General features: G+C 44.8%; 1 protein-coding gene across 1 annotated transcript; it reads left to right on the top strand.

Moving 5' to 3' along the window:
- Nucleotides 1-18734: 18734 nt before the first annotated feature.
- LOC142768810 (uncharacterized) lies at nt 18735-52056 on the top strand. The gene is made up of 8 exons (XM_075871056.1): nt 18735-18794; nt 23379-23583; nt 30863-30912; nt 36850-36906; nt 41510-41533; nt 43564-43611; nt 45929-45971; nt 51763-52056. Exons 2-8 carry the CDS (start codon nt 23382-23384, stop codon nt 51906-51908), a joined length of 570 nt encoding a protein of 189 aa, XP_075727171.1. The 5' UTR covers nt 18735-18794; nt 23379-23381; the 3' UTR covers nt 51909-52056.
- The last annotated feature ends 9044 nt before the right edge of the window (nt 52057-61100 follow it).

The following is a 61100-nucleotide window of genomic DNA, read 5'->3' on the forward strand; positions in this document are numbered from 1 at the left end:
TAGCTTGTGCGCGGCTTGATTAGTGTGGTCGTAGGGCTGTTCGAACAACGGAAGCAGTTCAAGTTCGGAACGGGCACAATCTATACCGGCACGATTACGCGATAGGAAATCCCAGCCAAGTATGATGTCATGAGAGCACGAGGAAAGGACGACAAACTCAACAATGTAGTAGTCCTCCGCAATTGTGAGTCGGGCAGTGCAGGCGGCTATAGGTCGAACAGGTTCTCTTTTTGCTGCACGTAAGGACATCATATCAAGCGGCGTGGTCACCTTTCGGAGCTTGCGGCAAAGTTTGGCGTATATAACAGACACAGCGGCACCGGTATCCACAAGAGCGTATGCGTGGGCGCCGTCTACAAAAACTTCGACGATATTTGACGGCAAGGTGCGAGGACTTGAACATTTTGATAGCGCAGTTCTTGCCCCTTGAACTGCGACGGCTAGTTTCCCTCATTTTGAGGGGCTGGTCGTGGACGCATGGGTGACAAGGAGCGTCGATTGGGTGAAGGTGAGTGACGAGACGAAGTTGCCGGATAGTCACGGGAAGACGTGTTTGACTGACTATCCGAACTTTCATAACCAAAAGGGGGTTGGTCCATGTAGTTGCTTCGTGGTCGGACGTCTGTGTAGGCGGGCACGCGACGACGGCAGTATCGGGTGATATGGCCAGCGCTGCCGCACGCAAAACAGATCGGTCGGTTATCGCGCGTTCGCCAGGCATTTGCAGCGAGGGGCGCCGCCCACGCGGCACACGGCTGAGTCGAGGTTGTGGTAGCGAGGAAGGGAGCCCACGCGACAGTAGACTGAGTAGGAGCGGTGACATGCGGCAGTCCATTGAACGGTGAGGGCTGGTGTGGCTGCTGCCTCTTTACTGCGTCATCATAAGTAAGAGGTGTGGCGACAACTTGCTGCTGAAAGGGCACTTGCATAGCCTCGGCAATCTGGTCCTGAAGTGCATGTCGGAGCATGGGAGCTAACGGTGTCGGTGGTTGCTCTTGCTGCTGCTGCGGGAGCTCTTGGCGCTGACAAAACGGCAAGAGGGAATGCTCACGTGTGACCTCCTCACGCACAAAGTCTTTCATTTGTGCTAGAAGGCGGGAGTGGTCAGGTACGACGTCCAGTGCAGCGAGTGGTTGGTTAGGCTGAAATGGACGACGGGTGAGAGCTCGTTGCCGTCGCAATTCGTCGTTGTTCTGGCACAGAGTTACCTCTTCAGACACCGTGCCAGGAGACTTCGCAAGGAGAATTTGAATTTGAGCATTTGGAAAGAAAAAATGGTAGGTGTAACCTTAAGAGACAAGAAGAGAGCAGAGTGGATTAGGGAACAAACGGGGGTTAAGGATATCATAGCTGAAATCAAGAAGAAATGGACATGGGCTGGGCATGTAGCGCGTAGACAGGATAACCGCTGGTCGTTAAGGGTAACTAACTGGATTCCAAAAGAAGGCAAGCGGGTTAGGGGGAGACAGAAGGTTAGGTGGGCAGATGAGATAAAGAAGTTTGCGGGTATAAATTGGCAGCAGCAAGCGCAGGACCGGGTTAACTGGCGGAACATGGGAGAGGCGTTTGTCCTGCAGGGGACGTAGTCAGGCTGATGATGATGATGATGATGATGATGATGATTTGAATTACGTTGTCATCAACACCTTTTATAATGTGCTGGATCTTGGCACTTTCGCTCACTGCGTCATCGACGCGCCTGCAGAGATCGAGTATGTCTTCGATATAGGCGGTAAACGTTTCGCCAGGTTCTTGTGCCCGTGAGCGCAGGCGTTGTTCAGCGCGCAACTTCCGCACAGCAGGGCGACCGAAAACCGAGGATATTGCCTGCTTGAAAGTGGCCCAGTTTTCGAACTCGGATTCGTGGTTTGTGTACCACAGTTTCACCACATTAGCCAAGTAAAAGTTGACGGTGCTCAACTTAGCAGTGTCATCTCACCTGTTTTGTCCACTGACGTTTTCGTAGGACGACAGCCAGTCCTCGATTTCCTGGTCTTCAGCGCCCGAAAAGATCGGGGGGTCTCGCTGGTGAACCGGGCCGGGGCAAGTAGCGGCCGCGAGAGGTGCTGTCTGTTGGGCAGCGTCAACTTGCATGGTCGACGGCAGGGTGCGGGATCGGAGTTTCAGGGTGTAGGTGATGTAGTTACCCAGCACCTCCACCAAATGTAAATGTAAAGGGGGTTTATTGAAGGACTGAGCAAGTAGGTGGTAGCTTTAAAGGAACGCAGGCGGACCCAGATGACGGTCTCGTGCCTTTTTCTTGTGTTGATGATAGCTGACCTGATGGTATCAACGCCTTTCTTATTCATTACGATTGATTGATTTGATTGATTGAGATGTGGGGTTTAACGTCCCGAAACCACCATATGATTATGAGAGACGCCGTAGTGGAGGGCTCCGGAAATTTCGACCACCTGGGGTTCTTTAACGTGCACCCAAATCTGAGCACACGGGCCTACAACATTTCCGCCTCCATCGGAAATGCAGGCGCCTTTTCTTATTCACTACAATATATATATATATATATATATATATATATATATATATATATATATATATATATATATATATATATATATATATATATATATATATATATATAGGCAGGCATGGTGGTTGAGTGGCCGTAGCGTTGCATATAGTCTAGTAGATCCTCCGTGAGCGGTCACAACGTGGTTTATTTCGACGTTTCGGCCTAGAGTCTGGCCTTCATCAGGAATGATGAAGGCTGACTCTAGGCCGAAACGTCGAAATAAACCACGTTGTGACCGCTCACGGAGGATCTACTAGACTATATATATATATATATATATATATATATATATATATATATATATATATATATATATATATATGTATATATATATTGCAATGATGAAAAGCGTCAACGGAGCTTTGGCTTTAGCGCTCGGCCAGCGCGAAGCAGAGGTGAAGGATAACGGAGGAACAATAAGAACAGGTGGCCTGGCATGCGGGCGTTGTGTTCTTTTTGCTGCCAGCTCGAGGTCACGCGTCTTCTGAAGGAACACCTTTACTCTTCCTCGCTGACCGAACCCGCAAGTTTCGTATCAACCACCAGTGGGTCCAGGCCTCCATTGTGGTTCTGGGAAACCTATCCAGGGACGCGATGCGGGGCTCCGGTTCTGTGCATGGTATTTTCTTGCTGGTGCTGCAATCACACAAGCGTTGTACTACAATCCCAGCCAAAAATATTGTAGCCTAAGTACTACAATATTGTGCCAGTTTCGTCAGCACTTTAGTCAAATTGTTCGTTGACATATGTATTGCTGGCCTTACGCTGAATTGAGATGTGCGCAGACACCTGCAACAATTGCGGTCTTATGTGCTTGAGCTGCACTTCGAGCCAGAGAATTTAAGAATCATTCAGACCCGAGATCCAGCCACTCAGTAGCAGCTACTATAGGGGCTAAGGGGCTCTAAACACAGTGCCAACAATTTTTCCTACTGCTCCATGTTACATAAGCTACTACAGATCAGTACGAGAGGGGCCTGAACAAAAGCGGAAACACCACTGGTCTTCTTTATTATTTTATTTGTCACAAGACATTTTTTATGAAACGGATGATTTCGATGTATTCCGCACTATTGTCATCACCCTGACAGTGTTCCGAGTAACATACTTGTGGCAGCAGCGAACACTCCGCTTGATAACTACGTCTCTACGAAAACAAATGTTCCAAAAAGTACAATAGCGTTAACTCAGGAAATAAAAATGCAGAAACTTAGCAAATGATTAGGAACAGTTTCCGCACATCTTATACATAGAGTGGGTATTCGAGCGCATGAGTGTGCGCGTGTAAATAATGAACAGAATTTTGAATTATTGGGCGCTTTGTTAGGCCATCAAATTATGGTCTTTTAAATCAACAACACGTTTGTTAGCGCGTAATTTTTTCAGACCATTTGCGTATTTAATAATTGACCTACATTTAAATGGCCTAAAACTTTAAAACGTAATACTTGAACTAAACCGGCGTTTTTCCTGATATAAAAGGCAGAATAAAGCTGTTACGCATGTAAAATTTGCCACCAACGCTTTTTTTAAAAGGAGCTTATGGAGGTTATAGAGTCACATATTCCAGTACGGGTCAAAACGAGTGACGTCATGGCTGCAGTCAGCCGGCTTGAAAATATTTTTCTACGTGTCTTTGACTACTTAAATCACAATCTACATCATTTTTAATGATATTCATAAACTAGCTAAAATTTGTAAACTTCAGCTTGAGTACGCAGTATAAATTTGGTCTCCCCGTTAAAAATATCTAATCGAAACACTCGAAACTGTATGGAGTACGACTACACGTTTCATGTCACGTTGTTACGACAATAAGAAAATCAGTATACAAATTAAATTCGACTTATCGTTTCGTCCTTTGCATAATCGTCGGGATGTCCGCCTGCTCTAATTGTTTCACAAATACATCTAAAACGCACCATCTTCATTTAGCAGCTTCAAACACCCCCATTACTTCAAACGCATTCACAGAAAAGCAATTTAATTTAACTAATCGGCTTTTAGAGAGCGATTTGTCTTTGTAACAACCTTCCTAACAATATTGCTTCCGCGATTAACAAAGAAAGTTTAAGCATCTACTAAAAACACATTTGTTAAATTATTGTTTCATACCACAAGTTTTTTCACAGCCTTTATTGTCATTTTTTTTCAGAAATATTACATTTCATAATTCTTTTGTATTAGCTGCCCTATGTCGCGTTCATTTTGTAGTTACAATGTCCGTAGTTTAATGTGCCAAACTATATCTTTTAAGTGAGCTGTCATGATTAAAAGTATATTTTTGTTGCCTCTTTTTGATTTACAGCACATATTGCAATCATACCACATAATGCTTTCCTTCTTGTGTTACATAATGTTCTTTTATGTTGTTCTCGTATACTTGTTATTTTTGGTACACTACACGCGTTTTAAAATTTTTCAGGTATTAGCTTCTTACACATTGACTCTAGGGGCCTGCAAGCTATTTTGTATGAATAAAGAGATGCGCAAAATGCACGCAGACACATAAGGTAAACAGCCACTTGTGTTTTGTATAACCAGTTGTTTGCAGTTGCGTAACCATGCCAACAGAGGCATGGATATTGTTAACACCAGATGCAGTAAGCTTATATGAAGCACTGGTGCTCGCGAGGAGCCCTGGACACTGCTACATAAATGAACTTCATCGGATGACGCCTAACCACAGTAGACATTAACCCGACTTGATGGTTGTATCAAAATGAGTACATATGTAATGCCTATAAAATTGGCTAGCCAGCACTGAAGACAAAAGTTGACGTTGCACTAACATTGGGGATACTTTGAAAAGCAGTTCCGAGACCTGGTGTGGCTCTGTGCGAGGATACTTGATTGCCACGCTGAATGCTGCCGTTTGATACCTGCTCGGACCCTAACATTTATCTTTCGCATTCGTCGGGTCAACGCTGCCGATGTCAGTTTTTGTTTTTTGACGCTCACGTGTTAAACTTGCCTGTCTGTGTTCACCGTTCCTGGGTAAATATAAACTGTCAATCACCTGTGCCTCATACATACCCGCGGCACATATTCGCCTGCGGGTCTGTGAAACGCATCTGGCGAAAAGAGTTTGACCACGTACGCAACGGGATTGTGACATCATTAAAGTGATGACCACTGAGCCACATCGTTAAGCTATCTTACCTCCCCACCACCCATACTGATTTAGTTTTACTAGAAGTGCTGATTGCGAGAGCTCGCAGACGGACGGGAATAGATAAATAGATAGATAGATAGATAGATTGATTGATTGATTGATCGATAAATAGACAGATAGATAGATAGATAGAATGATAGATAGATAGATAGATAGAATGATTGATAGATAGATAGATAGATAGATGGATAGATAGATAGATAGATAGATACATAGATAGATAGATAGATACTAAAAGCATCTGCTTTACGCAAAGAAATCCTTGGCGTTTTAAACTATGTTGCGGGAACAAGCTGGTTCAACAATTTTACAGGAGAGGAATAGCATGTTCGAGGTCATTATAAACGAGAGCCACGGTTTGCAGTCATCATCATCATCATCAGCTTTTACCCACTGCAGGGAAAAGGCCTCTCCCTTGGTCCTCCAATCAACTTGGTCTTGTGCCTTCCGTTGCCACGTTATAGCTGCGGACCCCTTGACCTCAAAGGCTCACCTAACTTTCTGTCTCCCCTTCGTATATTTGTCTTCACTGGAAATCCGGTCAGTTACACTTAATGACCAGTGTTTGTGCTTCCTCCGTGCTAAGTGCTTGGACCATGTCCATTTCTTCTGCTTGATTACAACTATGATACCCCAGTTTGTTCCCTGACCCACTTTGCTCTCTTGTTGTCTCTTAGGGTTACACCTATTATTTTCCTTTCCATCGCCCTTGGCGTGGTCCTCAATTTAAGCTGAACGCTTCAGATTTATGCTCCTTAGGCAAACGCCTGCAAGATGCAACTGCTATATACCTTCCTTGTAAAAGATAGCGGCAATATACCAATCATGATATCAGAATGCTTGACGAATGTCCTCCAAGCCATTAAAATTCTTCTACGTACTTGAATCTCATGGTTCGGCATTGCGGTTACTACCTGTCCTAAGTTGGCGCACTCTTTTACTACTTCAAGTGCAACGCTACCTATTTTGAAGAACTCGTCTTATCCGAGGTTGTACAATACTTTCGTTTTCTGTATACTAAAGTTGAGACATACCTTCCCGCTCTCCTTGTCTAATTCAGTAATCATGAGTTGCTGTTTATCCCCTGAGTTACTCAGCAATGCAATATTATCGGTGAAGCGCAGGTTACTAAGGTACTCTGCATTAACTCTTATTTCTAACTCTTCCCATTCTAGGCCTCTTAAAACCTCCTGTAAGTACGCGGCAAATAGCATTGGGAAAATTATATCCCCTTGTCTTACACCCTTCTTGATTGGTCTTATATCGTTTTCTTTACGGAGCACTTTGGTGCGTGACAGTTGATCCTCTGTCGATTTCTTCAAGTATAGTTGCATATGCTTCGTTGATGCACTGATTGCGGCATGTCTGTATGACTGCTGATATCTCTACTGAATCAAATGTCTTCTCGTTATTTATGAAGGCCATGGGTGCGTGGATGTATTCGGAGCAATTCTCCATCAATTGATTGATTGTATGAATGTAGTCCCTGGTCGAGTAGCTTGTACGAAATTCTGCTTGAGCTTTTGGTTGATTGAATCCTAGTGTCTTAATTCTGTTAGCCCAGATGATATCCCAACAGTTATGACAGAAGTTGTCAGGAAAGCCTTCGAAGGAATGCAAACAGGCTAACATTTAGCATCATATCTGCTGGAAGACGGAGCGCAGATGGTTTTAGAAAAACTGGCCACCCTGTGTGTGAAGTGTCTCCGGAGAGGAAAGGTACCAGAATCTCGGAAGAATCAACTTGCTTTGTACACAAGCAATTCACGAAGGTAAGCGATAACGAAATTAAGTCAACATTAGCATTCAATTAACCAAAGTTTGAACGCTGCCCCAGTGCAAATACACTGTGTGTACGTTCTCTACTGGGAAAAGTATAAAGGGCTGAAGCTAATCTAAGACTTAAGCTAAGAGATGTGGGAAGTAAAGTTGCTGTAATAGAGGGCACCCCCTGTATACCGTAAGATGCTCAGCATTGCTGGCGTACTTTTATCAAGCGCAGAAAGATTAGAAACAATAGAGGAAAAGACGCAAGTGCATCATAATTCATCAGCTCTGTTCCGTGTAGCAGATTTAGTGAAGTTCAGTTATTTTCGAAACAACTAATGACTGTTTTCGGCCCAAGTTTGGCAAACGTTTAGTCCGCTGGTTCGTTTGCCCTTGTATTGAGGAGTCGTAAGATTCAACGGTACCTCAGAAAAACTAAACTTCAATATTGCTTCAACTGAAGGGTGATTTACGCGATTGAACTATCTTCGCAATTCACATGAAAGCAATAAAAACATAAATAATACTGAACCGTTTTTACAAATTCAACTATAAATTTTAACAGGCAAGTCACTGAAGAGCTGGAATTGTGCTAATCTAGCTTGAGCATAAAGGCTTTGAAAAGCTACGGGTGATAATTAGATTAGCACACGTAAGTTTAACAACCGATGCATCAGCCTAAGTACTATACTATTGGAAGATACCGTGATTGCACAAATACAGCTCTGAAACTTAGGTGGTGGCGGTGGTGGTGGTGTTGCAGCAGGCGGGGTTAGCCTGGCCTGCATGGCCGGCAATTGTTCCGCCTGAGCATCTCCTGAATTTGGAAAATGTCACCACGTGTCAGACAGCCTAGTGTCTCTCAGGAAGACTAACAAAATTCTTTGCACGTTCCTCCTAGTTGCCGCGGGTTCTTCAGGAAAGATGACGTCATCAACTGTCCGGTGCTTATGGCAGCCTTTTCGCAAAGTGCGGATCATCGCTGCTCTTTGCACATCAAACTGTGGGCAAAGCCAAATGAAATGTTCAATATTCCCGATGTCACCACAGGAGGCACAGAACGGGGAAGCGTATCTCCCAGTCTTGAATGACCAGGCCGGGGTGTATGCGGAGCCGGTTCTTATGCGGTAAAACAGCGTCGCTTCTTCACGAGAAAGTCCATGAATTCCACTTGCTTGGTGTCGAAACTTGTAGATCGCCTTGAAATGATTGCGTATCACATCTTTGTTGTTCTGGTAAGTCTTGGGAGTTCTTATTTTTGGAAACGATGTACGTGCTTCGCATGCAAGGGCATCAGCCTTTTCATTGCCCTCAATGCCAACGTGGGATGGGATCCACTGGAACTTTATATTAAAACTCTTGCCATTTAGGTGTTTGATTAGTGCCAGAGATTGCCTGGTGAACGTTTCTTGAGGTAGGCCACAATACAGTCTTTGTAGCGCCGATTTGGAGTCCGTCAGCACTACAACATCTCATGCAGAAAAGGATCGCAATTTTCGCAAAGCCGCCGTGATTGTAGCGCATTCCACCGTTGTGGACGAAACCACGCGATCCAGGCGGCGCGATCATGACACGCCAAGGCAGCGTATGCAGAAAGCCGCTGCGCAGCTATCCGTTTGTGTGTACACTGATCCGTCGGTGTACACTTGTAGGTGGCTGTGGTACATGGTGCTCAAGTGGTGCAGCGCAAGAAATTTTGATTCCGCGGCTGGAATGGTGCGCTTCGCTGGTAGATTCGGTACGCTGAAGTTACACGCAACATAAACAAAAGACCATGGCGGGTCCATAGGGCGCCGTTTAGGCAGTTTCAAGCCTAAATATTGAAATGTGTTTAGTGCCGCGTTGAAATGTGAGCCGGTTCTTGCTCTTAGCCGCCGGAGAAGCGCCGTGCCTGCGAAGGACTCGCCCAGTCTTGACAGCTGCGTCAATAAGGCCTGAGACGCCAAAAGGCGGAGCGGAAGAGACTCAGCTTCATCGGTGACCTTCGTGTTTGAAGCTGCCTAAGGGACTCCCATCGCCAAGCGAAGACCCTTTCTGTGCACTGCCTCTAGGCGTTCGAACTGGCTTGGTGATGGTGATATCAGGGGCAGCTGATAAAGAATGCGGCTTGTTGTAAGCGCATCATTCAATTTAAGCATGGACATAGGATTGTTGCCCCAGCGGACCCCTGCCATGCGACGTAGAGCGTTGATCCTTTGCACTGATGCAGTGACTATACTATCAACCGCACGTCGCCATAATAGCTTGTTGTCGATGGTAATGCCCAGGAAATGGGCACTTGTTGCACAACGAATTGAGTGGCCTCGAATATTCAGCGACAGACGTGTTGACTTCCGTCGCGCTCCCGGGAAGAGCATGAAGGCCGATTTTTCAGCTGATAAAGATAGGCCAAGTGTCAACAAGTGACGCTCAATGATTGAAATAGCGCTCTACGCTATCCGAGCCAAACGTTTGTGCTGGTACCCTGAGATCCAAATGCAGATGTCATCGGCGTAGATGGATATTTTAACTGCTTTCAGAGCTAAGTGCAGAGTGTCAGGAAGGCTGGCCATGGCAGCGTTAAAAAGCAAGGGAGATAAAACACTTCCTTCTGGGACGCCGAGGGAAACACGTCTCTCTTCGCTCGTTACACTTCCAAGCTTAACACGGACACAGCGGTCTCTGAGAAATTCATGTACGAACCAAAGAGCATTTCCCGACACACCCATGGCTTGGAGCCCGTTCACGATGCTTGCCTGAAGCACACAATCATATGCCTCGGCAACGTCCATGAAGACGGCGAGTGTCGAGAGTCCGCTAACGTGGTGGTGCTCGATGTGGCTTAATAGTTCCAAAACACTGTCCTGGGCACTCAGTCGTGGGCCAAAACCGCTCATACACGATGACCATCGTCTTCCGTGTTCAAGGTACCAAGTTAATCTTGTACATATTAATCTTTCCATCAACTTGAAACGCATGATGTAAGAGATACCAGTCGATATGACGCGAGGCTCGTAGGATCCTTTCCGGACTTTAGGGCTGGCACCACCCATGCTGTCTTCCAAACAAATGGGATCTCTCCCGTGCTCCAGACATGAATAAATATGTCCAAAAGGGCCCTTTTTCGCTGATATGGTAGATTTGTCAGCATTTCAGTGCTGATCAAATCGGGACCCACGGCACAGCGTCTTCTTAATTTGCTAAGTGCCATATCCAGCTCTCGAAAGGTGAATGGCGTATCCATCGTGTGAAAAACCTGGGGTGACAGAGGAATCGCCACTTCTGCTGATCTACCAGATGTGTACACGTCTGCGAAATCCTCTGCAAGGGTTTGCAAATCTATCCCTTGTTTCAAAGCGAGTGCTTCGAATGGCCTGTGTGTTCAGACCTTCCCAAAAAGACTATTTATTACTGCCCATATCTTTGTCAAGGGCGTAAACGTTGATAAACTCTCACAGAAAGCGGCCCATTGATTTCGTCGTAATTTTTGTTTGCATGGTGACGAATCGCAGCGTTTATCCTGTTATATTCGGTTTTCGCAGACGAATTTCCTTTTGTTCTCATCATTTTCCGCTCCGCCCGTCTACGTGCTGCACAGAGGTTCTTCAATTTCAAGTCAGGAGCAGGAAAATGATCGGGCAGTTTCAGCAACGAAGTTGCTGCTCGCTTGCTTTGCAACATATCTGCGAACAGCTCATCAGTGGATTTGTCCAACGCTTCTCTGTGGGTGTCCCAGCGTGTTACATTGCAGAATTGTCGACCAGCAGTTCGAAATCCCAGGATATTGGTGAAGATGGGGAAATGGTCACTGCCCATCCTGTCTGGAGCCGTGGTCGATGATAGCAGAAGGTCCGTGGAGTGAAGTACAAGGTCTATTGCACTCCATGAATCTGGTGGCCTGAAAAATGTAGGTTTGCCATCGTTCGCCACACATAAGTCGGCAGCATCCGCAGCTGCTAGAAGTTCCTCGCCTCGAAAATCTACACTCTTATCTCCCCAGAGTAGATGGTGCGCGTTAAAATCACCACAGAATATTCGAGGAGCGGGACATCGAGTGCAAAGGTCCTTTAGGAAAGTCTCCATGGAGACCTTTTTTTGTGGGCTTTTGTACACCGATACCACACTCAGTTTTCGGTTTCCTAGGCGCACTTGCACAGCAGCGACTTTCAGTGAGTTGGAACAGAGGTTTTGCACTGGTAAGGCGACGTGAGGTATTTCCCGCCTGTGATGCAGGGTTCTTGTTGCTGATTTGTTTTTCTCCCGGGCTGAGCCTCAGAGAGTTTTGTTAATAAGGACAAAGCCGTTCGGTTTCCAAGAAACACACAAAAAGTTTAATTGAAAAGAAAAAAAAGGCAAAGATTCCTCACAAAACAAAACACTTAATAAACAGTTGACTGGACATGACGAAACACATCTGTAAACACCCAACAAAAACGTTCAAAGTCAGTAACTAAACCTAACGTTCGAAAGGGGCTGAGTGATGGGAGTAGCGCAAGATATCTGTTCGGTCTCACCCACACGCTGAATTCCGCCGACGATGAGCAAACCGGAACGCGGTGATTCCGGCTTCAGGACGCGGGCAGGACGGGGATGAAGGAACGCTGGCTGCTGACGACACGTCGAGAAACCAGGCCGGAACGTGGTGGCTCTGGCTTTAGGAGTGTGGACCCGTCTGTGACGAGAGAACGCAGGCTGGTGGTGACGCGTCAGAGAACCAGGGTCGACCTAGTCAAGCAGCTGGGCGCACAGCTCGGGCCCGGAGCCCGACGGCTGTAGCTCGCCTGCCGGAACCAAAGTCCGCAGGCCCTGGAAAGGAGTTCAGGACCGGATGGCCACGGTCCTTTGGAGCGGGAACACGACGGCAGGAGGCCCCGGCCGGTTGAAGACCTGCAGGCTCGGGTCCTACGCCCGACGGCCCATCTTCAGCGCCCGGTCCGGTGACGACCTTCCGCTTGCACTGCCTGCCTCGAATTCCCCTTGCTCTGGTCTGCTCAGGCTCCTGCTTCAGCTCTGGCCCACTTGTCTCGTTCTCATTGGAGATACTGCTGTCTCGTGGTGTCAAGCCATTGGGCCTTGAAATCTCCGTGTTCGCTGCCCATTGGATGTTTTACCTTTTGTTTACTTCACGTCCTGCCACGCATCCTCGTGCTCGACGCTCTTTAACGTCGTCATTCTTGTTTAAGCAGCCCCGCACGTGCACTCTGGTATTTCTCCTTTTGTTTTTTTTTTCCGTGACGCGCACTTTTCGAAGGCGCGCACTTTGAACGCGCACCACACATCACATACGCCCCCCTTTCATTCAAGTTTTTTTTTTTTAGAAAAAAAAACTGCCGATGAGTGCGCGTTCTGCACTACGTCACAATTACACCACATATTTGCACCACGCAGTTCAACACATCACACCGATGGCACCACACTGCTTCTTCGTTGACATGTCTCACGTCGAAACACCGAGTCCACAGAACGTAACATTCAACCAACAACAATAAGAAAAGTTTTTTTTTTTTTTCGAGAAGAAAAAAAAAAAACTGCCGTTGAGTGCACGTTTCGCACTGCACCACAATTTACCCACATATGTCCGCCACACAGTTCACTGCATTGCCCAAAGGTCCACATTCACTAACCTCAAAATACGCAAGAAGTGAGAAAAAGTATGGACACATCTAGCGGATTGTGAAAATCCCCAAATTAGTATTACACCACCCCTTTTTTTTATCATATATACCCTATCATCTCAAAAACTATACATCATGTTAATGTTACATTGCATGTAACTTCTTCAAATATTTACAAGCAACACCCTTCCATGGTCCGCAAGCAAGATCCAAAAGAAACCAGCGGGAAATCGAATTTGACGCTTAAGTTATAGCGTCCCATACAAGACGTTTAACTGCTCTAACCATTTGACAAGAGTAAGGAATCGGAAGCCAGTGGAAGAATTCTCGACCGTAAGCTCGTATGAACCTAAAGCTGTGTATCACCAGGTTCCCAACCTCGAAATCACAAGCATACACGCTGGAATGTCTGTATGCCAGTCGGAGGCGTTGCCTCCAGGCGCACCAGTACAACCACGCCTGAATCATTTCATCCTTCCCACGAACGCCTTGCTTGAGCTCGTAAGCCGCTAATCGTTGAGACATCTTAACAGAAGCGACCTCTTCAACCGAAGATGCCAAAGAGCACCAGTCGGCGTCCTTCCTCGTACAATAACCTGCTGGACCATTACTGCCTTCTGGTTCACTTTCCATCCCTTCAGCTTTCTGTATTGCTTGTTCATCAATACTTTCAACCCTTCTGCCTGGGTCATCGTGATTACCCTCATTGTCACATATAGCTGACCTACATTGCAACTCTACTCTCTGTTCTTCAACAAGTGCTTTTGCATTTTGCTCCAATATTCTTCTAAAAGCATCATCTACAATTTCCCGAGAACACAAGCCATCTCTCTGTATGGGCAAGTTATAATCATGGTGAAAAACCATGTCCGTAGCGTCTGTTGCTATCTCCAGTGGCCCAAAACAATAGGTAGCTGCTACATCAGAGCTTTCATTATGGCATTCGCCGGCATTACCTAGGAGACCTTTTATTGCTCCTTCAGCGGAGCTATTCAGAGGCAATCCTACCTCTGAATAAAGTGCGCTTGACCTCTCACAGGTTTCAAAATACCCTTTACTCTGAATGGAACGTTCTTGTTCCATGCTCACGAAGCATTCCTGCGCTTCAATAAGCTTATCGAGTCTCCTAGTCTTTTGACTGTTTACCTCCCTGTCATACTCTTTCAGAGTTTCTTTCTCTAGCGAAAGGTCATGACGAGGTACAGGGTCAGTCTCACGTAAATTCAAATCGCTCCCGATGTAACTGCTTTCAGAGCACACCTCATCCACTGGTTGACTACTCTGGCTCTCAGACCACGTATATTCAGCGTTTTCCCTCTCAAGCCACTGCTGCAAATCCTCATATTCTAGTTCCAACAGTCTCTTCTTTTCGCGCATCTCTATCTCGAGCAGCCTTTTCTTTTCACGCATTTCTAGCTCAAGCTGCTCCTTCTTAGCGCGTGTCTCTCGCTCGAGCTTCTCTCTCCTAGCCCGTGTTTCTCGCTCGAACTCCTCTCTCTTAGCGTGTGTTTGCAATGCAATCTGCTGCTTTTTAGCGTCACATATCGCAGCCCGTTCCTCTTGCGCTTGCGCCATTTGCTTGTCGTACCACTCCTTGAACTCCGCTCCCTTGAGACTTATACTCTCCGCCAGATCTAATAATTCCGAAGTGCTTTTCATGGCTTTCATCGCGTCGAAAAATCTACATGAAAAACAAACGACTTTGTCCTGTCGCTGCGGACGCCAATTTGTGATGCAGGGTTCTTTGTTGCTGATTTGTTTTTCTCCCGGGCTGAGCCTCAGAGAGTTTTGTTAATAAGGACAAAGCCGTTCGGTTTCCAAGAAACACACAAAAAGTTTAATTGAAAAGAAAAAAAAGGCAAAGATTCCTCACAAAACAAAACACTTAATAAACAGTTGACTGGACATGACGAAACACATCTGTAAACACCCAACAAAAACGTTCAAAGTCAGTAACTAAACCTAACGTTCGAAAGGGGCTGAGTGATGGGAGTAGCGCAAGATATCTGTTCGGTCTCACCCACACGCTGAATTCCGCCGACGATGAGCAAACCGGAACGCGGTGATTCCGGCTTCAGGACGCGGGCAGGACGGGGATGAAGGAACGCTGGCTGCTGACGACACGTCGAGAAACCAGGCCGGAACGTGGTGGCTCTGGCTTTAGGAGTGTGGACCCGTCTGTGACGAGAGAACGCAGGCTGGTGGTGACGCGTCAGAGAACCAGGGTCGACCTAGTCAAGCAGCTGGGCGCACAGCTCGGGCCCGGAGCCCGACGGCTGTAGCTCGCCTGCCGGAACCAAAGTCCGCAGGCCCTGGAAAGGAGTTCAGGACCGGATGGCCACGGTCCTTTGGAGCGGGAACACGACGGCAGGAGGCCCCGGCCGGTTGAAGACCTGCAGGCTCGGGTCCTACGCCCGACGGCCCATCTTCAGCGCCCGGTCCGGTGACGACCTTCCGCTTGCACTGCCTGCCTCGAATTCCCCTTGCTCTGGTCTGCTCAGGCTCCTGCTTCAGCTCTGGCCCACTTGTCTCGTTCTCATTGGAGATACTGCTGTCTCGTGGTGTCAAGCCATTGGGCCTTGAAATCTCCGTGTTCGCTGCCCATTGGATGTTTTACCTTTTGTTTACTTCACGTCCTGCCACGCATCCTCGTGCTCGACGCTCTTTAACGTCGTCATTCTTGTTTAAGCAGCCCCGCACGTGCACTCTGGTATTTCTCCTTTTGTTTTTTTTTTTCCGTGACGCGCACTTTTCGAAGGCGCGCACTTTGAACGCGCACCACACATCACACCGCCTTATGTATATCATTTCGCTTCCATTTGCGAACGACGCTACGCTCGGGCTGCCGTGTCGGGTGTACCCTGGGAGCGTCCTTGCATTCGGTAGACCGGGTTCGGAGAGGGCTAGAATCGGTATTGGAATGTCGCGCAGGAAAAGGTTGAGTTCGCACAGACGTTTTAGAAGACCGGCGCAGTTCCATTGCATTATTAAGGGAACTTTTGAAGGACGAAATAGACCAGGTGGGCGAGACATGGCCATTATTCTACTGTGTGTGGAAGCAGAGCAAAGTAACACTGACTCTAGAGCCAGGACTGCTTCCAACATATCCTTCGTTGAACTCGCAGGAATCTTCGCGACGTGTGAGCGTAGTGCGGTGAACAGAGCGCGAATAACGTGCTCGAGGTTTTCTTGCTGTTTGCTTCCAGATGGTACTTGAGGTAAGCTCAGTGCATCAGCGTAGGTGCGCTTGGCGGACTCTTTCGTGATACATTTCTCACCAGCGTTGAGCACTTGCGTTGACTCAGTAGCAGCTCTTGTCGAATTTAGGCGTGGAAAATTTCCTGCGTACTCGTTTCCCAAACCGCCATGTTGTGCCGCACCGGACGTCTTCTTTGTGAGCGATGGTTTGTTCACAGTCTTCGGGCCGAGGACAAACGTCTTATTTCTTCGCTGCACAGCTGTTCGTGCTGGACATCGGCTGTAGCTAGCTGGGTGGTCGCCGCCGCAGTTTGCACACGCAAGTTTTTCTTTACTTGTACACGTCTTAAAGTCATGAGGCCCCCCACAGCACTTACACCTTTGTTCCCCACGACAGTGCTTAGCAACATGTCCAAACCCGTGTACTCAGATTTGGGTGCACGTTAAAGAACCCCAGGTGGTCAAAATTTCCGGAGCCCTCCACTACGGCGTCTCTCATGATCAAATGGCGGTTTTGGGACGTTAAACCCCACAAATAAAATAATAAACATGTCCAAAACGCTGAGAAATAAAACAGCGTGGTGGCGTCTCCACGTAGTCTACCAGCTCGTGTCTAGTGAAGCCAAGGTTGATCTTCTCTGGACGTTCCGAATTGGGAGCGAATGTGAGAACCACAGAGTCAGTGCGCCTTGATTTCCACTCGGAGAATGAGGTTTGGACCCGTCGTATGATTCTTCTTGCGTGGTATACTCCCTGAGGTCTCAGGTACGTTAACAGCTCTTCGTCCGAGTACCATCTTGGGACCCCTTTTATAATGCACGTATTTTTCATGTAGCTGTGTGGTACACGGGCATATATGGCAAGGCCGTAAATAGTGTTGGTCTCTAGAAGCATATTAGCTTGGTGTTCTGTCTCTATATCCAAGAGCAGGGCTCCCTGTGCTGTGAAACGGCTCTTAACTGGGGCTCCACCGAGAATCGTTTCAATTTCCGAGTATAGGTCAATAGGATTCACTTGCCTCAAGTTAGCTCCTTCGGATGTTGGAGAAATTAACACAGGAATGCCCACCGTCCTGTCTTTTCGATGTCGCACAAGGCGGAAACCACCCTCGTCCATGTCTAGATCTATGAGGTTCGCCCCGTTGTGGTCCCCGACGACAGTTGATTCGTCCTCTGATTCAACGCTGTGTTGTCGCTTGCAATCAGGTATGCTTGCGCCAACGAGCTGGTGCTTGTGACCTGGTGTCACACCTTGGGAGGTCATGGCGGCGCTCTCTCTGATGCTTGTTTTGTTTCTTCTAGCACCTTTCGACGCGGCGGGCTGCGCAGCACCCATCGGCCGCCGATACGGCAGGTACCTTTTCGAGTCGTCCGCCGTCTTGAGCAGTGCTGAGCCGTAATATAAACAAAAATAAACGATAAATGCAGACAGAGCTACTTGTCTTGTCTTGTCTCCTAGGAGATCTTGGCTCATACCCACATGGGGGATTGGCCACACTGTACCTCTTGATAGATCACTTTTTACAACGCTTGCTAAAAAAATAAAAAGAAATTAGATAGAAACAATAATATAGTTCCTTTAAAAAACGTGAAAAAATTGCAGAAGAATGCGATAAACCAGAATATAAAAAACAAATTAACAAGAATGAGGAAGGGGAAGAAAGAATTGGATATATCTGGCAGTACCACTAGCAGCGTATCCTTCCGGTTGCCTGAATGAATTTATATAGCGCTGACAGAATAGCACTGCGGCCCACACCCAACTGTCTGGCTCCAAACGATAATAAGGTGGATGTATTGACTGCGAATCCGAGCATACCAATCGGTCTTTCAAGAATTATTCGGCGCAGTGAGGCGAAGCGCTTAGCCAAGCAGCAACAGCTTCGTCGTCTTCTTTCCCCCCCCCCCTGAAACTTAAAAAGAACGTGTACTATAGAATTCTTGTGACTCTCCCGTTTTATTGCGCATGTGCTGCAAGATAGAAAAGGAAAATATGCTTTAACGTTCACGTTATTCCCACCGCGAAAAATCACTCAGCCATAACTTATGTCAGTGAATAAATGTTTCAACGTAGGGAACCATTTCCTTCGTCTAATACATGGACAACATGCCAAAAGCTCATACTCTGGGCTGGCGCCCCTAGTCAGTCTTTTTCAGAAACGCATTACTTGACGCGGCCATCTCGATTCATTCCTTCTGCCAACGCTGAGCAAGAGGTTCACGGCGAATAACCTCTTTTTTTTATGCTCGCCCTGAGTACTCTTTGTTGGCCACCCCCAAATTGAACAAAAAAGCTCACTTTTACGGTGCTGGCCTATGAAAAGGAGTAGGTCTTTAGTGCTTTCCGCCATATTTCAGAGAACAAATAAAGAGTCTATTTCAATGCAATGGAGTAAATATACGAAGCGGCACGCAACTAGTTTGCAATAAAAATTGTAAGATGAGCATTGAGTGTTAGCCTGCAGACAGCAACGTGGTACCTTTTGGCAATCTTACTAGCAACGTTCAGTCGCAAGTTACCCAAAAGGGTAAGTTACATTCTGAATGCTGTATGCAAATTTAGCGAAAAAAATCTTCAAGCTGGTTAAGAAAGCGTGGCTCGTTGTGGTCTGACATGGTATGTCGGCACCTATTGTGTAGTTTTATGGCTACATAATATAAACTGTCCCTGTCTTTACGCGTCTCATGAGCGTAGTCATATACATGAGGCAGCGAAAATTTCAGAGCTCACTCAGATTCACTCGTGAAATCTGTTTAGTCTTAGGGTTCTCTGGGGCTGAAATTCACCAAAATTTTCCTGAGCTGGGCTCAATTGGACTCGCACGAACTGAAACTTACTGAATTTTTACCCATTCAGACTCAGTCTAACGACTCAACCCGAACCTGAGTGAGTCCGAGTTACTTGACTGATCTGTTATTCTAGACTTAGCTTACTTGATGTAGGTTGCACTGCTGTTTGACTCTTATATTTCACTTAATCAGTCCTCTTGGCGCCTTTTCATATAGCAATAGGAGTACGAGTTAGGAGTTGTTGCAAACTAAAAGACGTTTTTTTTCGAAACCTATGACAGCATAACATATATTTGTCAAGAAGGCAGGAAGAACAACTAGAGAGAAAGTGAAGAGGTCAACCAGGCACATGCCCGGTTTGCTACCCTATCGTGGAGGAATGCGATAGAGGAGTATAAAGATGCGTTACAGAGAGGAAAGAGACAAAAAATGTCAGTCAATGGACTGATGCGTATGCAGCGGTTGCCCTACACAAATTTTATAGGCATTCGCAACACCATTAGTCCTAGAAAAGTGCAGGAGGGCTTCGGGTGCCTCTTGACTTGATGGAACATGAGCACGGCGCTGCAGCAAGAACTTCCCTGGAAGAGTTGGCGGGTGGGCAAGTCAAGGCATCCGCCTGCGTAATTTACGCCTGTGGTCAATAAATGGTGAAATAGTGCATGAACGGTAGTGTTTTGCAATACGCGCGAACAGACGAAACGTGATTACCGAGAAACCTAATAGTAGTTCTAAAGGTTAGTGTATATGAGCATAAATCGGCGAAAATGTGGAACTCACTCTGACACACTCAAGAAATAGATCTTGTATCTTGTACCCTCTCAAAGTCCCAAACCTTCCTGAGCCTGACTCGCCCAGACTCACGCTCGAGAAAATTTTTTTACACTGAACAGACTCGTACTCAAACTGACCAAATTATAATTTACCCCGATTCACTGAGGCTCCGTGTGACGGCTTGATTCGATCTCTGAGTGAGCACGAGTGAGCCGTTACATGAGTGAGTTCGCCAACCTAAGGTCATAAAGCGCGACCGCAAAGCATGACCGACATGTGTCTTCATTTTTAGCAATCAATATAACTGGAAAATATCTTTAAATATGTTACAACTCGTTTAAATTATCATTGCACAGTCAATGTGGCGGAGTTGCAAGCGAAAAATTAAGGTAGTCTTCGCACTCGAAGCTGTTTTAAAGTACTTAGATCGAAATCAACTCATTCTTTTTCTAACGAAAACCGTGCTACAGGAATAGCAGCAATAAAAAAGAGAACAGTAGTGCACTGTCCTTTTTCAATGCCCACTATTTCGGCACTGTGAGCGCAATTACTGCGACGAAGCAAAAAAAAAATCACAGAATATCCACGGAGTGATTGATGAACAGCAAGTAGAAGCGTCAGCGCGAAGAGACTGTCTGAAGCGTCTGTCCATTTGTCGGTTGGTCTGTCAGTCTTTCCGTCCATCCGCCTGGGCGTGCATTCTTTCGTGCATCCATCCATCTGTCTATCCTTTGGTCTTTCTGTCAGTTTGTCTGAGACTGCATGCCGGTTATGCCTGACGCAGGACAAGGTTAAACTAAGGGGAGCTTTCCCCCTAAAATCTCCAAAACCTGTATTAATCGCAATTTCCAGGTACCATGGCGCCGCTGAGTTGTCGCGGGCAGAAGCTCTGTTGAAATCATTGAAGTTTTGAACCTGTTTAAAATAGCAGACATTGCTGCTTGTTTTCAAGCGCTTGTGGTCGTTTTTCACCGTTGTAAACGGTCTCGATATTACTGTAACACTTTGAGTTTCTCAAGGTAAAGGGAAAGCAGAAAGAGAAAGAAAAGTCCAACCAATTTTACTACGAGCCTTGATGTTCACAGACTATATACACTGGGAGGAAAATTAGGCGTCCCGTTCAAATTTGTGCTCCAAAAAGCCATCAGCTGTTAAGAGGGTTAAATTTAGCAGAAAAAAAAAAACAAGGCTTGGTAATGCATGCAGCACCCATTTTCTGCACGAGTACAGCAACTTCCAGGTTTGCAGTTCTCGCGCTTATTTCGTCTGCTCAATGCGGTCTGCTTCTAAAACAGAATGAAAGGACCGATTTCAAAATGTTAATCACATCATTACACATCTAAGGCAATTGCGAAGTGCTTTCATGACCTTCATATCTACAGCAAGTTGTGCATTGTTGCGCGCGATTACGTACAGCCAGCAATTTGCAGAGCGTACGTTTGGGCATTATTTACAATTTCGCGCTTATTTATCGACCCAATATGCTACCCGGCAATTATTTACCAAATATAATATGTTAGCACTCCCCAATTTTCTCAAAAACACGAATCCAAGGGTCATCGAAGCACCAAGCATAGCAGTATTTGTGAAAAGTATACTTTCCGCTATCGTCTCTTTCAGGACGGTCATCTCAACGACCGCCATGTTGCCATGTTGGATGTATAGTGGCGCCACCAGTAGGTCGTGAAAGTGGCCAATACTGATCCTCTCCTGTTTCATTTCCCTGAGTGTTACCGAAGAAAAATGTCGTGGTGCTCAGCCATTAGAAAACCAAATTAAGGCAGCTGCACCATAGTGGTGCTAAGTTTGAAGAAATTGCGGAAATACACGGTCTGTCTCTTTTATTTTGCTGTTGGTATACTGAGGTTTAAGAAGTTTTAAATCGGCAAATATTTAATGTGATCGCAAACTAGCACCTACTATCTTTGTTCTGCTCTTCCTCTTCGCCCCTTTCATCATCTACAGGTTCACCGTCATGTCTTCGTCATTGTTCTCTGAAGATAGAAATATTGTCCGGGGTTTGAGGTCCCAAAAGCACGATATGACTATGAGAGAAGCCGTGGTTAGGAGTTTCGCAAATTTCGACCGCCTAGTGTTCTTTAACGTCCACCTATATCTAACTACATAGGTCTCATACATTCTCGCCTACATCTAAAATGCAACCACCGCAGCCGGGGTTCGTTCCCGCGACTTTCGGGTTGGTGGTGTGCCATAACCACAAGACCACCGTGGCGGGACTTCATTGAAGATCGAATTGCGATGCACAGATCAGTGAACTTGGACTGTTTGCACCAGTATTAGCTTAAAGCATGAGTAGAAAGGGATCCTACTATTTCGAGAAAGTCTAACAGTCCGTCCAAGTTACAGCCAGCGAAGTGGTCGCCACTCAGTGACTGGCTATTGATACAATATGTCTGGAACAAGGCGTTTTTAAGGCACTCTAAAAACTTCTAGCACCTAATTTATTACCCGAAATAAATCATACCTTGAGAGCACAGAGAAGCGTTAAGTTTTATCCTAACTAGGCACCTCGAATTCGTCATTAAACAAAATCATCTCACCGAGATATTTATTTGAACACTACTGCTAAACTTGATGGATGCAGGAAAGGTAGTTCCTGACGTGTATGACACTCATATTGACTATTGCCATCAGGGACATAACTGTGGCCAAATTGTGAATAATTTCTTGAGGAAAGCCATGGTTTCTGCTAATATTACTGTTTCCCGCAAAACCAGCAAATTATGGTCACAACTCTTACTTTATAACAAAAATCCTACTTCAATTCTGTAAGGGCATTTGTCGAAACATTAAGGGCAGGAAACACGAATTTCCAAGGTTATGAGACATACTGCACAATTATATCACAGCTTTTTAATAGATTTAAAAATAATCCTATTCTTTTATAAGCCCTAGATAATCATTGTTGATTTATTTTACTTTGTTTTTGTACTCATCCTCATTGACAGACTTTGTTATAAACTGTGAAAAAAGCATTAACGCAACAGTGTTTTTTGCACAATTGTTTGTATGCAAGCTTGCTCGTTTACACACAGGTACTTTGGAAAGATGGGTATCAATAAAATATTGAAGCGACTCATTATTAACACTCCTATTTCCTATTCTGCACAATTGCCTATTGGAGTTTTCGAGTTAGATTGCGAGGAAGTTTTTATGGCAAGATTTCTAAGGAAAGATGCAATTTTTATTCTTAAAGCTGTTCATTTCAGGAAAAGGCAGCTTGCCGCGAGATCAAAGTTATGCCTTCATAGGCGGGCATTTGAATCATTAGAAAATTTTGGGCTTTTTGTTTCGTTGACGGAAGACATGAGCAAGAGCTTCACTCGAAAAATAAAGGTCAAGCAATGGTTCTTGTGTCCTTTCTTCTTCAACCTGCCGTTCTGGGCTTGCCTGTTGCTGATTGAGTGTTTTTCATACTGTTGCTACATTCGAAACATCAACTTGTTTTAGTTATATTTAGACAGTCTCAGTGACTGGAAAACGTATTCGACTTAAAATCAATATCCTTATCCTTTTTTTTTTTTCAGGCCATGACTACTCCAACACATGAGATTTGCTTGGCCACGCTGGTCGTATTATCGTTTAGTCTACTTTTCGAAGGTTGCAAAGGACATCGCCCCAATAACTTATCCAAAACAAGTCAGCGCCACAAAAAAGACCAAGCCATGTCTTCGAATAATGGAAAACTGACCTCTCACGAATTCGCATTAGAAATGCGAAAACTTCTTTGTGGTATGTGTTGCAATTTATTTCTGCACCAGTACTGGTACTGTGTGGTTAAGGGGTGTTGTAGGCCGTGTGCTCAGGTTTGGGCGCACCTTTAAATACTCCAGGTGGTCGAAATTTTTGGAGCCCTCCACTACGGTATCTCTCATAATCACTCGGTGGTTTTCGGTCGTTAAACCCCACATATCAATGAATGGGTTGTTGAGGCGATCGTTTTCAGCGTTTACTAAGAAATATACTTTCGTTATCTGCTCAACAAGTCTACTAAAAAGTGACGTTTTTTTGATGATGCAGATGAATTGTAATAAACTAAATTCGCCCGGAGTAAATCTCAGAGATCACGGTGCTGATTATTGCAGGGGTTACTTAGTGCAGCTATAAACACTTCAAACTATTTTAAACAGTCCATACATACCTAACAAATATTGCTAGTACAAGTTTCTGACGCTTTTCTTGCAATGGTGTACTTCTACACTAAGCGGAAGGACAAGAAAAAAAAAGAGCGTGCCTGTGGTTTCAACACAAGACCCGAATGCGTCAAACGCCCTTGACGGGACGCCCCTTTCCATTGCAGCCAATAGAATGCAAAACGCACTGGGGGATGTACTTGACCTATCCGCGTTATTCGCTTGTTTAAAAAAGAATCTGCAAGACCTGGGAAGGAGTCCAAGTATCGCCATACTCGGGTCATCATGCATAACACCCATCATGATCTATGTTATTTTTCGTTCTTTGATGGACGAAAACGCATGCCTTAAAAATCGTGCAAGGAAAGACATACTCTTTATTAGAAAAGAAACAGATATTTTGGTGGCGTCTACAGGTGTTACACTCCATGAAGTTAGGTAAAACGCCCTGCAACGTGCCCGCGACAACAACTGTAGGTTTAGATCACCGATAAGGGAACGACGCTGAGAGCGAGGACTAAACAAGAACACCTGCCACAATACCCTGATCAATGACGCGGCCAGAAAGTACGTAGACTGCTAACACACAGTTGGACCCGGAGACCTAAAGGTAGAGGGAATGTGTGCCTCACAAATAGATGTCAGCCGGTTGACAATAAGGAAGGAGAAGAAGTACAATTAACACTTGAGCCATAAGATCATTGAACGAAGACGGTCAGGAAAAGAGATGAAAGATATGCCGACAAAGGCCAATGCCTAAATGGCATCTTTTCATGTTTAAGTTTCTCAGCATCTTTTGCGGTGGGGAGGAGAGGGGAGAAAGGCGGCACCTTTTTGATCTGAACTAAGGAACGGACCATGAGGCATTTTGTGCTCTGTATGCCATGGCAAAACGAGTTTGGGTGGTGAAGTGTGGGGAGGGAGGGAGCGCTTTGGCCTGATTCACTGCCTACTGACGTGCGATGTACAATATAAGGTCGTGAGAAAAGTACTGTGAGGACGAGAAGAACGTTGTAGGCTGGCGCTATTCAAGTGAAACGACAGGTGCGCCAGTGAGCGCGATATGAGTGCCAAACACAGCTATACCGTTCCCGACTGCGGAAATTATTAGGCCGTCCTTTTTAAAGCCATGAAGAAAAAGAGCCACAGCTTTGCTGCAAAGGCGAAGCAATGAACATAATAGCAACAAATTGAAATGTCACGCGCAGAATGGCGAGCAGATCGAAACGTGCCCCGCCTTTTTCACGCACCAATGACGCATAAAACACACTTACATGTACAAAGGAATGCGAAAAAGCGCCTCAGTTGTTACATCGATGTGTCTGAAAAGCGCGCCCTTTTCAGAAACGGAGGCTGTCCAACGATCGCGGTGACCTTTGTGCGCCCCGTAACTTCAACAGTATTGTTCCGGTGAAAGCCGAACGCTAGCCAAGACGTATGATCCTCCTCACTGGGAGATGAGAACGCGCAAGACATTATCGGCTTGCCTCCGCTCTACGGGCCAAAGTACGCGTGAGAGATGAGAGTTACTGTGACCTCATTGCATCATCTTGCTGGTAATGCTGAAAACATGATAGGCTCTCCCTCCCGAGATGCCCGCCAACAGTTGTAAGTGGTAGATATTATTAGCTTACCCTTTGAACGTAGGAATAGATACCCCTCGGTAGCTGAGTGGTAAACTCCTCGCATTCACGATGTGGAGGTCCCACGTTTGAACCTGTGCGCCGGAGTCATGTTCCTGGATTTTTTTCTTTCTTGGGTTTTCACATAAATAGATACGTGTGCATATACAGTGAATGGCATCGACACCGACGATGGTGACGATATCCAGCAGAGGATGTCCATATAATTGCTTTATAGAACTTGTTAAATGCGCGCGAACATCGAATCTCGCCACCATCTATTCGTTGAGCACCGAGACATGCAATCGACATGCATACGCGCTGCTCTTGGAGGCGGTGAGCTATCTGCAGATCATGCTGTATGGTGCACATATTTTGCAGCACGTTGTAGACACCTTCTTGCGTTGACGTCACGTGCGTCCGTAAGCTACTTGAGTCTCTTAAGGGTCATCTTGGCTTGTTTGTATCTGTTCACGAGATAGTCCAAATGCTTTAGGGCACGCCTCAAGACAGCCTCACGGAACCTGCCTTCAAACAATCTACGAAGCGAAGAGTACAAAGTGTAGTTGTGACGAATGCTAACAACCTTGTATACAGCGTGTTATTGCTGCTCCCTTCACAATCTCGAAATTTCCACTGCATATGTTGGCCTTTGCAACATACGCACTTTAGCAACGAAGGAAAGTTGAATCTGTTGCAGCCAGGTGTCATGATTCTGTATGAGGTTTCGTGCACAAGCAAGCAGCGATGTAGTCTTGCCTCTTAGGCATTGAACTTCGTCATGGCTCTGCTGTAGTACATTGCACAGATGCAGGTAGTGTAGCGTTTCTCTGAATGTGATATACTGAAATCATGCTGCTGCCACTACATTACAGAACATGCACAGTGAGACGCTGGTTGTAGTAAATCACGTATAAGTATACAATAGTTATCGACAAGTCGTTCCTTTCTTTGACACAGTCTTAATGACACAGTCAATAATTCTGCCATTCAAACAAGAGGAGATGGTATTTGTATTCTTTAAATGCCTTGGTGTAACTGTAACGTATATGTGAAGGAAAAGAAGTGAATGCATTGACTGCCACAGGCAGGGAGCGAGCCTCAAACGATTTAAATACACCCATTACTCTCTCACTAAGCGACCTCTGGTGGTCGTCCGTTCGTACACTACTTTGGCCATGTATGTGTTTTAAGGCTATGACAGACGGTGCGAATATCCATTCCATGCGACGTGCGGTGTCGGATGAACCGGCACGTGGTACAGGATGATTCAGTACACATGGGGTGAAGGAGCTATCAGCCTCAGGCACCACTCACATATTGAGTGACTCTAGAAAGGAGGGAAGAAGGCAGCTAACTTCTGTCTGCCTCTTGGGCGTCGCGGCACAGGGCCCTGTAGGGCAAGGGGGAAGGTGAATGGAAGAGAATAGGTCCACATACGGCGCCCCGGCATGCATAGTCGGAAGACTTTGCACACTCATAATAACGCACAAGAGCAACAAGTTTTCTGAGCTACGCATCGCTCTATTAGAAAACAATGAATAAAGCTACGTCTTCGCGAACGATAAGCGCATCGCAACAGTCCGACGTCGCTCACGATTGCGAAAAGGCCTTGCGGCGCTGCTCGTGACCTAATAGTTGTTGGGAAACCGGTTCTGTCTCGCAGGAATGGCCCACCCCAAACATCACCGTATATAATCGAGAGTTATTTCACGTCACAAGCAATATATGTTCTACTTTTATCCCGACGTACCAGGTCACTATAAAGTTCAAACTGCCGCGTAGTACAACATCCACAGCAGCGAAGCTTGCCGTCTTACGTGCTGCTATACTTCATATCGCAGAAGCTCGGCCTAGAAAATGGGCTGTGTTCTGCGACCCCACGGCATCCCTTGAGCTTGCAATCAGCTTTACGACAAAGGGTGCATCAACAACTAGTGAATGAAATAAGAGAAGTGCTTCACGAAGTTTTATCGAAAGGACATTACGTGGTGTTCCAATGGTTACCGGGACATTGTGGTATTGTCGGTAACGACCTTGCTGATAATGCTGCTCGATCCACCCACGCAGACGCCCAGACAACCCCAATTCCATTGTCGAGAACCGACGCTGCAAGGGGCCTTCACTCGTTCACGAACACCATGTCGGAAACTTGGCTGAATGACCCCTGTGTCGGGAACCGCCGCCTACGCTAATTGGACCAATTGAGAAAGATTCAAGCTCTATGGGACCTTTCCCATCAGGATGCAACTTTACTGTGCCACCTGTCGTTACAAGTAGCTTTTACGAAGGCGTACTTCTTTCGCGTGGGAATGGCGGATAGCTCCCGATGTGAATCGTGCGACACTGACGATACAATAGAACATCTACTGTGTTCATGTGAATGTTTTGCGAGCGAACGCAACTTGCTACGCCAAGCGTTAGAGACACTAGACAGTAGACCTTTTTCCGAAGAGAAGATCCTTGGTTCATGGCTCTACGCGCCGCAGGCCAGCAAAGCGACGCGGGCATTGCTAAGTTTTCTAAAGACGACCGGACTACGCGACCGCTTATAAGCGTGCAATGGACATGGTCACATCTACACACACGTTGCCCTTCACTTCTCTCTCTCTGGTCTCCTTTAATCCCCTCACCCCTTCCCCCAGTGCAGGGTAGCAAACCGGACGTGCGTCTGGTTGACCTTCCTGCCTTTCACTTCTTTCCTTCCTCCTCCAAGTTTGTCATGCCCCCCTGAGTGGCGATATGCTTCAAGTCAGGCGTGCGAAGTACACTTGATCCACTCGCGTTGGTAATAATGACCGGAGTGGTGATAGAGAGAGGGCGCCATCATGGACGTGATGGTGCACGTCCCACACGCTGTGATTGGTTGTGGCTGTACGACACTTTGATGTAGTGACAATAATATCTGTGCGGTTTGATGCACGCTGGGAATGGGATACGGCAGTTAGGTGTGATGAAACATCACTATTACAGCTGCCGTACAAGCAGGTGTCGTACAAGCATCGCATCGCGTGGAAAACCATGCCGTCTGCCTCGGCTTTTATTTAAATCCAAGTCAAGTCGTTCATTTGATCCCAACTGGGTACCGCAGTGAAACCGTGTTCACCGGAAGTGCGCTTGTGGCTGTAGTACAAGGAGATTCTGTAGAACCTCTGGAGTGGCAGTTCTAGTCGCCGCCAACGGGAGCAAGTGAAGCCACTGGCGGCCATATTGCTAGAGAAAAAACGGGGTGGAACCGCCATAGATCGCAATGGAATACGCGCGTTGCGCGCGTCGGTTTGCAGTTCCACGATAAAAAAAAGAGAGATGGAAACCAGTTTTAGGTTAACAAGCAAATAAATGCATCTTCTCGTTTATGAAAGAGATTATTTCATGCGCCCATTGTCAGCTGCATGCTTTCAGGTCAATCTGTTGTCGAGGGACGCTCACATATCGAGCTGGCACACTTTTGCGATACAAAAGGGTTATTGTATATATTAGGTGTTTTAAGGGATGTGCCTGCAGATAATTTAGATCAAAGGGAATGCGACATTTGCTCGCATCTTTCATATATGTGTTTGTGTGTGTGTCGACAGAATACCAGAGAATATATAAGAAAGTTGAAATAATTAAACCTATAAAAGTAGCAAATAGAGGAAATAAGTAAACTGGGCATCACCAGTATTTTTTTCTGGAGTTATCGAATTCTAACCAATTTACAGGCGGAACCAAAACCGAAGCACCATTGTCGCGTGCAACCGACAAGCTCCAAGATACATACTCCAGAAGACGTACCCCAAATGAACCATTTATAACAACGACTGCTGTGGCGTTAGTTCTGCATATAATTTTTCAACTTCCGTTGGTGGCGTGTGTTGTCATGGCAAGCACAGCCTTTATAGCCTAGAACCGAGGTAGTTGCATAGTTTAATATAACGCCACTCACTCATTTTGGCAGTGTCGTCTATCGACGTTTGGTTTCGGTTTCGTCAGCAAGCTCGAACGGATTTCAAAGGTGTTTCATCTTGTTTTAAACGCAATTGTTTGTTTTCATAACTGCATTTTATTGAAGCTACGTCAAGGAGTTAGAAACCAACAGGTTTTTGCAGATGCGCTCGGAAAGCAGAAAAAATTGAAGGTGCACTGCCAGGCCGCAGTCTAGTTATCTGCCCCATTCTGTGGAAGAAACACTTTTCGAAGCGAATGGAACAGAGGTGGTAACCGTCCGTACATTGCTCTCGCTCTCCAACAATTTCATCGAGGAGCACGTTCCCAGGCAGAACGCAGCGCACTGCCTTTCGGAAACCTGTAACACGGATAATCACGGCATGGAATATTCTCTATGTTTGCGCATTGCTCGACAAACATGCACCGAATTTGATATTTTCTCGCCAAAAAAATGCATGCCCACCGTCAGTTTTTCCTTGTAAGACAACACCAGAAAACTTAGAATTCAAAAAGGTATTTAGACGTCTTGCACACTCCAATGTTTGATACGTGCAGTCATAGACCACAAGTGGTTCATCTATAAACTTATTTAATGTTTTAGGCCCGTGTGCTCATATTTGGGTGCACGTTAAAGAACCCCAGGTGGTCTAAATTTCCGGAGCCCTCCACTACGGCGTCTCTCATAATCATTTGTGGTTTTGGGACGTTAAACCCCACATATCAATCAATAAAACTTATCTAAAACCAATAAATAACGTTGTGTCAGCGAGCATTTAAAGCTTCAAGGTTCTTTTCATACATAAATTGGCATGTATTACATTCATGCGCACTTTTTATATTGTTTGTAATTTTAGAGCATACGCGAAAAAACAGGCGATCGTCAGCGAACGAAGCGAGAATACTTACACGTGCAAAGTGATCCCAGGCGTCTTCTAGATGCTATTTGTGCAGCCATAAGTGACGCACGAAGCCACCATTGCCTTGTAAAATCTTTAACTGCTTTACAAAAGATTGTTAGAGTCTCCAAAGACCACTGCGACGGCGGAGCTACGAAGCGCACTTTGTCGTCTGCTTCCCAGTCTTTCCTTTTCTAATATGGCGGCGACCAGCGTCACTTATCGGGGTGACCCTCCACTCTAGAAGGCATAGTATAGAACCTCCTTGGCACAGTACCGTAGACATGTATTATAATGGGTCGAAATTCGACACATTTACAAACTCTTTTCGTCCATATATGTAGCGGTTGCGATTCGTGACCTCCGAGTTTTTTCGAAGTTACAGTTTTTCGCAGTCGTTTTTCTGTACACAGGTTCATAAACTTTCTTTCAGATTTCTGTCCGGGTGTATGGAAAACTTACAATGAGCGATGCGCCGACAAGGTAAGGAGTTACGTATTTCTACTAAGTTAACTGGTATATAGGTACACATATACATGGTTCATTCTTTAGAAATAACGAAGAAAATCCATCTTCTGTAACAATTGTTTGGCTGATCGGATAGAACTTAAAACGACAGCGACATGTCCACCTAAAGAGAAGTACTTTGGTTAGGGCTATAGCTGGTTCAAAGTACTCATTTTGAAAAGGCAACGCAATGACACGACGAAAGAAAGACGGAGAGACAAAGAGCGCTCCGTGTCTCTTTGTCTTTCTTTGGTCGGGTTGTTGCGCTGCTCTTTCAGAGTGAGTTTCAAGTAAAGAGGATGTGCTATGTGACCAGTATCAAGAGGAACATGCAGACGCATGGCTAGAGGCTTGAACCCCGAAACTGCTGTCGGAAGCGAAGTTGTAAAAGCACCTTCGCACCAAACGCAGCGCCGGCAAGTAGGTACGCAATATTGAGTGCACGTTAAAGAAACCCAGGTAGTAGAAATTTCCGGAGCCTTCCTCTACTGCATCTCTCATACGTATATGCCGCTTTCGGGACTTGAAACCCCACATGTAATTATTGAAATCAAGTATGCACGCGGATTTTCGAAGCAAAGAGGCAGCAAAGGTGCGTGATTGTCCAGACCGACCACGTTGCCTTCGGAACGCTCCAGTGTGGGAGCAAAGTAATTCACTAATTAACGGAACATGTCGCCACCTTGCGGCACTGCGTAGTACTGCGCACGCACGTCTAGGACCCTGATTGGCTGCAGCCAAAACGGACAACTTTTGCGCGTGGAGAAAATTGGTCTAGGTGCGACCGCACCAAGCGGCCGCAGTTGTGCCGCTTTCGCCAGCATTCAACAGATACGGGATAATTGACGCTATGTGGGAAAATTTTGGCGTCGCTCCCCGAAGATCTCAATTGTGGTTGGGGCTCCGTCGTGTAACTAATCGCTCCGCATGGGCAGAAGCGAAGACACAGGAACGGCTGACATAGGTTGACGTAAAGCGCAATGTGACGGCTCGAGTCACGATTTGATCCATCGTGTGAATACAATTCCGGATCTACCTCTGCGCTTTCTGGATTCGCACTCGGCTTGAACATGCTTTAAGGGCACGGTGTTCCTGCTAACAAATCAGTGCTCATACAAGAACCGGTAGCTCACTGCATGATATGGCAGCTATTGAATATTAATCAGGTTGTCGACGTAAAGTACGCCCCGCCGCGGTGGTCTTGTGGCTAAGGTACCCGGCTACTGACCCGCAGGTCGCGGGTTCGAATCTCGGCTGCAGCAGCTGCATTTTCGATGGATGCGGAGATGTTGTAGGCCCGTGTGCTCAGATTCGGGTGCACGTTAAAGAACCCCAGGTGGTCGACATTTCCGGAGCCCTCCACTACGGCGTTTTGGGGCGTTAAGCCCCACATATGAATCAATCACGCAAGGCAAGACAGTGTCCAGCCTATAGCTACGTGAAGATCACTGTTTTCGCAGCAGCTTGTGCGTGTTGGTCATGAAATCAAGATGATTCAGAACATATTGAGCAAACAGCACTCTTTCTCACCGTGCGTAAGCCCTACGACAGGCGCTGCAATATCGAACTGTTGATCGTGTCAAATGTCCAGAGTCTGAAACTTCATATGTAAGTGTATGAATGTTCAACGTGAAACGAACGCGTGGTGGCTTTAACACCAGTTCGCGGAAAAACATTACCTTTTCCAGTTGACAAAACATTCAATGGGTCATACTCACAGTGCCCGTCCCTCTGCCTGTGTCCTGGACTGGTAACAGCTGTTGCCACTCATCCTCACACTCAGATATCCCGTGATGGCACAGTGGCGTGTAGCTACAGTTGCGTCACCACACCCATGGTTTCTACCTCTTACACACCCTATCAACAATTAGGTGATAGCACAGCGTTGGCGCCCGACCAACCATTCGTCCGTACGTTTCAGCAATCTTGTGATCATAGAGAAATATACTATGCGAAGATTGGCCACTGAGCCTATTCGCGGCGAAGAAAGAAAGGGTCCAATCAACCGATAGATGGCTGTACGCAACTTCGCTTTTACTCCCTTTTTAAGACATGTAATAGCCTCTTCAGGAGGTCAATTATTGCCCAACTTTGACGTCAATTTTTCGCAAAAAAGAAATTTTATTAAATTGTGCAATTTTCTATATCCGCTTCACATCATGTCCCGCTGAGGACATTTAATGCACCACAACGTAAAACAGTAAAGTATTACTGGAAAGTGTTGTCTTTGCATTTGGTTTGCACAGAGACACATTCATGTGGTTTAGATGTGCTGTACATGCATTCCCTTAGCGGAAGTAGAGTGTACTAGAAGCTTTTGAGTGGCGCGAGCAGCTGCCTGGGAGCGGCCGTTTCGGCGTGGAATGATGCGGTGGCGCTGGCGTCGACCAATCTTCCCGGGCGGATGGCTGGCAGGCGTTCCGCGTACGTGTTGGTACCTCTCTGTCGCGCCTAGTGTGAAGATGATCTCCCTCTTTTTTTCTTATTCACATACCTCCCCTTTTTCGTGCAAATAAAGGTTATTTGACATTATTGTTATTGAAGTTGCTGAGGCCCGCACTGCAGCCCGAAGCAGCATAGCACATTGTACAATATAACGAGCGTGTTTTTTTTTTAAGTGTACACATTTTAGACGAGAAACCAGCTGGCTGGTACACACCGGAAGCGCCCCTCCCCCCTCAAAAAAAGGAATATGGTGCACACAAAACGAAGAGCTCTTGGTCCATTCCACGTAAAACACCAAAGCTGGACTCAAATAAAAGGCTCATTGCTTGTGGCTGCGTGCACAAACGACAAAAAAGTAGGCTTTATTGATAATATTTGAAGAACAGCAGAGTTTTTCCAAACATTCCTTTGGTTTTAAAATATGGGAATAGATTCATTGTTGTAGGAACCACAGAAATGCAAATACGTAATACTGCAAAAGAATGTCTTAGGTGAAACATAGTAGTGGAAGATTTTGAGAGTTTAAAAAACACAACAACACTGCAAAGCAGAGTCGTAGCTATTGTTAATTATAATTGATAACATAAAAATGCAAGGTTTACATATTTATAAAACAATACATTTGCAATCAGGTAAATTGTAAAAAACGTAATATATAGAGCCAGGATACAAAAGATAACTTAAAGCAAAGCAAACAGAATGACAGATTTAAGGTTGTCTATCTAAATGCATTTAAAAAAAAGATGTTATGGTCGAAAGATCGTTTGAAGGGACACTGAAGTGCAATAATGAATTGGCTTAGATCGATGAATTATGCACCGAGATACCTAATGCTGCTAAACTTACCATCACAGGTTCAATAAAAAAAGATTCAAGATCGAAGATTTATTTTGAGATTTCGCGTCATTATTTGCACATTCTCTCACTTACAAGCATCTTCTAGCAAGAATTGTTTTTATTCTTAATGTACCGTCAAAAAATTAGGAGTGTAAGAAAATATGCACAAAAAATGACATCCTTTTTACGCCACTGTAGCAATTTATAGCCTACTCAATTTTAGGTGCTCCTGTGCGCTTTTGACACTGTAGAAGATTTCTCATCTTGACTTCATTTGCGCGTGTAGACCGTGGGTAAGGTTCGATGGTGGCAAAAATGAAGTTTCTGCTGCTTTACAACAGAGTGGGACGCTTACAACAAGCTGCAGAGCATCTGAGGCTTCTCGAACAGTTACTAAAGTGGGCTTGCTGATTAGTTTCTCTTGCACGAACGCTTCACATTGCACGATTCCATTGTCTGCACAGGTGAAGTATACGTCTCGTTGAATGAAAAGTTCACGAGTGCTAGGACTCAGTGAGCACGCTACGTACGACACGCCGGCAAATCCAGGAAACTCGTGCAGCGCCCATGACTTTGATGGTAGGACAAGACCACGAAGGTCAACGAGAGTGACAACCGCGTCAGACGAGAGACTAGAGCTTGCTTCGTCAGCTTTGTCGCCTTCTGCAGAAGTTGCACCGTTGGTATCCACAAGGAGCTGTGCAGGAGTGCTAATGCGTCGCCGTTTTCTGTTGTCATTCTCAGCCGGCACGCACTGATGACGCCGCTTTGTTTGGGTCTGCGGAGCCGGAGTTTTGAGCGACAAATATGCAGGCAGGTTGGGCGAGATTGTCGGGACTGCATCAGGGGCAAGTGTCGGCGTTCCCCTAGGAATTCGGACTTGAACACCAATGATAACATGTACGCAGTCTCTCACAACAAAATGCGGTTTGAAATGTAACTCGCACACAGCAAAATCGGCGTCAAGCGGCTTGTCAAGCCGATGGAGGTTCCGTTCCCAAAGAAGTCGTCGTTCTTCGTATTTCGGGGCCTTAAAAAGTGATAACTTCCGACTTCGTTGCACACGCGGATATCCAGTTGTGCAACCTGGCGCGTAACAATCGTTTAGACGCTACTTCTTCGTCATTTCGCGACTAAAACCGAGATGCCGGCCATGCCGCCAAGCCAGCCGAGTAAACCAAGTGGAAAGATTGGGCGATGGCAGCGCCGCCGCTACTTTCGCCACAAGTTTGGGATAGAGAAAGCAAGGGGAAAGCGTTTCGGTCGCGCCACTCAAAAGTTCTAGTACACTCTAGCGGAAGCATGGGTGGGTAGCCTAGCGGTAAAGACCCTCGCTTTCGGAGCATTAGGGTACGGGCTCAAATCCCAGCATTGGAAATAAAAAAAATTACTTAGTTTATTTATGTTGAAGACGTTATCTCATCTAACTAATCACTAGTGGCGCTGAAAGCAACGCCGTCGCAGGGCCGAAGGGCCCTACGGGAGTTTCCGCATTTATGTAGGTATGTCTCTGTGATGGGACAACTTCGTTAAACATCTTGTTTCAGCATTCGATAGAATCTGATGGCTCGTTGACGACCTGGCGATGATTCCACGGCAAGCGTTTCGGAGAACCGCCTCGAGAATGTAAATCGCCTGGAAACCAAACGCTACTAGAAAAATCAGCGAATGCGCATGCGGTGGCCTAATATGTCACCAAGGCCATAGAAGCAAAAAACTAAAAAGACAGCAGTGAGTCCCCGTGGGGTAGTCTCTACAGATTCCACTGGGATTGTCACACACACACACACACACACACACACACACACACACACACACACACACACAATAAAAGACGTGAGACGTGCCAAGTCATTCGAATGGTCATAAGCTCTCGCCGAACACACTTTGGAATTTAAAAAGTCTCCTTAATTTTTTTTCTTCGACTACGCTATCCAAGAAAGTGTTGAATCTGGAATTGGGACTACCTGCCGCATGTCAGCCAGATCTCACTAACATTGCTCACAATGGTAGACAAGTAAGACCCAATGGGGACATGTTCCACAATGACGTCATAAGCCTCACTTTTGGTGGCGATGCGGCTTATGACGACTACATGAGCGGGAACATTTTTTTCAGTAGCGGGGAACATAGGGTTTTGCACTTGAGTCATCTGGCCTGGGTCCTCACTCACCTACTTCAGTTGCGCCTGCATATAGTGCATTTACTGACCCACTTTGTTATATCTGTTGAGGTTTAACTTTCCAAAACCAGCATATGGTTATCAGGGACGCCGCAGTGGAGAGCTCCGGAAATTTTCACCACCCAGAGCTGTTTTAACGTGCACCTCAATCTATGCACACGGGCCTCAAGCATTTTTGCCTCAATGGAAAATGCGGCCGTCACGACTGGTAGTAGAGGCCGCGATTTGCGGGTCAGCAGCCTAGTGCATTATCCACTACACCACCGTAGTGGGTACTCACACTGTTTGTGATTGCAAAATGAGAATGAATCTTCAATTTTATCTAGGAATAATCAGTATTCTACTGCTTCCTTGACACTAGCCAGGACTTAGTCAGAAAAAAAAGCTCATTGTTATAGCCATCACAAAGTACGTTGTCATTTATCTTTTGTTCCATGTTTCATTTCTAGTCATTAAAGCTTTTCCGGGGATGTGGTGTTGTCAGTGACAAATACGGGAAAAACCACGTGAGTGAAACTTTTTCTTACTTTCTATGAATGCGTAATGCCGTGAAACCTTTTTTTTTCAAATTTACTACAACCATATGAGCTGCTTGTTGCCTTACTGAATCAAGTACTCTCACAGTATTGGCGTGACATGGGCATGCATCCATTCCCATGTCACGAACAAACCTTAATTAAAAAGGAGCGTATTCTTGGGAATTCATGGGTTCTTGCGTAAATGGTGGTGCGGAAACAACGTTATCTAAGAATAGTAATATTAAGTCAAGTAGAGTTGAAAACAGAAGGTCATAATTTGAAAAAAAGTTTTTGCCAGAACCCGGAACACATGCACTTCTTGAAGCAATATTATGATTTCGCTTGAACGTGATTTGACCATCTTATTCCACCTAGCTTTTAAGCGATGTAGTACTTTACTAAGCATGCTCACATTGTCTCCCAGCGAAAATGTCTTTTTACAAGTTATGGGCGATGTTGACGGCTATGATTACTGTGCACGCGAGTCCAGACAATCATCTATATTCAGCATCCCATTTTTTAGGTACAAGTATACGCGCTTCTTGCAGATTCTAGGTGGCTTTGTGCAATCTGCCGGGGGAACAGCGAAAATAAGGATGCATTCTTTGGCCATGTCTTGACAAAAGCAGACTTGACCCCATTGGTTACATTTTGTCAAGTAAAGCGCATAAGTTTAGGTTTGGACAAAAGGAAGAAAAAACATAATGCAAGCGCTAAGAATGATCTGAAGCATTATTGGAAAAAGAAGCATTTGAGCAGAGTAGTTAATCGCTACTCAGACGTATTTATTACCACGTGCCCGAATACTTCCAAAACACGTGTGGTTAGTGTTTTGAGTTATCAGGAAACCTATTGTAGCTGTTCATTAAGACGAAATACAGCACCATCATTATAGGTATCGCTACACTGCACGAAGGACGGATATACATAGGACAAAAAAATAAACGCTTGTGATTTATTTATCTACCTATCTACCTATCTATTTATCTATTTATTTATCTATCTAGCTATCTATCTATCTTCCTACGTCTAGGTGCTCTCATGATTGCCATCTAAACTTGGGGTTGTTCGAAACTAGTATGAAAACGTTTGACGTTTATGACTGTCCCATCATGACAAGAATTATATGAAAATCCCATCGCGTATGACGTTAAACCCCTTCCTCCAGACACTCGTGGCACATACTCTTATACCACGGGCCATGATATTCAGGTATGCGTCAGTGGAGCTTGGCTCGTTTTACCCACCGAAGAACGGCGAAATCTGACAGTAGTAATTTCAGCGTGGTGGCTTGACGAAAAGCGGACATCATAAGCCTTGACCCGTATAGGTATTATGGTCTCAGGAGGAATTGAACTTAAGTGCGCCCCTTGGAAGCCATGTTTTCAATGACAGATCCTTCGCCAAGTCTCGAAACTTCTTTACAAAACAACCCTAAACGTAATGTTGGTGAAACATTAGTTATGGTTGTATTGCAGTCTATTCACTTTTATAAACAATTCATACGTACTTCACTGACACAGGCATCCCGTCGGGTTAGTGTGAATTATACTTAAGCGCCATTCACTAATGTGAGGTTAACGTCGCGTTAATACAGTTAGCGTTAAAATAGCAAATTTAAAATAGTTATGTCAACGTGACTGTCGAGGGCTACTACCCTCGCATGCACAAGCGCCGCACTTGTACTGACTCTTTCTGGTGTTAGAAGTGTCCATGTTGCTTTTATTATTGCTACGCAACTATAAACAACAGGTTGCGTGAAATATGCGTCTGTTCAACATATATTTATGTGTGCACAACATTGCACTTAAGTTTAGTGGCAATTCCTGATGCTTTGCAGGACAAAAAGGTTACACCGTAATCACGCTATATAGGCGTGCGTCGCAGGATATCGAATGCGATGGTAGGTAGAATCTGCCGAATTTTCGATTACTTGAAACAGAATCGTGTTATAAAGGGCGTTGATCTCATCCAAAAGTGGTACTTGAGTGCATATCCGCATTGACGACTGACCATCGACCAAAAGTTGTTTTAAGAAACGTTCAGTTGATAGCACACCTCTTGCGATTTTAGGGGCGAAGGTCCTTAAAGTGGCACCTGTTCGTCCCTCGTCGTTGTACGTAACATGTCTCACGCTTGACCTGCAAGGTTGTGCCGGTGGGAGATTTCTCCTTTGCGTTGTTGAACAATAAAGAATTCGCACCGTGTGCGTAAACTAAAAGCCGAATTCTCCTGTTTCTCATTCCCCATTAGCAGCGGTTGGCATGTGCATTGAGCACTATCTGACGAGAAGTGGTTGCTACGTTGTACTCGCTGGGCGTAACATCCTTGGTTTTAGAAAGGTTTAGCGAGCATTGGGCCGCAGTGCCATGAATGCAGTGAAGTAGTATATGCCATGAACTCGAGGTGGTTAAAGATGGGAAGTAGACAAGAAGCGCAAGCCGTAAGTAAGTGTGCGTGTGCCACCTCTCGTTTAGTCCTTGAAATGTCCGCTGGATGGCGGTGCTTCCATATGCGGAATATATGATGAAAAGATGCGAGATGGTGGTACTTGGAGTGTTAACTAGATGGACGACCGGACACACAGACAGATGCATGGATGGACGCACGGATGGCTACACGGACGGATGGACGTATGTACGGACATAAAGGCAGATGCATGGACGAACGCAAGGACGGACGCACGGACGCACGAGCAGACACACGCACGGACGGGTGGATGGTCACACAGACGGATGCATAGACGGACGGAAGCAGGAACTAATGAACGGACTGATGGTTTGTCCCACTCTTCATCATTCACCCCGTGGATATGCTGCCATTTTTTTCTCCTCGTTTCCACAATGTTTGAAGTTCTCTGGTGTTCTTGACGAAATGACCTATTACAACCCTCCCTATTGAGCACCTTTTCGTCGAAACCACTTTAAATTTTCCCGGTGCCACGCAAATTGTCGTGTGCGCTAATCATCACTCGATTACCAAGTACCGGCTCGTGTCGTTCATGTAAGCAACATTGAAGGTTGAAGGTTGTGAAAGTTTGAAGGTTTGTTGAAATATTGTCATCAAATAGAAATGACATGGTTCGTAAGTGCTACAGAAGGAGGTCTCAAGGTAAATACCGTCAGGGGGACCTCCTATCCAAGCTTTAATGCTGGCACTTACGAGAGCTCTCGAATAAAATGTGTCATTCACGTCCCGCGCGTGATAATAGAGAGTTTTAGTATTGCGGAATGGTGCTACGTACGCATCACGCAAGCGCCTTGCGTTACGTGGCGTCGCTTGCCACTGATCGGCTTTTAGTACGCCGTAGTACCCGCATACGTAACGAGCGTGAACCGTGTTGCGCCATCTGGTAGATCAAAATAGAAGCACGAGTCATTGACAGCCAATGTGAGCCAGTGCAAGTGTTATAGCCAGATTATGGCCATATTTTAAGCCACAGAGCCAGTCGGTGCTTGCTTTCGATGCCGCCATTTTGCAAAACGAAGTCTCGCGCTGTCGCGAACTTGTTCGAGAGCGGCGCGATCACCTCATACGTACGCACGCACGCATCTAATGCGTGCGTACATAGCGGCTGCGTACGTAACGCGATACGTGCGCGTTGCGGTCTGCGCATGCGCACTACGCAGAACGTGGCGTCCTTACGTACGCAACGCCGCCACGTACGCAGCGTACGCAGTACTAAAACTCTCTAATAACAAAATTATCTTAATCGGGAAGCCTCAAGAACAATGCGGCACGTGATCTGCGCTGAGCATTCCCAAACAGCATTTGTGGGTGAAAAACAAAAAGCGAAAATTCGGCATGGAACTCTTACTTTGCTTTCAGATGTAAACCTCATCTAACAAATAAAGATAAAATTCACTCGGCTAAATCACTTCACAGAAACTAATCTACCGTATTCATTTACATCTGGCGTCAGAGTGTTACAGTACTTATCAGTGTTCGCATTTTAATGGAGGAGAAATAGCAGACGCCCACGTACTGTGCGATATTAGGACACGTTAAAGAACACGAGGTGATCAAAATTTCCAGATCCCTGCACTGTGGGGTCTCTCGTATTTATATTTTCCTTGTAAGTCATACCCCACATATGCTGTTACTTACGAGTGAATTCAAATGGTATTCTCTTCTATATTTTCCATGCAGCGTCTGAGTTTGTTCGGGAATCTCAGGTATGAAGTACAACGTTTACTAATGATACTTATCCTGACGTTGTATCGGCCATCTGAATTGAGGATGTTTGATAAGTCATGTTTTCATGCATTGCCCCCGACGCATGGGCATTTATCAACTATTAGTATAACAATAGGTTATTGGTGTGTCAGCGTTTCGTTTATGTACGAGCTACACTTTACCCAATAATGACAAATAAAGACTACATTTTAAAAGAACTGTCATTACACTTTTTAGGAAGTTGTTAGCAATGCCAGAAAAACGGACACAGTCTTGTCTACAACAACGATCATGATGACATTTCAAAATCGAAGCAGTTTCATGATTTGAACTTAGTGAATAGGCCTGACAAATAATTTTTTACGAAGTTAAATTAGCATACTTGTTAAATACAACTTTTTTTCAATTTCTACAGGCAGAAAAACTCACCCGTACCGGCGTAAGTAGCATTCTTCTTAATCTAGGAATAATAGGTGAATTCATAGATAGACAATTTTTGTGCTTTTCCACTAGTATGATGGCTTTTGTTTCACTCGTTGGGATTTTGTTGCTGGTCATGACTGCAGTGAACATATTTACCCACAGCAGTAATCAAAGTTAATTGTGTGCCGCGTTTCTTCAGCAACGTCGATTTGTAGCAAGCGTATCAAGTAGACAATTACTTGGTTACTGCACACGCTGATTAAACATGCGTGAACCATGATTTAAAGCGACTTAGCATTCTCGCCAAGGAGATAGAAATAGCACATTGCGGTAGTGATAGAGTGTTGCCATGGAATCTACAAGTGCAGTGAAGCTACATTAACGTCAGCCAAATTGCAAGGTGGGAGAACATGAAGCAGCCTGAATTCGACATAGCTGCTGTGGCATACGATCTATATTTCCGGTCCCTTGATAATGAAACGTAAATGTCGAAAGACGTACCGATACATCGTGTATAACACAAGTATTCTTCTTAGGAATAGATTGGTCAGTTGACCTGAAAGATTGCAGAAATATCAAACGTGCCATTGTTTTACTAAGGTACAACTTCTAGATAAAATTTTTTTTTTCAAGTTTAGAAAGGTTGTAAATTGTGGTGCTCTCATAGAAATGATTGCGCACGACATAATCATTCAGTTTAGTCATAAGCAATGTAACGTCGCGCTTCAAAAATAGGAACCAAAGATACACTCGTCGATGCAAATTCATGAATTGCAAAGTAAAATAGTTTAAAAATTAAAACCGAGGATGAAGACAGGTTAATACTTCACGGCAACTGTGACGACTATCCAGCTTTCATCGATGCAAAGCCTCGCTTCTATATCACCTTTGCTTGGGAGCTGCTTTCAAGCAATCACATAGCTTGTTAATTAGAATTACTTACAGTGCGGCATGCTATGTTTGAGGCAGAGACAAAAACATCGAAGGCCTGCTGTGCCACTGTTTTCGTTTTGCCCTGGAGAGACAAGTAGGTGGCAGTGGATCGCAGTGACTGGATGATCGGCCACTGTCTGTGAAGCACCCTTTGTGGCACCTTTCACATTTCTCGACAGCCCGAAAACCTATTAAAGAACGTTTTGTGAACGACAAGCTTGAGTGAACGCCTCTTACTTACAGTGGCATTCTACACGCAGCAGTGAATTCACTTCCTCCATCTCCCTTATGTTCCTCCTTTTTTTTCTCATGTTTTTGTTCCCATTTTCTAACCCCGTGTATGGCGGCCAAATGGAAGTTTTTCTGGTTAACATCACTGCCTTCTCTGTCTCTGTTTGCTTTCTTCCCCATTTTCAAGCATGAGGTTGATGGTTAAGAAGTTTACGACAATTTTTCATTGTTAACTGCACGGCAAGCAACACATTTCACAATGGTGTTACATTGAGGACAGGGAGTAAGAGGTTTATTCAGGTTAAAACCAAAAAAAAGCCTTAAATAAATGCATTTTCCCACCAGCGCTTTTATAACAAGGAGTGTGAGAGACAACTGCATATGACATGCTAATTCATGATTATACAAGAAGTCTCCTTGGAGGACTTGGGATGAACTTTTATGAAATTATGACTGTACTTTGTTGAAGGCCCACATGTACGAAAGTGATCACACTGACGTACCCTATGACGTAATGTATCTAGCTTATGTTTCATTCTCATTTATAGCAGCCGCAATCAAATGGACGCAAACTCAAGAACCCCGATGTAGGCCCTCAGGAACAACCATCTAAGTGCTGGTCATGAACCCAGGTTGTCGAAATTCTTTTTGAGTCCATCTTTCCGACATACCTCAAAATGAGGTCGTGACTCTCGCATCTATATATTTCGGTGACTACCACGTAACCCTCGTGTTTTCATTCAGAAAATTTGTTGAAAGAGCTCGTGCATTCACATGAAGAGTTTATTTCATTGCTTCTCATTGACAAGGTAGTAATACTGACGCCGACAGTTATGCGCGAGAGTCACGTTTGGCAATAACCGTCTCTGTTTTTGTCTATAGAGATGCATCCATAAACACCTCGAACAACTCGTCAGTAAGTGTAAACAAGTGAGTACATGTTTATCTACACAGTGATCTACCTTGTGGGCTTCATATTATTCGGTGTGTTTGCTATTATTTCGTGTTATCCGACAAGTTGTTGTTACAATATTTATTAATATATAAGCTAAAAGAGAGCGAACAGAGAATTGCAGAACGCCATTTAATAGGAACTGAATACTGTTATAATATTTTCGTATAACCATATTCAAATGAGCTCTGAAAAACATAACATTTTATTAGAAATATATTTGGCAGATATTGACAAAGAAAGAATACCATGAATTTAAGCGATAAAGGCTGCTACAAATATGTGAGTTGAGGTAAGATTGTACAAATTGGTGGCTAGATCATTTGAGATATTTTGTAACTCTGCATTGAAAAACAGCAGTTACTGCAGCATTCATCGTGGCACTTTGTCACCGGCATTTGAATAAAAGTGATTGATGAGAGTTGGCAGCGTTAATCCGAACGCCGTGCATGCAGCTGAATGTTTGATAAAAACAACAAACGAGCTTCCGCACAATGAGTCTTAGCAACAATTTCAGGTAAATATCATTGTTTTATTGGTTAAGCCAGGTCCTGCGCAGATGAAACACAGCAAAGGAAGTGAACGTGGACGGGCGCTGTCCTTGACCCTGTTCTCTTTGCAAAACTTCGCCAGTGTGTTATATGGCAAATGTAATGATGATGATGATAGCAAATTTACGAAATTGCAGTTTTAGCAAGAACGCGTTTATGTGACAATCAATATAGCATTATTTGTCCCTTAAAAGCCGAGGCTTCACGCAACTTGCTAACATGTTGTGAAATGTAGTGAAAATAATCCGTCGCGCCTCAGATGTGTACTTCATTCGCGTTTTCCCGTCAGCGCTGAATATTCAAAATATATTCAGTATTTGCTAATTGATTTTCTAATTCGGTAAAATATCATTGAAGAAAACACTTCACGATTTGTTATCCAGAGCTTTCGATTATTCGCAAAGCCTCTGGTAGCGTCCTGTCGAGACACATCATGACTGAAACAGTACCACATCATGCTTAACAGGACTATTTCTTTTAGCACACACAAACATATATATATATATATATATATATATATATATATATATATATATATATATATATATATATATATATATATATATATATATATATATATATGTATATATATATATATATATATATATATATATATATATATATATATATATATATGTATGTATATATAGTCTAGTAGATCCTCCGTGAGCGGTCACAACGTGGTTTATTTCGACGTTTCGGCCTAGAGTCTGGCCTTCATCAGGATTCTGATGAAGGCCAGAGGATTATATGAAGGCTGATGAAGGCCATCAGGATTATATTCCTGATGAAGGCCAGACTCTAGGCCGAAACGTCGAAATAAACCACGTTGTGACCGCTCACGGAGGATCTACTAGACTATATGTATATATATATATATATATATATATATATATATGCCAACAAAGTAATGAGTGCACTTACAATTAGGAGCAGAAAGGTAGCACTGGCACTGTGGAGCAGAGGATACGAGTATAGAGGCCTAAGGTACTCGTCTGCTGACCCACAGGGCACGGGTTCGAATCCCGGCTGCAGTGACTGCATTTCCGATGGAGGCGGAAGTGTTGTAGGCCCGTGTGCGCAGATTCGGGTGCACGTTGAAAAACCCCAGGTGGTCTAAATTTCCGGAGCCCTCCACTACGGCGTCTCTCATAATCATGTAGTGCTTTTAAGACGTTAAACCCCACAAATCATGAATCAATTAAATCAACGAGTATAGAGGCAACAACTTGCTGTAAGTGCACCGTCACCGTGCCGCATTAATTGCGGCGGCCAATGAATGGTATCTCCCTCCCTGAAGCAATAAGTTTGAGATTCTTCTGCTGTATTTCTTGATTGATATGTGGGGTATAACGTCCCAAAACCACCATATGATTATAAGAGACGCCGTATTGGAGGGCTCCGGAAATGTCGACCACCTGGGGTTCTTTAACGTGCACCAAAATCTGAGCACACGGGCCTACAACATTTCCGCCTCCATCGGAAATGCAGCCACCGCAGCCGGGTTTTGATCCCGCGACCTGTGGGTCAGCAGCCGAGTACCTCAGCCACTAGACTACCGCGGTGGGGCCTGCTGTATTTCTTGTTTATTTCATAACTTTTATTCAGAGTATCAGGCTGCCATAGATACTATGTGTATTTATGTCTTCGGTTGATTGTTGCATGTAAAAACAATCGTCCGATATTTGTATTTGAACTGAAGGAAGCTAAGTGTTCAATGCCTTTAAGTGTTTTGTTTTTGCAGGCTATGAGAAACAAGCACAAGGACCGGCCAAAGAAGCTTGACTGTGAGTATGTGAAGCTTCGTTTTTTGATTGCGTGGCAAACTGAGAGGAAGTGTAGGTCCTATCGGGTTATTAGGTGTGTGGTTTATTGTGCCGAAATAGAGTAACGGGTCTATTCAGACAGAGATTTACCCTGTTACTCACTGAGAAGCACCGGCTGCTAGCTTGTATATTCAGTTGAAAAATATTATTTTATAGAATATGTCAATGAAATGCCGCAATATCAAGGTATTTTTCAATCTCCAAGAAATGCCAGGTGCCTTCCTTCGGTTCGAGCAAGGTAGTTGCTTGCCCTAGCAAGTTTTATTCATTACCTCCTCATTTAAAACAATAAATAGTTTATCAAAGCTGTTCATGCTTTTCTTTTCGTGAAAATATTTAACATATATAAGGGGAGAAAGGGCTTTTAGAAGCCATTGTAGAGTGTGTACACTCCTTAGTGTGAAGTAGAAATATACCACTCAGTGCCAATGTTACCCACAGTTCGGGGGAAGGACCCCTCACAAGACGCAGCTTCTCATACTGTCACGTGCATCCTGCAAGAAAGACGAAGGTGACAGTGCGGATTCTCTTTCAGTTTGTGCTGCTTTGACAGCTTCAGAGAACTCTCGAATTCTAAGAACATTGAAAACATTAATACCCCCGCAGTTGAAACTCCTGAGGTTACTATGGATTCCGGGACACTGTGGAATAAGATTAAATGAATTGGCTGATTCCTCAGCACGAGCCGCACTTGATGGGCCAGTTTTGTTCATACTCCCATATGTTGAATATATCACGGCAATAAGATATCGGAAATCAGCAATCTCCACTGATACGATAGAAAAAGTAACTACATAGACAGAATATAACCACCGCATGTTTTCATGGCAACCCCACTGGAGCCAGTCCAGAAAGCTCGAAGTGTTAATTACTAAATTTAGATGTCGTGTACCCCCCCCCCCCCCCCCCCACTAAACCTGTATCTACAAAGAGCTGGTCAGACAACATCACCTCTCTGCGCATTCTGCGGAGAAATGGAATCACTAGATCATTATTTTTTGTATTGTTGCCGCTACGATATACTTCGAAAAAGGTTGCTAGTTATGCCATTTCTGAAAATAGGCGTTAAATTGACGGCGCAAACGGCGCTAAGCTTTGGTGCCTCATTTTTGGGACATTGCCACAGGGATGCTTTCAATGCCGTTTGCGATTATATTCACGCAACCAAGCGTATACCTTTGTGATCTTCAATCAAAAAATTATTATTTATTACTCCCCAGGGCAGAGTGAAGTAAACGCAGCTGAGTGGTAATCATAACACCTCAAATCTCAAAATTGCTCAACTTGATTTTTTTCGTTTGCTATCTTTTGTTGTTTTTTACATTAGTCTTATTATAATACCCATTCATTACACATAGTTAAAATGATCCCAGAAAAACTTCACTACACTTTCTTTGCCAATCCCCCTGAGTAGGTATGAGCCATCATCCCAGGGAAACAAAACAAAACAGTACGCGCATGTGCATGCTTTCATGCAGAAAGCAACAACAAGAAAGGCGAGGAACTCTCTGGCGCGCAGGAAAATAAAAGGGTTGACCGGCTACGGTTTTCTCAGCTTCTTCAAATACGACCTCTGTCTTCACGTGGCGACACTGGTGGGGGTGCTGGGGACTGCAACCTGATGCAGGAAAGCGTTGTTCGAGACCGTACACCTACGCTGGAGCTTCAACATCTTGCTACGACTCCAGTACACCGATTCAGCCGGCGCCTACTAGGCCTAAGTCCGGAACTCTTGACTGTCTCCTCTTACCAACATGGCGGCCCCTTCAACGTCTTCGAATCTTCCTCCTGCCCAGATGACTTTTCCTTTCCAGGTATAGTTTGGGCCTTCTCGTGTTCCGGAAGTCTTCCGTGGAGAAGCGTATAAGGATGTCGAGGCCCGTTCGACCAGTTCGAGTGGACCACTGTCGTAAATCGCTGTAGCGCACAAGATAAACTTGGACGTGCCTACTTCGCACTGGAAGATAGCGCTCGCACATGGTACGAGAACAGGGAGCCTACTTTCCAAATCTGGCACAATTTCCACCCAAAGCTTCTCGAGACGTTCTTGAGTGCGGACAGACGGGATCTCACACAACAGATGATTGAAGCCCGCATGCAAAAGCCGAACGAAAGCGTCACCAGGATATCGCCCGTCTATTTCGCCGTGCTGACCCTGACATGCCCGAGGCAAGGAAAGTTCGTCACCAGATGCGGGGAGTTGAGGATCTGCTTTTTGCCGGCCTTGTTCGAAATCTGCCAACAACAGTGGATGAATGTATCAAAGAGGCAACTGTCATCGAGTGGGCGCTCCGGTAACGATGCCGCCATTTTGACCGCCTGCCCGACAAAACGCCCGTTGGTGCTTCCGGTCAACACGTGGCCCTTTAAAAAATTCTCTTCGGCAAATGATTAGGCAAATCATTGGGGAAGAGCTGCGGACCCCTGGCTTCCGTTTACCGAGCATTCAGTTGCTTCTCTTGCGGAAATCATGCATCACGAACTACGGCAAGCCTTTCCATCACCGGCGACACCACCTAAACCACGTCCGGTGAACTATGATGATGCCGTCCGCAGTTATCTGCCTGCCCCAGAAGAATCACAGTTTCAGCAATGGTCCGTTACCTTGCTTTGGTGGCAGCGAGAACCTGTGCGGCGACTGCCAGTACGCCGTACCGACTTGTGGCGCTGCCGACCGTCAACCCCTTTGTTTCCACTGTGGCGAACCAGGCCACATCTCGCGCTACTGCGGTAATCGAGAAGCCCGGTTGCGAAACTCTTCTTGTCCCGCTTCATTTTATTTTGAAGACGCTCATGACCATGATGCTGATCACCTGCCGACCAACCAAGCTTCTTCACCACGTCGTCGCTGGAGGTATTCCTCACCTGCACGAGGTCACACTTCTCCGAATCATTAAAATTACGCTGACGCCGTCAGAAACAGCTCCCCAAGCCCGTGTCAGGGAAACTAACTGCCGTGACCTCCGGGGGCAAGGTTGCGCATCGCCGAGCTGCAAAAAAAGACCCCTAGCCTCTATACAAAGATGACATGACGACGGTGATGACGAAGATGACGACAACCACAAGTACTAACGCCGATAAATTTGTACGTGCCGACCTTAACGTTAATATAGACGGACACTACGTAACAGCACTGGTTGACTCTGGTGGTGACTTCTCTAATGTGCGACAAGAGCTCGCCGACCACATTAAGAAGGTCAAGACGCCGGGGAGTGGGCCGAGCTTAACGAGTGCTGGTGGACAGCTAATTACGCCAACCAGTAAATGCACCGATCGGCTAGTAATCGGTGATTCGAGCTTCGTTGCCACTTTCGTCATTTTACCGGACTGTTGTAAAGAGCTGATTTTGGGTAAGGATTTTCTGCGAGAGTATGTTGCTGTCATCATCATTCCAGAACGTATCGTCACCTTTTCTACCCATTCTTACGCCGTCGCCGCAACTGAAGAACAACGAGATCTGGCGGCCTTGTGTCGGTGTTATGTGAACGGCCGTACCGTAACGAAGTGATAGCAGAGCGAATAGTCACGCTATTGCTTACGCAAAATGTTTCCATAGCGAGAGGCGTTCTGGCACTAACTGACGTTTGGGCAGAAGTGCTCCTCACTAACTTCAGCACCGAGCGCCGTCACATCAAGAAGGGAACCGCAATTGCCTACTGCGACGATGTGGACTAAGCCAGAGATTGCTTCACTTCGCAACCCGACGACGCGACCGTCTCAGCCTCGACACCTTTGTCTGTCGACTTTTGCTCTACCCTGTCACCCTCGGATAAACAGCGTCTACTATATAGGTCTGATACACCAGTTCCGAAACTGTTTTTCGTACACGTCGAAGGCCAAGCAAACACCACTGACCCGGCACCGAATCATTGTTGAAGAAAATACGAGATCCATCCGGCAAAACCCATATCGTGTGGCGCCGAAAGAACGCGAGGAGATCCAAAAGCAAGTTGAGAAGATCCTCCAAGATGATGTAATACAGCCTTCCAAAAGTCTCTGGGCATCCCCCGTGATACTGGCTAAAAAGAAAGACGGCAGCATGCGTTTCTGTATAGATTACCGTATGTTAAACCAAGTAACAAAGAAAGACGTCTACCCACTGCCACGCATAGATGACGCTCTTGATCGGCTGTGGCATGCACGCTACTTCTCATCGATATACCTGCGAAGTGGCTATTGGCAAATAGAGGTCGACGAGGGAGACCATGAGAAAACTGCCTTCGTGACGCCCGATGGTCTTTACGAATTCAAAAGGCTTCCATTCGGATTATGCTCAGTGCCAGCCACTTTTCAACGTATAATAGACATTGTGCTATCAGGAATGACGTGGCAGACATGCTTGGTCTATCTAGACAATGTTATTGCCTTCTCCGCTACATTCTAGGAACACCTAAGTCGTTTATTCGCAGTTCTACATGCATTACGTTCGGCTGGCCAGACTTTAAAACCAGAGAAGTGCCATTTTGGTTTTAGTGAACATTGCTTCTGAGGCCACGTGGTCAGCCACGAAGGTGTTCGACCTGGCCCGAGCAAAATTTACACTGTCGCAGAGTTTCTCGCACCACATGAAAAAAGAGCCTTTTAAAAACACTCATTGGGTAACTACTTCAAGAACACTTGCTTGGTAGCCACTAGGGCATTATTACTGACTTTTTGGGTAGTAGGGCGGCAATCGCTATGCTATTTTTCATCATTATTCTGAGAAGCGTGTTATCCGCTAAACACTTACAAGGAATTTTGTGCCCATTGACCATGCAGTGGCTGACGCGACGAAAAGTAATTATGGCTGAAGTGGGTATGCACCACAGTTAATAGAGGAAGAATAACTAGCTTTTGTGATTGTTTGGAGCAATGGACAGCCCACTCGTTTCGCTATTTGCATTGTTCGACGACTCGTTATTCTTTCGCTGTCGTAAAACGCTTCATAAGTCGTATTTACGCGATTGCTTTCCCGACATGAGCTTGCTAAGGTAAGTTTGGCAGCAAGACACAAGCACTGGTGTAGCTGAGTGGTAGATTACTGGGCTGGCACCCAGCGCACCAGAGTTTGAGCCCCACTGCGCCATTGGTGCTGGAAGTGTGGCAGGTTGTGCTAGTTGGTATGGCATGACGATAGTTATAGCGCGAGAACAAAACGACGACACAGAGACAAGAACACCGTGTCCTTCTTGTCTCTGTGTCGTCGTTTTGTTCTCGCGCTATAACTATCGTCATTGGTGCTAGGTCATGCCTGCCTAAGGCAAGTTTGACAAATGGCTACAAACACCAGCGTAACTCAGTAGTAGAATACTGGTCTGGCACACAGCGGACCCGGGTTCAAGCCCCACTGTGCAATTAGTTCAAGGGTTTTTTTTCTAATTTCGCGTGATGTGGTAATGGACCCTAGCAGCGGCAGCAGACAACAACTGCACGTGACCCGAAAAGTGATCTCATTTTGCCGTAAAGCAGCTGTAGCTGAATGGCAGTGTGCCTCTGCTACTTGCTTTGCACTTAGAGCCAGAACTAGTGTTCAAGGAATATCGCGCTCGCATTGGCGGGCTTAAGAACTCTATTACACAATACTGTACGTTGCCAGTAACAACAGAAGGGATGGGCTAGTTGGAAGAGATTGATTTTGACAACTTAGAATACATGACAGTCTGTGTCCTTTGTCTCATTTGTTTGCGCCACCAAGTTTTCATAATGCCATTTACTCGTTTTGGTATCTAACAGCTCGGGTCCTTGCTTCCTTTTCTTCTCCGTTTCTCCACAGCACACGATGACAGCTATGACGAGTCCGACTTGTACACCACGCTTCGGAACGGCATCTTTCACCACGAAGAGTCAGACGCGCCGATGGGCTGGCGAACCATTCAAGGCGAATGGTTTCAGAAGCTTAGAGCAAACAGTGCTCCTTGATATGCGTGGTATTCTGGAGCCCCCAGCCCACCTCACAGCATGGGGCGTCATTCAGTGATCGTCAGTCAGAGCGGGTTTTACTTGCTCCGTATGAGGTTCGTTCCAACTGGAAAGCAACGTCTGAAATATATGATTGATGTTGTCCAAAGACAGGCATTTTACAGTAGAGTTGTATCAGGGGACTGGAGAGTACAAAAAAGGCTGAGTATATATGCGTTAATTTGTGTGCATTTACTTAACTCAATTTATTCGTTGGGAAAATTGAGATACGCGGTGAAGAAAAGCAGTACGTGAAGTTTTTGTACCATTTCACGATGGTGATTGATGGAGTGTTTCTTTTTTCAAAGCATTTAACCTATTTGGAATATATCCGGGGGTTTTGAGTGCCAAGACCACGCTGTACTTATAAAGCACGCCGTAGTGAAGCGCTTCGAATACTTCGAGCATTTCAAGTTGTCCAACGTGCATCGAAATTGGAGTTTATGGGTCTCTAGTGCCTCATTTCCACCGAATCCAACCGCCGCGACGGGATCGAACGCAAATATTTCGGGTCATCAGCCCTTCTCACTAGAATGAAGGGCTGTGAGCGGGAGGATGTGCGCATGAGTATAAGCATTTAATGCATAAAAAAGAGCAAATCTGTTGCAGTCTATGGTATCCACCATATTGAACTCGGCAGGGTAAACAGAAGGCAATGTCTCACCGCGGTGGTTTAGAGGCTAAAGAACTCGGCTGCTTTTTCTGACTGCAGCGGTTGCGTTTTCTATGGAGGCAAAAATGCTGTAGGCCGGTGTGCTAAGATCTTGGTGCACGTTGAAGAACCCCAGGTAATAGAAATTTTAAGAACCCTTGACCAGGCACCTCTCGTAATAGTTTGGTGGTGTTGGGACGTCAAACGCCACATATCAAACAATCAGTCAATCAATTATGAATTATTCACAAATATTTAAATAATGATAAATAGTAATTCAATCATTTTAATTTGAATGAGTTGTACACTTTAGAAAAAAAAGAAGAGTCTTGTTGCTCTTCTGAAAGTTATGACTTGCCACGCGCGTATGACTGTCTTTGCAGAGGCATGTGAACTTTTTTGTGGGTCACACGACTCCCGGAAGAACCTATACTGATCATTAAGGAGAGTTCAGATGACTCCCTAAATATAGTCTTGTACGTGGCAACCCAAAACTTTAAAAAAGAATAAATTGGCTCTTTTCTGTTATATGGTGTGCCCTTGGTATAGGGCTATTCACTTATAGAACTTTGCTCTAAACTCTTAAAGAAGGATAGTAGTACTTGCTAACTATGGGGTATTAATGTTTTGTACTTTATGTTACAACCCTGGTAGCGAGGGTAGCAACAGGTACTACCTTTGCTAATAATAACAGCTTTAGTAACTGTTACTACCGTAGCCGTTACTAACTATAGCTAGTAACTTTAGAAGTTTTAAGAAAAAGAAAGTAGTAGCTGGTACTACCATGCTCCTTTCACGAAATTATTTCCCCATTATTAATAATAGCTATTTGATGTCGCACAACTAGACAAATTCGGGTACTCTTGCGCGGTATGTCGTGACACGAACGCGAAGAGCACGTAGCCGTAAGAAGTATCTTTTTTAAATTTCAGTGCATCAAAAATTTTCAACAGAACAATTTTTTACACTTGTCTCATGTACAATAGCAATTAGATGCGCGCTACTCCCTCGCGTGTATTGTTTCGTGCTTTTTGCAGTTTCAGAAACCAATTTAAAGACTTTCGAAAGGATTCTATAGGTCGACGAGTATGAACATCAGCATTGAACAATTAGCAAGTAGCAAGTAGCAACATCAGCAACAGAACAATTTGATTGTATTCGGTATTCCGGAAGCTGAGAACGAAACGCGAGAAGATATACAGGATAAGGTGCTAAAAAGCGTATTAACTAAACGTCTTGGTGTCACTGTGTCGTCCGTAGAGCGAATCCATAGACTTGGGCGAAAAAAGGCCGATAAAGACAGACCTATTATCATCAGGCTATATGACTACAACGAAAAAATTGCGATATTCAACCAGTGTAAAAAATTGAAAGGATCAGAGATCAGTATATCCCATGATTACTCACAGGAAACTCTTGAAAAAGGAGATTACATTGGCAATCAGCCCAAAAAGACAAGAAAGAGGGAGCGAAAGTCAAGCTTGTTCACGAGAAGCTCGATAATAATGGTACAATGTACACGTGGGACAAGCAGTCGAATGCTCGGGCCAGAATTCGCAGTAATAATGGATTTGCTTCGCGGGATCGGGACTGACAGCAGGCGAGCAATGGAATTAAGCTACTAAACATAAACGCCCGAAGTGTCGTAAACAAGCTTGAAGAATTGGAGTGCGTATCGTTACAGCATGATCCACATTTAATTGCCATAACTGAGACATGTTTAAACGAAGACATTACGAATGACGAAGTATTTCCGAGTTCATACAGCGTAATCCGTAAAGATAGGGCAACGAGAGGGGGTGGTGTGGCATTGCTGATTAAAGGTTTATCAAGTATGAGCAGTTATCCCTTTTAGATGACCACGAAAGTGTTTGGTGCAAGATATTTCTTGACAAAATAGCTGTAATATTGGCGGTACTTATAGACCCCCGGGAAGCCCGGTCGAACTCATTCAAAAAATAGATGATCACTTAACAGCCCTAACTAGTACCAAAAGCCGGATAATTATGGTTGTGGATTTCAACTTGGCTGGAATAGATTGGGAGGCGCGCATTCCTGGGCCCTTAGAGAAGCCTCACGCGGAATGCATATTGGAAACTATGGCAACACACAGTATTATTCAGGTAGTTGACAGCCCCACGCGAATACAAGGACAGTGCCAGAGTTTGCTGGACCTCGTATTTTTGTCAGAGGAAACGTTTCATTACACAGTCGAAATTGAGGAAGGGATCTCTGACCATAAGATTGTCGTGGCCACGGTTCAAATTGCGAATAAGGGCGTAGTAAAGAATCCGATCGTGAAGGTTTACAATTTCAAACGCGCTGATGACACATCCATTCTTGATCTACTAGAAACTGCTCTTGATAAGATGCCCAGAGGAAATAACGTTCATGAACTTTGGGAATACTTTACACTTACTGTGAGTAAATGCTTATCTCGTTTTGTGCCGAAAAGAAAGAAATGCTTACAAAAAACAAAACCGTGGGTTAATCGACATATAATTCATTTGAAACGACGACTGCGCCGGGCACGACAAAAAAGACCGAGAAACCCCGTTGCCATCGCTACGCTTAGTACCGACGTGCGGAAGGAGTTAAAAACTGCTAAGAAGCATTTTGTTTCAACAACGTTGGCTGATTATTTGAAAAATTCACCTCAGAAGTTCTGGAGATACTTGGTTGGGTCAAAGCCGGCTACAACCAGTGTACTTTTAAATGGAAACATTTTCAGTGATCCAGTTTCAGTTGCTGAAGCTTTTAACAATTTCTTTAACAGTACATATACTAGCCCGACGGACATGGCCTCGATAAGTCAAGAACATGGTAGCCATTGTGAAGATGACATTGTTATCTCTAAAGAAGGTATAATTGAATTGCTTTTAAAATTAGATGTCAAGAAGTCTTCAGGGCCTGATAAAATACCGAACGAGTTTTTAAAGCGCTATTGCGAATGGGTTGCATTATTTTTAGTCAAAATTTTTGCCTCCTCATTGGAAACTGGTGTTGTACCGAGTGATTGGCTGCTAGCAAGGGTTGTGCCTGTGCCCATAGTTGGAGACAAGCTGATGGTTGAAAACTATCGCCCCATTTCCATTACATGTACAGTGTGTAAACTTTTAGAGCATATAATTGGTAAACATCTTGTTGCGTACTTTGAAAATAACAACCTCTTTTACAACAAACAACATGGTTTTCGCCGACGCCTTTCAACTGTGACACAGTTATTTGAAACCATTCATCAGTTTGCTGCAGCTATGAATTCGAAAGAACAAATAGATGTTATTTCATTAGATTTATCAAAGGCTTTCGACAGGGTATGTCATGCGAAACTTCTAAATAAATAACATGGTTACGGTGTTAATTTACAAATAATTAGGTGGATTTAAGCTTACCTGACGAATCGTCAACATTTTGTGGAAATAGCTGGTGAACATTCATCTTTTTTTGCCCATTCCTTCTGGTGTGCCGCAAGGGTCGGTTTTAGGCCCAATTTTGTTTCTGCTGTACATTAATGAAATTGCAAGTGGTGTACATCCCAACATTGAAGTGCGATTGTTTGCCGGCGATTGTCTTTTGTTTACACGCGTCAAGACTGTCTCTGACCAAACTTGTTTAAATGATGCCTTAAACATTATTAACAATTGGTGTGCAAAATGGGATATGGAAATCAACCCTAAGAAGTCTGCCTGCATGACAGTCTCAAACAAGAAAACGCCTTTGATGTTTGACTATACAGTGAATACTAACCAAATCAAAAGATTCACCCAAATTAAATATCTTGGTATGACAATTACAGATACACTAAATTGCAATGCACATATTGACAATATGTGCGGATCAGAGCAGCGGAAACTTAGACTACTGAGACGTAAATTAAGAGGTGCTCCTCCTGAGGTTAAACTTCAGGCGTACAAAACTATTGTTCGGCCTACCTTAGAATACGCTAGTATGATATGGGACCCGCATCACCAATATCAAATAGATAAACTGGAGCGTGTTCAGAGGCTAGCAGCGCGATTAATTTTTTCCGTTTATGAGAGGAGGCAGTCAATAACAACCCTGCTCACTGAGGTTAAGCTTCCCCAACTTGCCATTCGCCGAAAAATTACTCGACTAAAGTTTTTATATCAACTTCACAGCAATAAACTCAATTTAAACCCTTCTCTCTATTTGCGTCCCCCAGGAAGAGTCTCATCAAGAACCAATCACCCACACGTAATTATGCCCTACACACCGAGAATTGACACATTTAAAAACACTTTTCTTGTCAGAACGATTGTCGACTGGAACTGTCTTGCCGCCGATTTCTTTGAGAATGTAGACACAGTTGAATCTTTTGTTGGTAAATTAGAATTGTCAATGTATGATGTAGTTCGCACTCTGTAACAGCCCGACAGGGCTTACAGTATTGTGAATAAAAATGACGTACAGCCATGTGCGACCTCCACATACTATGCAGAGGTAATAGCACGAAAATGTTATACCGAAATGCATTTCCATTATCAATGCGAATTTACCTTATTTCCTGTACGTTATGCAGAAAATCTTTCTTCAATGTCCCTCGTATGACTTTACCGAACAACACCGCGTTCCTACAGTAAAAAAAACATGCTCAATTGTTTCGGGCTAACAACACAAAAAGCAGTGGTCACTCCAGGAATGAGTAAACTTTTGTCAGACATCCATGTCTTAACTGGTGAGGCACCAGTATGAAGATTCAAGAAAGAATGTTGTAACGCCCGGTTGCACAGGCATGCGTTTAACTCGCTCGAACACTTTGCTCCTTGTTCCAGGAGAGTACCTAGTGCGGTACAGTGGAACTGGAAGAACCACACCACATAAATCTTTATGCAATTTTTCACGGAAAGCCCCACCGCGGTGATCTTTTGGCTTAGGTACTCGGCTGATGACCCGCAGGTCGCGGGTTCGAGCGCCAGCTGTGGCGGCTGCATTTTCAATGGAGGCGGAAATGTTGTAGGCCCATGTGCTCAGATTTGGGTCACGGTAAAGAACTCCAGGTGGTCGAAATTTCTGGAGCCCTCCACTACGGCGTCTCTCATAATCATATGTGGTTTTGGGACGTTAAACTCCGCATATCAATCAATCTATTTTCACGGGAAACTATGCCTAAATATTCAAAAGAAAACGTGCCTTCCGGATGCAAGAGGACTCGCTAATTTCCTCAAAGTAGCCTTGTGGTCTACCTTCCAATCTAACAGAAGACACACCAAACTCGCGCAAAGCAGTAACCAATCGCATTTGGCAGACAGTGCGCAAAAAGGGTCTTGAACATCACGAAGGTACAAGAAACAGTTTACAATCTGTCGCAGAAACAGGTGCGTCAAACTCATACCACCAATGCGCACACGTTGAGACAGGTTTTCTGGCTTGTTTTCGCCCACGTGGAACCCCATATAAAGACTGCAAAATACGATTAAACTTCTGCACATTCGTTCGGGAGCAGCGCAATACTTGCAAAACATACCATATCTTCGTAATGAAGAAGAGGTTGCGAAGGTTGCGAAGAGGTTGCGAAGAGGTTGCTTACTGACGCAGGAACAGTCTTCCTGCGTCAGTAAGCCTCATTGTTAGCGTGGTTTTCCCATTTACACCGAAGTATTTTACCGGTGGTTTCACCCATTGAACGTTCACGAAATAATTTGGTGTAATTCCAACTTCCATGTCAAAAACCAAGGTGCTTTGCCCAGTTTCCTGCACTTCCACTAACTCAACAAAAACGTTTTGCTGTGTTGACTGGCTCTGCGATACTTTCAAGGTTTTTACAAAAAAAAGAATAGCTCTGTCGTGCGCGTACGCCAGCAGGCGCACCTCATATGCATGAAGCCGGAACCCTTAATTAATGTTGCTACGTATTATACTTAGGCAGAATATTTCAATGTAAATGCAAAAAGAAGGAAAGAAAGCGGACACCCTTGGCACTTGGATCACTGCAGGTCTATTGATTTACCTTATTGTTTGTTAACACCCAAACGAGTGGTTCTTCCCGTGTATGGTATCTGAAGGCTTCAATTTTACTCTTTCAACGTTATCAGGCTCTAATACGACTATAAGCAAATCGTGCTGCACGCGATAGAAGCCTTTCTCCAAGTCAATCTGATGCATAGCGACATAATATCAGCGCATTCTTCCACGCATCTCGCTGTATGAATGTTCGTAAAGGTGCTCTTTCGTTTTATTCCACATGTTTGATGCGGGCCTACTGTTTCTTTCATTACGCTCTGCAACCTACCAGTCATAATCTTCATCAGGATCATGTATGTAGTCTACATTGGTCAGACTGATCGACCGATTCGCTGAGCCCTGTAGCAGTTTGCTAAAATCATTTGTTATAGGTATCAAAATAGAATGGGAGGACCGAAATGTTGTAGGGAATTACGCTTTCAAAGTCTCATGAAAAAGGAATGCCATAATAGGAAATAATTCCTGTTTAACTTTTTGTTGAAAGGAGCACTTGAGTCTCCCAGGCCCGGCGATTTTCCGCAGTTTAGTTTGTCAATTGCTCTCTCTACATTACTCACCGATATTGAGGGTTCTAATCTATCTTCAGCTTATTGTCTAATTTTGGCATCGGTCACAAGAATTCACTTGTGAAGTGGTCCCGATCTACAGTGCCCGATCTACCGCACCATAGCTGCTACAGCCGGTAATTCAGGGGTTTCGCATTTTCCTGATCGTTTAAATGATTATTAGTGCGTATGAAAACTACCGAAACAGCTTCGTAGAATTTGGATAAAACGGTAACAAAAATGAAAATAGCAAGCATTTCAAGATGTGTGAGTCAATATAACACAGAACGCACACATTCACTAACACATCGAGGCGGAAGAGCAGTTCAAGGTTCAGTTGACTGCCTTCTTCCAAGGTGAAGCCCGCCTGTCAAATATAAAATATTTTATGCGACATAATAATGTAAGAAGGTCACATTACAAAATCGTGAAAGACCAGTGCAAAAAGTGGAGTGCACGAAAGTAAGATGAATATTTCATTGAGCTAGTACAACGACCGGTTCGATGGTTGTAGATGTATCTGGAAAATTATTTACAGTGAAATGAATACTGAGCAGATACGACGAATAAAGCAAGCTACGTTGATTATCTTCGTAATCACTTCATTTAACTGCTAAACTGAAAGAAACTACTGGCTCATAGCAATTCTACGTATGTCTCATATGTTTACGCCAGGTTACCATCAATTCTTGAATCAATGTAGTCCGAACGGGTCCTGTGGACATAAAACACCTAGACAGCTGGTGACAATTGCTTAAATAAAATGCAACGTGGTTATATTTGAAAAGCTTTTAACCGTAAGCTGTTTAGCAAATCATTCCTTACGCAGTGAACCAAAAACCTCGGTCTTCTATGTGCCACGAAAATTGGGAAGTCACAATACCAAATGAAAATACATTTTGGTCCTTCGTGTTTAGGAGCTCTGTCAGTCGTGTAAAAAACCATTCACTATGATGAGCGCAATCGCTCGGCTAGCACGTGCTCCCTCCCTGCTCTTCATCTTCTGCTTGGCTCTCGGACACAAAGCTACAGTTTGACCGCCATGGATTTTTTAACTTGGTTGGGCAAAAGAACGAGCGCAAAGAGAAAGGAACAGAGAAGAGGGAAAGCCAGATATAGGGATAAGTTTACAAAAGTATATGAATGAAGAAAAATGAAGGAAAAGCATAGAAAGAAATAGAAAAACAGAGAAAGAAATAAAAGTGACGAAAGAAATAGAAAGAAATATAGAGAAATCAGAAACCAACACTGACCGAAGAAACAGGGAGAGAGAGAGAGAGAGAGAGAGAGAAGGATAAAGATGGAAGGAAAAGAAACCATAGGTGTGGGTAGAAAGTGAGAAAAACAGAAAAAAACACAGGTAAGAAAAATAGAACGAAAAACAAATAAATAGAAAAGATGAAAGAAAGAATAAAAAATTGGCCCCGTATCTGCATGTAATCTGCAAATGTCGTCGAAAGACGATAGTCTTGCGTGTGGAGAGAGTGAACAAAACATTTATTTGATGTTCTGCGCTGGGAAATCGCCGAATGGTATTCTGCGTTAAAGTGCCTCGAGCGTGCACCGGAGGCAAACGAGCGCGTCAAGTCACGTCACACATGAGACATGAGCGCCATCTGGGAGTTTTTTTTTTTGGAAAACAAAGCGCGTGGGCCTGAGACAGGTGTGCGCGCCCGTATCAGAGGTGATAAGGTGTAGAGCGCAAGGTGACGGACAAAGGCCACCACCGTGTCTTCTTAGCAAAGCGTTGGAAACACTCGCTTTTCCGTGCAAGCGTTGCATGGTCAGCACTGCGGGATAACCGCTACGGTCCTTAGAATTACTTATGTATGCCTTTTCTAGTAGACGAAGAACATGCAGAATATATACGTGTTGTTATGGTGCATCAGATATGCGCAATAATTGCTTTTTAAATTACAATGGCACACGTATGAACGCTGATCCTTCAGCAACATTGGTGGGCGCTGCGGATGG

The sequence above is a fragment of the Rhipicephalus microplus genome, chromosome 1 (genome assembly GCF_043290135.1).
Source record: "Rhipicephalus microplus isolate Deutch F79 chromosome 1, USDA_Rmic, whole genome shotgun sequence".
NCBI classification, from domain to species: Eukaryota; Metazoa; Arthropoda; class Arachnida; order Ixodida; family Ixodidae; genus Rhipicephalus; species Rhipicephalus microplus.

Bases quoted from the DNA above. Each gene is read 5' to 3' on its own strand.
- LOC142768810 (XM_075871056.1), top strand. From the start codon at position 23,382: ATGACTACTCCAACACATGAGATTTGCTTGGCCACGCTGGTCGTATTA. The intron at 30,913-36,849 runs GTAAGGAGTTAC...TTTCATTTCTAG, and splicing joins ATGAGCGATGCGCCGACAAG to TCATTAAAGCTTTTCCGGGG. The intron at 45,972-51,762 runs GTGAGTATGTGA...GTTTCTCCACAG, and splicing joins CCGGCCAAAGAAGCTTGACT to CACACGATGACAGCTATGAC.